Below are 68850 nucleotides of genomic sequence, written 5' to 3'. Positions count from 1 at the left end.
ATTTTTGTTAAAATTTAAATCACCCCTCAACTTTGTCTTCTGAATTTAATGGTAAAATTTTCTAAGCTCGGCAAGGCTTAGAATTGCCAGAATGAGTATTTAGAAAAACGAGCATTTGTTTTCCAATATGGCTGACAGGTAGGTATTGTGGCGCATCAATGACATAATTGACGCGTGTAAATAGGCACCGCGCCATATTCATTTTATTTTGTAGTGTAGGCCCCATGGGTTCCATGGTGTAGGTAAGGGTAAATCTTGGGTAAGGGTATATAGGGCCTTGAGTGTAGGTATATACATATAACATATTGATATAACATGCCGTGGTGTGTAAGTTAAGGTGAAGGTGATATGATGTGTGTGATCCATGGAATGGGCGTGGCTTCAGAATCAGGGTTATCAGCCACAATTCTTAGAATGAGTTTTTATGCTAGCTGATTATTATAGGTACTTTTGAAACCTATGACCTATCTGAGGGCTGTTCACGGGCCCTGTGTGCAGTCGGACCATACACAAGCTCTAAGCTCCGCCCACTGCGTCCCTAAGCCATTCTTCCGTCACCGCACACAGCAACCGCTGTGGTTGGTCGGGACTGGCCACAGGCCGTCCACCGCATGACATGCAGCTGTGACATCAGAACCGGTTACCCTTCCCCTACCCCTAAGCTTGCTGTACATACCACACACAGTGAACTCAGCAGTTTACGATGCCCGCGAACACCCCTCTGTATTCAGTTGCAGGAAGGCTCCTATGTGCAGACTATCCAATTTTGGAACTGTACTCAAGGCTATTGTCACAAGGTATGCGTGCCACATGCTACACCAGATGTTCGTCTACAATCTTTCTCCACCCAATGTATTCTCATCGTCATCTGGAATGGCCTCGCAGAAAATGTTGCGACCGCACCTGACCTAACTAGCTTTAAGAGGGCCTAGGGTGATGTGACATACCAACAAACTGTACCAGCCCGCAAAGTAGGTAGTTGATAAAGATGAGCAGCTTTTGTCAAATAATCTTGATTCACACATAATTTTTGTATGAGTTTTTCATATGGATGCTGTAACTCCAGGTGTTATGTAACCCCTGCCTTCCTCTGCTCACTGACTGCCTCTCACTGCCTCTCACTGCCTCCCACCGGCTCTCACCGCCTCTCACTTCCTCCTGCCCTGCCTCTGACTGCCTGCCTCTGCTCACTGACTGCCTCTACTGCCTCTCACCGCCTCTCACTGCCTCTCACCGCCTCTCACTGCCTCTCGCCGCCTCTCACCTCTTCTCACTGCCTCCTTCCCTGCCTCTGACTACCTGCCTCTGCTCACTGACTTCCTCTCACCGCCCCTCACCGCCTCTCATCGCCACTCACCACCTCTCACTGCCTCTCACTGCTTTTCACCGCCTCTCACTGCATGTCACTACCTCCCACCACCTCTCGCCGCCTCTCACCGCCTCTCACTGCCTCCTGCCCTGCCTCTGACTGCCTGCCTCTGCTCACTGACTGCCTCTCACCGCCTCTCACTACCTCTCACCGCCTCTCATTGCCTCTAACTTCCTCTCATTGCCTCTCACTGCATGTCACTGCCTCTCACCACCTCTCGCCGCCTCTCACTGCCTCTCACCACCTCTCACTGCCTCTCACTGCCTCCTGCCCTGCCTCTGACTGCCTACCTCTGCTCACTGACTGCCTCTCATCGCCTCTACTGCCTCTCACTGCCTCTCACCGCCTCTCGCCGCCTCTCACTGCCTTCCTCTGCTCACGGACTGCCTCTCACAACCTCTCACTGCCTCTCACCGCCTCTCACTGCCTCTCACTGCCTCCTGCCCTGCCTCTGACTGCCTGCCTCTGCTCACTGACTGCCTCTCACCGCCTCTACTGCCTCACACCGCCTCTCACTGCTTCTCACCGCCTCTCACTGCATGTCACTACCTCTCACCACCTCTCGCCGCCTCTCACTGCCTCTCACTGCCTCTCAATGCCTCCTGCCCTGCCTCTGACTGCCTGCCTCTGCTCACTGACTGCCTCTCACCGCCTTTACTGCCTCTCACTGCCTCTCATTGCCTTCTAACTTCCTCTCACTGCCTCCTTCCCTGCCTCTGACTACCTGCCTCTGCTCACTGACCCCTCTCACCGCCTCTCACCGCCCCTCACCGCCTCTCATCGCCACTCACCACCTCTCACTGCCTCTCACTGCTTCTCACCGCCTCTCACTGCCTCTCACTGCATGTCACTACCTCCCACCACCTCTCGCCGCCTCTCACCGCCTCTCACTGCCTCCTGCCCTGCCTCTGACTGCCTGCCTCTGCTCACTGACTGCCTCTCACCGCCTCTCACTACCTCTCACCGCCTCTCATTGCCTCTAACTTCCTCTCACTGCCTCTTACTGCATGTCACTGGCTCTCACCGCCTCTCACCGCCTCTCTCTCTGCCTCTCGCCGCGTCTCACTGCCTCTCACCTCTTCTCACTGCCTCTGACTGCCTGCCTCTGCACTGACTTCCTCTCACCGCCTTTCACTGCCTCTCGCCGCCTCTCACCGCCTCTCACTGCCTCTCACTGCCTCTCACCGCCTCTCACTGCCTCTCACTGCCTCACATTGCCTCTAATTTCCTCTCACTGCCTCTCACTGCATGTCACTGCCTCTCACCGCCTCTCGCCGCCTCTCGCCGCCTCTCAATGCCTCTCACCTCTTCTCACTGCCTCCTTCCCTGCCTCTGACTACCTGCCTCTGCTCACTGACCCCTCTCACCGCCTCTCACCGCCCCTCACCGCCTCTCATCGCCACTCACCACCTCTCACTGCCTCTCACTGCTTCTCACTGCCTCTCACTGCCTCTCACTGCATGTCACTACCTCCCACCACCTCTCGCCGCCTCTCACCGCCTCTCACTGCCTCCTGCCCTGCCTCTGACTGCCTGCCTCTGCTCACTGACTGCCTCTCACCGCCTCTCACTACCTCTCACCGCCTCTCATTGCCTCTAAATTCCTCTCACTGCCTCTCACTGCATGTCACTGGCTCTCACCGCCTCTCGCCGCCTCTCTCTGCCTCTCACTGCCTCTCACCTCTTCTCACTGCCTCCTTGCCTGCCTCTGACTGCCTGCCTCTGCTCAATGACTTCCTCTCACTGCCTCTCGCCGCCTCTCACTGCATGTCACAGCCTCTCAGCGCCTTCCACCGCCTCTCACCGCCTCTCACCGCCTCTCATTGTCTCTCACTGCCTCTCACCGCCTCTCACTGCATGTCACTGCCTCTCACCACCTCTCTCTGCCTCTCGCCGCCTCTCACTGCCTCTCACCTCTTCTCACTGCCTCCTTCCCTGCCTCTGACTGCCTGCCTCTGCTCACTGACTTCCTCTCACTGCCTCCTGCCCTGCTTCTGACTGCCTCTCACCGCCTCTACTGCCTCTCACTGCCTCTCACCGCCTCTCACTGCCTCTCACTGCATGTCACTGCCTCTCGCCGCCTCTCTCTGCCTCTCGCCGCCTCTCACTGCCTCTCACCTCTTCTCACTGCCTCCTTCCCTGCCTCTGACTGCCTGCCTCTGCTCACTGACTTCCTCTCAACGCCTCTCACTGCCTCTCGCCGCCTCTCACTGCATGTCACAGCCTCTCACCGCCTCCCACCGCTTCCAACCGCCTCTCACCGCCTCTCATTGTCTCACTGCCTCTCACCGCCTCTCACTGCCTCTCACTGCCTCTTACTTCCTCTCACCGCCTCTCACCGCCTCTCATTGTCTCTCACTGCCTCTCACCGCCTCTCACTGCATGTCACTGCCTCTCACCACCTCTCGCCGCCTCTCACTGCCTCTCACCACCTCTCACTGCCTCTCACTGTCTCCTGCCCTGCCTCTGACTGCCTACCTCTGCTCAGTGACTGCCTCTCATCGCCTCTACTGCCTCTCACCGCATGTCACTACCTCTCACCACCTCTCGCCGCCTCTCACCGCCTCTCACTGCATGTCACTGCCTCTCATCACCTCTCACTGTCTCTCACTGCATGTCAATACCTCTCACCACCTCTCGCCACCTCTCACTGCCTCTCACCGCCTCTCACTGCCTCCTGCCCTGCTTCTGATTGCCTGAATCTGCTCACTGACTGCCTCTCACCGCCTCTACTGCCTCTCACTGCCTCTCACCGCCTCTCACTGCCTCTCACTGCATGTCACTGCCTCTCATCACCTCTCGCCGCCTCTCACTGCCTCTCACCACCTCTCACTGCCTCCTGTCCTGCCTCTGACTGCCTGCCTCTGCTCACTGACTGCCTCTCACCGCCTCTACTGCCTCTCACCGCCTCTTACTGCATGTCACAACCTCTCATCGCCTCCCACTGCCTCTCACCGCCTCTCACTGCATGTCGTTGCCTCTCACCACCTCTCACTGCCTCTCACTGCCTCCTGCCCTGCCTCTGACTGCCTACCTCTGCTCACTGACTGACTCTCATCGCCTCTACTGCCTCTCACTGCCTCTTACTTCCTCTCACCGCCTCTCACCGCCTCTCATTGTCTCTCACTGCCTCTCACCGCCTCTCACTGCCTCTCACCGCCTCTCACTGCCTCCTGCCCTACCTCTGACTGCCTGGCTCTGCTCACTGACTGCGTCTCACCGCTTCTACTGCCTCTCACTGCCTCTCACTGCCTCTCACTGCCTCTAACTTCCTCTCACTGCCTCTAACTTCTTCTCACTGCCTCTCACTGCTTCTCACCGCCTCTCACTGCATGTCACTACCTCTCACCACCTCTCGCCGCCTCTCACTGCCTCTGACCGCCTCTCACTGCCTCCTGCCCTGCCTCTGACTGCCTGCCTCTGCTCACTGACTGCCTCTCGCCGCCTCTACTACCTCTCACCACCTCTCACTGCCTCTCACCGCCTCTCACTGCCTCCTGCCCTGCCTCTGACTGCCTGGCTCTGCTCACTGACTGCCTCTCACCGCTTCTACTGCCTCTCACTGCCTCTCACCGCCTCTCACTGCCTCTCACTTCTTCTCCCTGCCTCTCACTGCTTTTCACCGCCTCTCACTGCCTCTCACTGCATGTCACTACCTCTCACCACCTCTCGCCGCCTCTCACTGCCTCTCACCGCCTCTCACTGCCTCCTGCCCTGCCTCAGACTGCCTGCCTCTGCTCACTGACTGCCTCTCACCGCCTCTACTGCCTCTCACCGCCTCTTACTGCATGTCACAACCTCTCATCGCCTCCCACCGCCTCTCACCGCCTCTCACTGCATGTCACTGCCTCTCACCACCTCTCACTGCCTCTCACTGCCTCCTGCCCTGCCTCTGACTGCCTACCTCTGCTCACTGACTGCCTCTCATCGCCTCTACTGCCTCTCACCGCCTCTCGGCTCTCACTGCCTCTCACTGCCTTCCTCTGCTCACGGACTGCCTCTCACCTCCTCTCACTGCCTCTCACCGCCTCTCGTCGCCTCTCTCTGCCTCTCACTGCCTCTCACCTCTTCTCACTGCCTCCTTCCCTGCCTCTGACTGCCTACCTCTGCTCACTGACTGCCTCCCATCGCCTCTCACTGCCTCTCACCGCCTCTCACTGCCTCCTGTCCTGCCTCTGACTGCCTGCCTCTGCTCACTGACTGCCTCTCACCGCCTGTCACTGCCTCTGACTGCCTTCCTTTGCTCACTGCCTCTCACCGCCTCATGCCCTGCCTCTCACTGCCTCTCACCGCTTCTCACTGTCTCTCACTGCATGCCCTGCCCTGCCCTGCCCTGCCCTGCCCTGCCCTGCCCTGCCCTGCCCTGCCCTGCCCTGCCCTGCCCTGCCCTGCCCTGCCCTGCCCTGCCCTGCCCTGCCCTGCCCTGCCCTGCCCTGCCCTGCCCTGCCCTGCCCTGCCCTGCCCTGCCCTGCCCTGCCCTGCCCTGCCCTGCCCTGCCCTGCCCTGCCCTGCCCTGCCCTGCCCTGCCCTGCCCTGCCCTGCCCTGCCCTGCCCTGCCCTGCCCTGCCCTGCCCTGCCCTGCCCTGCCCTGCCCTGCCCTGCCCTGCCCTGCCCTGCCCTGCCCTGCCCTGCCCTGCCCTGCCCTGCCCTGCCCTGCCCTGCCCTGCCCTGCCCTGCCCTGCCCTGCCCTGCCCTGCCCTGCCCTGCCCTGCCCTGCCCTGCCCTGCCCTGCCCTGCCCTGCCCTGCCCTGCCCTGCCCTGCCCTGCCCTGCCCTGCCCTGCCCTGCCCTGCCCTGCCCTGCCCTGCCCTGCCCTGCCCTGCCCTGCCCTGCCCTGCCCTGCCCTGCCCTGCCCTGCCCTGCCCTGCCCTGCCCTGCCCTGCCCTGCCCTGCCCTGCCCTGCCCTGCCCTGCCCTGCCCTGCCCTGCCCTGCCCTGCCCTGCCCTGCCCTGCCCTGCCCTGCCCTGCCCTGCCCTGCCCTGCCCTGCCCTGCCCTGCCCTGCCCTGCCCTGCCCTGCCCTGCCCTGCCCTGCCCTGCCCTGCCCTGCCCTGCCCTGCCCTGCCCTGCCCTGCCCTGCCCTGCCCTGCCCTGCCCTGCCCTGCCCTGCCCTGCCCTGCCCTGCCCTGCCCTGCCCTGCCCTGCCCTGCCCTGCCCTGCCCTGCCCTGCCCTGCCCTGCCCTGCCCTGCCCTGCCCTGCCCTGCCCTGCCCTGCCCTGCCCTGCCCTGCCCTGCCCTGCCCTGCCCTGCCCTGCCCTGCCCTGCCCTGCCCTGCCCTGCCCTGCCCTGCCCTGCCCTGCCCTGCCCTGCCCTGCCCTGCCCTGCCCTGCCCTGCCCTGCCCTGCCCTGCCCTGCCCTGCCCTGCCCTGCCCTGCCCTGCCCTGCCCTGCCCTGCCCTGCCCTGCCCTGCCCTGCCCTGCCCTGCCCTGCCCTGCCCTGCCCTGCCCTGCCCTGCCCTGCCCTGCCCTGCCCTGCCCTGCCCTGCCCTGCCCTGCCCTGCCCTGCCCTGCCCTGCCCTGCCCTGCCCTGCCCTGCCCTGCCCTGCCCTGCCCTGCCCTGCCCTGCCCTGCCCTGCCCTGCCCTGCCCTGCCCTGCCCTGCCCTGCCCTGCCCTGCCCTGCCCTGCCCTGCCCTGCCCTGCCCTGCCCTGCCCTGCCCTGCCCTGCCCTGCCCTGCCCTGCCCTGCCCTGCCCTGCCCTGCCCTGCCCTGCCCTGCCCTGCCCTGCCCTGCCCTGCCCTGCCCTGCCCTGCCCTGCCCTGCCCTGCCCTGCCCTGCCCTGCCCTGCCCTGCCCTGCCCTGCCCTGCCCTGCCCTGCCCTCTGAGCTCCTTGTCAGTCAGCTCCTGTCAGGTGTCCGTGGTCGGTAGAGCGGCGGCGCCGGACGGCTGACGTGTGGTCGGTATGTGTCCGTGTGCCCGCAGTTTCTGTGCCGTGTCGAGAATGTGATGAAGCGCCAGGAGTCGCCGGAGAGTAGTGACGGTTCGTCAGCCGTGGTTTGCGTGGTGCCGCCGGTGCGCCGCTCTCCCGCCGAGCCGCCCCTTCTCGTCGCCCAGTCTGGCCGCCCAGCCGAGCCTGGCGCGGCTGACGGTGCCTTAGACGGCATCATGTAGAACCAGCATGGGTCGCTGGCGGCGGGCCTCGGCGCCTATCCGGTGCACGCTGCCTACGGCGAGAACCTCTAGGTGAAGAGTGAAGGCGGCGGTGGCTCGTTGTAGTACTCTGCCGGCGCCAGCGAAGAACCGGCCTCTACCGCCGCTGGGCCGGTGCCGCACTCCTCTGCGCCCCAGGTGAGTCCCGGCGGCCGACTCGGCTACTTCACAGTGTCAGCGCGCTGAAAAGAGTCCCGCCCAAGACTGAAGGATCGGACGTGGTCCCTAGTTGGTCTGGGCCCCAATCCCACACTCATGCTTATTTCGTAATGCTGTGGGATATGCGGCTTTGCTTGAGTGTTGAAGCAGACTCAGATATGTAACTGGTTGATCCGGTGAATGTCTGGATATTCATGCATTCTGTCTGCAGCTTTTTTGGCCAAATTGCGGAACCGATGGCTTATTCGGATAAAACCGAAACATGAATCCCGACGCTACCTGACGCTGTCTTCTCCTCTAACCGCTTCCGACCCGTATGTACCGTACCTCCTGTCAGGCAGACGACCGGGCCGATCGCCCACCAGCCGAATATGACGGCAGCCGCCATGGTGATGGGTGCCGACAGCGACGGGAAGCCGCCGCCGCCGACGCCGATGCCGGCGCTGTTCAGCCTAGCTACCACCGACTCAAGGTGGAAGACGTGCTCTCCTACCAGAACCAGGTCAAGTCCAAGTTCCAGAACAACCCACAGGTCCACAACGACTTCCTCGATATAATGAAGGAGTTCAAGGCGCAAAAGTAAGTTAAAGCTGGCTGTCTTATGTCATACTTATGCTGTTCTTGCTCTTACATATTCTCAACTTTACTTATTTGCTATTTGTATCGTCTGCAAAAACTAACGTCACCTTACGCAATTTTGAGCACGTTTAATTTGACCAAGCGGCGAGCGCTGCCGTTCCCTGTCCTGCAGCCGCCGCTGTCCCCTGTCGAGTGTCTGACTCCCGTTTCTCTCTGTACATATAGTCAATCTAATATAGTCATTTTTTAGCGCAATATAGTCATCTAAACTGAGTTTTGTTGAGATGTTCGATTTAATGGTAGTTTTGTGTACCTGTTTGTAGTGACTTTTGATGAAAATTATGTTTTAAAGCTGTTTTATTTTTGTATCTTGTAGGGAAATGCAAATTCTAGTTCTGCTGAGTTTCATATGGCCTGATTAACTGACCCCGTATTGTTCATTACTTAAGCTTCGTTTCGCCACTGCTCATACAACCATCATGACGCTGATTGGCATGCTCTCGCCGGCAGTACCTACACGTCTCGATGATGGCGCCGGGCTAGGTGACCACAGCGCGGTGCACACGCCCACTGGCGGCTTCCAGACCTACTCGGACACAGTGGTACCGACGCCGCCGCCGCAGCCCCAGCAGCAGCAGCCACCGCCACCGCCGCTGCCGACGGCGCCCGGCGCGCCGCCCAAACCGAGTCACCAGCCGCCCACCGAGGTGAGCTGGCGGCCTGACCCTTCAGATAGGGTGAATCCAACTACATGCGTGTGGACGTCAGGGAAAGGGCTGCTATGGTTGCTATTCATTCTTCTCCTGTGCTGTTTTTCTCTTTGTCTGTTGAAATAATATGCGAATATCCAGCGTTGTTGATCACATGCGCCCCTGCTGACGCTCTGATTCTGTTGCTTGCCACAGGAGTAGGTATGGCACCAACAGGCAACAACATCCTGTCGCACGCTGTGCGGCGGCGGCCGGCGTCGGGGGCCACCACGTCACCGCGCACCACTCGTACAACCAGCCGCCGTCGTCCGCGGGACGACCCATTCACCTCCAGTGGGTCCCCTCGCATTGCGGCCTTCCTGGAAATGAGAGGGCAGACACCCTGGCGGAGGAGACCTCCGCCCTGGACCAGAACTCAGACACACACCACTGGACACCAAAACGATCCAGAGAGCAGCGGCAAGGCTGGCGCGTGCGAGGACCAGAGCGGCCTGGCCCGACGGCTGGTATCGCCAACTGCCGGTGTGGGCTCTGTCGTGAGGAAGCAGACACCTCGGCCCACGCGCTGATGCGGTGTCCCGCCCTGGTGCAACTGCCGGTTCCGAGTGCTCGGAACTATACACCCGACCCACGAGGACCTGCGCAGCATCGACGCAGTAGCGGCCCTGGGTGCCGCCTTCGTCCCCCTCCAGAGCCGGCAGGATACGCCCTAGGGCTGGAGGGAAACAACAACAACAACAACAACAACAACAGAGGACATGAACCCACTTAATGTGTTCAAACGCTACCGCGACAGCCGCAAGGTGCTCGAGTACCGGACGGAGCTGTTCAGCTCGTGTTGCGAGGTGCCATCGGCGTGGTGCCGGCGCAATATGAGCACGGTACGCTGCCGTGCGCCAGCTGCCTCAGTCTGCTGGCCAGCCCGGTGAGACGGCACCTCGCCGTCGCCGCCGGACGCTCAGGTAGGATCTCTGAGTGATGTGCTGAGCTCAGCTTGAAGTGAGTCACCCAGCAGCGACTGGAGCGGTCCGAGCGAGCCCGTGTACCGCCGCCAGTGTTTGGTCGTGTTTGGGGCCGTACGGCGCGGGTGATCTGTACGGGCGCGGCCGTATCTTATGTTACGTATCGTAGCTAAGCACGACTTGACACTGTCCACCACGGGACCCGCCCATGTTGACGGCGTCGCAATGTACTCATTGATTGACTAGTGCTGCGCGACTGCTCGGAGTTGACCAGTTAACGTTTTGTAGGCTTTATTATCACTGGCGGAGGCGTGGGGACTGGGGAGTGTTTTCTATTCGTTAGTGTTTGCCGAGGCGAGGCTGCTTAATGCCGATTGTGACATGTTACTATGCATCCTCACGTGAAGTCGTCGGGTTATCTAACTTGGTTCATCAATAAATGGTGCGACCTACAAAGTGACAATGAGATGAAAACGACTGAGTCATCTTTATGGAATAATGTCTGTGACGTATGTGAAAGCAGGTCATATTGGTGTGCAGGTCATACGAGGTCAACTGAGGTCACTGACCCAGGACTAAAACTGGTTATCCTAAGATAACTCTTAACGCTCGCAATACACTCGTTTTTCCGCGAAGCTCTAACTCCCATCAGGGGCCCGAACGGCGGCGGGCGGGGTTCCAACGTACCTCCGGCACCTTCACCCGCACACCGCACACGGGCGAGAGTTCAGACAAATCAGAGGTCACTGGTCCTTTTAACATGTCAGGTAAGTGATTCCTTTCTGGGTACGTCAAAGGTCAATGACCCACATGACGGAGGTCAGAGGCCCGTGACGCGTCATTCATCTCAGTTCAGGTCAGATCTGAGTTAGGAGATGTGAGAGCTCAAGTTGAAGTGACACCTATGGTTAGCGATCTTCGGGGATAGGTCGAATGTGTGTGACCTGTAGGTACTAGAAAAGATTAGAGGTCATTCATCCACCAAGGGCTTATATCAGGGGTCACTGGCCCGTTATGAAGATAGGTATGAGGTCGAAGACTCGTAATCCATCAATAGACATTAAACGGCCACTATCTATGAAGGAAATAGTAAAATCGATCGATTTGTAAAGGAATTGCTTCATTTGGAAGCATGCAGTTTGTTTACATTTTACGCGTCAATTATGTCATTGATGCGCCACAATACCTACCTGTCAGCCATATTGGAATACAAATGCTCGTTTTCTAAATACTCATTCTGGCTTTTCTAAGGCTTGCCGAGCTTAGAAATTTTTACCATTAAATTCAGAAGACAAAGTTGAGGGGTGATTTACGTTTTAACAAAAATTGAAGGGGTCCGCTCTCAAATGACCTTGACCTTTGACCCCTCATATCTCAGCCTCCAGAGCTTGCCGAACTTAGATAATTTAGGATATTAATGAGGGTGTCTAGATGTATCAGTTCACAAAAATTCATCAAAATCTGAGGGGTCCGCTTTAAAATGGGTCACGTGACCTCCACGTGGCTGCAACCTTTGACCTGACCTAACTTCTAGGTCAGGGCTTGCCGGGCTTAGATTTTATGCCCATCGTGCTCAGCATGTCAATTTGCATCTGTGTGCAAATTTTGAGGTAATTCTGAGGGGTCCGCCCTTAATGACCTTGAACTTTGACCCCTAATATCTCAGCCCCCAGGGCTTGCCGAGCTTAGATAATTTTATTCTGTGATGACCAGGTCATGCTGAGTGGCTGGTGTAAATTTGGTGAGATTCTAAGGGGTCCGTTTTTATCATTTTTTCCATCGAATATGAATTTCGAATCTGAATTTGAATTTGAAGCTAAGTATATAAACGTTCTGTCGGCTGGGAGCCAGGCGGCTGCTCCCGGTACTCTGCCCTGCTCCCGTACTCTACCCAGCTCCCGCGCACGCCCTCTCTCTCTCTCTCTCTCTCTCTCTCTCTCTCTCTCTCTCTCTCTCTCTCTCTCTCTCTCTCTCTCTCTCTCTCTCTCTCTCTCTCTTTTCTCTTGTTTCGCGCCCCTGAGTTACAGCCTCATGGAAAAAGCTGAGCGTTTGGGCCGTTACACAAATCACATAATGGTACCCAACTCTGAGGCCTCAGGCCAAAGGCTCGGTAGGCTCCAAGGCAAGGGTTTGGTCTTTGGTAAATAGCTTCGCCAAAAATAATCGCAGCGTTATGATTGTAGCACCATTGTGTCCGATGATCTACTTTTGATCTATGAAAGATCAGCGTGGATGTTGATCTCAGGTCAAGGTCAGGTCAAAGCCGTTCGGGTCACGAAACTGGTCGAGGAGGTCATGCTGCATATCTTTCGATTCTTCAGGTCTTTCTGATTTCACCTACCGCTTTTCCGACCCGCTAGTCTAATTTGACTTACAGACGAAAAACACCTAAATCGTCCTATAACATCAAGCGACCTTGGTCTCATGTGACATTTATAAAGCAGTGCAAGGTCAAAATACACAATTTTAGCACCTAGTCCTGCTAAGAGTGTACGAATGTACGATTCCATGTGGTAGGAATAGCTTTAGGCTGTTTCCAGTGCGCTGGCCCCCTTCTTTAAGTTCCGTCACTTGATGTGAATTAGTGACCTAGCTCGATAAACCATAGGTTTGAAATTTTCATACTTGCGGTAAATTATACATCATAAGGTGTGCTTAGAACCCGAGGAAGAGTAGCTCCCCCATCCACCTATACCTACTATCCGTAAGTGTCAACCGCCACTGACAGCTTCGTAACATAGCGAAGGCTTCAAAACTACTTCGTGAATGTTCAAATGGGTGTAAATTCGAAATCAGCTCCAAAAACCCTGGCAACAAGCAGCACTCGATAAAGTGAATTAAGGTCATCAAAGGTCAGTTACCTTGACCTGACCTTCACGTGACCTTGGCACCCACCATAATGCATGGGGCCAGCATCATTTCATATGTTTGATCATTTACAACCACAAAAAGACTGGAAATGCGCGGATAATGTGAGCCGGCATACGTCGAATCGCGATGCCGGCCACATATGGTCTCGAGAAACAGGTAACAGGTCAAAGGTCATTTGGGACAGGGTCATGACATTTTTAGGGTAGATGTAAAATTGATTAAAGGGACCCTCCCACCTTCAAAAAAGTTAATGAATTGGCATGAAAGTGATGTCCCTTGGTTCAGAAAGAGCGAAAACGAATATCTACCAAATTTCACCGAAAAATATTCACTGGTTTTCAAGATATTAGGCTTTTACTTTTGTTTACTTTTTGGGATCTCCCCTGTTACTAGCGACTTTATTTGGAAGCAATAATTTGGCAGCCCTAAAGTGCGGCAGACGTTGCGCGCAAAGCAGCGTATACCACCACGTGTTAACGATGGTTTTAGTCTAAGATTTAAAAATCGTTAGATCTCCGCTGACGTCACAAATTCTAAGGGGGCATTCCAATGCATTAGCCCCTTAGAATCCGAAAACTGCAAGTTTGAAATTTCATATCTTCGAATTAAAGCATTTTTCGATGTTGTGAGTGTCCAAACCGGTATTTGCAGGTCATGGCCACCAATTTGGCTATCTCAACTCAAAACTAATGTTAAGGTGGGAGGGTCCCTTTAACGCGAGGGTAGGTAGTAGGTACTGAAAGTTTCGTCGCGATCGGCCGCTTTTTGACTGATTTGTTTGCCAAAGACCGCGGGAAGGGGTCCATTCGTCCACTTCTCTGTAAGCGCGAGGGTTAAAGGTATATACCACCGCGTAGTGTCAATAAATGGACCGGAAAGAATATCCCAGGCTTCTCAAACAGCTACTCTTTTTACCTGATGGAAACAGTCACCGCACTTTCTCAAACCTCTTCGTGACTTCGGACTCAACGTTAGGGGAGAGTGGGGTAAGATGCCCAGGGTGGGAAAGACGCCCCACCCCCTCTAACGGCAAAACAAAAAATATTACCTGGAAATTAATGTTTTTAGCGTAAAGCGGAAAACTTCCTTGTTAACTGCACAAAAATTTGCCAAGCTCAGTTGGTCAACGGTGGGCTAGGCTAGTGATTGCTTGTTTTATATGTGCTGCTTTCAAAAAATATTTTAGTGTCAAAACATTGTGAATATCAAAGAAATTGTAAACAAAATTAAGTCCCTTGCTATTGTCGTGATACATTTATATGAGTGTACTTTGTCCCAACTAGTTGTTTCAGGGTGTAGTTTTAGTATTAACAAGTTTCTGATTAAATGTCAATTCGGTACCTTGGGGAAAGATACCCCCTGACCTGATGGGGAAAGACGCCCCCCTAAATCCTTCAAGGAACTCATCGGATCATTTAGTACATACTTGTGAAGAGAGACAAAAGCCGATTTGGGACCATCATGAGAGTCCAATACGGTCAGGTGCTCGCCATATCGGTCTCTTGGCCCATACGCCGATTTTTTGGGCGGCATCTGACTCTGAGAGCCCTCACAGTCACGACGGTATCTGTGGGTCCCATTATTGGTTCCGATGCCCCTTACGACACTCTTTGAGAGCTCCCACGCTGACCCCACGGGCCGCGCTGGCATCTGAGGTCCCCACGATGGTCTTGAGGGCCCTCAGGCCTCAAGTCTCATTAAGACCTAATAAGGGCCCCACAACGGTCTCCGAACGTCACCACGGAGGCTTGTTTGGCCGCGCTGGACTATGATGGCCCTCACGATGACCTCTGAAGCCCCTCACGACGACTTTTTAGGGCCCTTATGATGGCGTTTAAGTGTCTACCGCAGGCTCGAGTGCAACTGATTCGTTCAGGCAATTCACGTGCCCATTTTTGTCACTTATAGTGCGGAGGGGCATCTTACCCAACCCCAGGGGGCGTCTTTCCCACCCTCTGGGGTAAGATGCCCCCTTTCACTACTTCAGGAAAATGATCAATAACAAAAAAGTTATAACATTTCAAGCACAAAAGTGTGGTATTTTGTGGATAAAAATGATGTCGGCTACCATTGAAACTCCAAGTTTTTGCTTTCCGATTGTCATTTTCGAATAATTTATGACATTACAAACCCCTGGGCATCTTTCCCCACTCTCCCCTACTGAAAACGATCTCTGAGCGAACGACGGTCTCCGCCATTTTCCGCTGTTCTCTTTTGACACCTCTCGTACCGGTATCTTATACCTACCGACCAAAAAAGCATTCGTAGGTATCCCTCGCTGATAGTTTACCTTACCCGTTTCAACACAAAGTTGAAGACAATTATTCACCCATAAACCCACCGCGGCGACCATATTTTCGCCTCATATCAACCACAAAATCACCCCCTACCTCAACATGTGTGTCGTTGCCCCCCATAGTTCTTATCCTCGCTCCGCCTCTACACCCCCTCTCTCCCTCCCTCCACCCACTTCGGGGCTTGATAAACCAAACACTACACCATTGCGCTGTGGTCACACCACATGCGCGAACGGTGTCCCCACAGCGTACCGCGTGCTGCACTGGCGCGACCATGACGCGTCAACGTGAACCCACCCTAACCCCTCTCGCGACCTTGACCTTGCTTCTGGTCTTCGCTATGACCTCGCAAGTGACCTCTGCGCAGTACTCTCCCACTTGGAAGTCCCTCGATGCGCGACCGCTTCCTTCGTGGTATGATGAAGCAAAAGTGGGGATTTTTCTCCACTGGGGTGTCTACTCAGTGCCAAGTTTTGGTGATGAGTGGTTTTGGACCCGCTGGAAGGACCCGTTCGACCCGCAGCACGCCAAGTTCGCCGAGTTTATGAAGAAGAATTATCGTCCGGGATTCACGTATCAGGATTTTGCTGCGCAGTTCACGACGGAGCTGTTTGACCCCGACCACTGGGCTGATCTGCTGCAGAAATCTGGTGCCAGGTGAGATACCGGGGTTTGGTGCTTGGTATCGACGACTCTCTCCAGTCTCCATGCTGCATTACATTTTTTTTCGAGGTAGTAAGAAAAATGCTATATATTATTATTGTGACATCATAACTAAACAATAGTTAAACCGATGAAATATTCTAGCTTTAACGCTTTGTGACGCTATCAGATAATGAATTTGTCATTAGAATGCAAACACTCGCCTACAACTGCCGTCATTTAAGCTTCTAGTTCTCAGTCTCGCAATTAACAATTGATCGGCGTTGCCATGCTAGCTGAGAAAATACCATTTAGTCCGTGTATCTTCATGGCAAGAAACAATCCACTCTCCGCTCTTGAATACTTTGTTTCAGTAGTCATTTCCGTAGTTTGATTGGCACGTCAAACATCTTCAAGCTGGCGTTCTATGCACTCCCCCGTTGGTTTTCAGACCTTCAACTCTCCCAGTAAGTCGCGCTGAAATCAAGACACATTATTTGGGCGTTCACATATCACGACACAAACGTTTTTTTATTTCTTCTTTGTCCCCTGCTTCCTTCGGTGCTCGGCTAATCGCAGCTCGTCGTGACAGTCGTTTCTCGTTTCTTCAGGTACGTCGTTCTGACATCCAAGCACCACGAGGGCTACACCCTGTGGCCCTCTGCTGTCTCCTGGAACTGGAACTCGATGGACGTTGGACCCAAGCGTGACCTCGTCGGCGACCTAGCCTCTGCCGTGCGCAATCGCACCGACCTCCGCTTCGGCGTCTACCACTCCCTCTACGAATGGTACAACCCGTTGTACAAGAACGACCGCTACTACAACCGAAGCGACTTCGTGACAATGAAGACGATGCCGGAGTTGAAGGAACTGGTGGAAAGGTACCATCCGGAGGTTATCTGGTCTGACGGAGACTGGACTGGCATGCCCGAATACTGGCGTTCCCAAGAGTTTCTTGCGTGGCTCTACAATGATTCTCCGGTGAAGGAAAGTGTTGTGACGAATGACCGCTGGGGGTCGGGAACAAATTGCAAACATGGCGGTTACTATACCTGCCACGACGGTTACAACCCTGGTACCCTACAGGATCACAAGTTTGAGAATTGCTTCACACTCGACGGCGCTTGGGGATATCGGCGAGACTCTCCTCTGGCCAGCTACAAGTCTATTGAAAATACCCTCTACCAAGTGATCTCCACCGTAAGCTGTGGAGGTAACGTGCTGATCAACGTCGGACCGACCAAAGACGGAATCATCATGCCCATCTTCGAAGAACGCCTCACGCAGCTAGGAGAATGGCTGGGTCTAAACGGAGAAGCCATCTATTCCTCCAAGCCGTGGACGGTGCAGCATGATCCAACCAATAGCGACGTATGGTACACGCAGCGAGGAGGATATGTCTACGGCATTTCTCTCAAGTGGCCCACGGATGGGTTTATCACGATGGGATCGGCACCCAATGTGACTGAGTGTCGTCTGTTAGGGTATGATGGGGTGCTGGAGGTGGAGAACGGGAGGGTAATGCTCCCTCCCCTGCAGAAGGTGAAGAGCCAGTGGGCCTGGGTGTTTAAGTTCGAACCCTGAGTAGAAAACAGGCTGTAGGTCAACGATGGGTAGCGAGCGAATGAAGATGTGATGCTCTAGAACTTACAACGTAATCTCCACGATCAAATGTTTATATGAAAGAGACGTGAGAGATCAACAGATAAGATATCGTGCAAGATGTAAACAAGAAGTGCTGCCAAAAAAAGAAGCTTATGTAAAATCGCCAAAGTTCCTGAAAATAAAAGGTGTTGAACGATGAAGAAGAGTAAAAAATAAGTGGTGTCATCATTTGAACTCAGTTGGCGAAACAGAATATAACAAATCGCTTGCTGAGATGGATTGCTAAGATTGTTAGGCTAGGTTAGTTTAGGAGGTTAGATTAGGAACAACGGAGGCCCATTACCACTGAGGAGCACTTACACTATCGAGCCCTTCAACACAAACAAAGTATCGCCTTATCGACCCAACAAGGCTCGTGATACATTATCAGTCAAGGACAGAGCACCCCAGCAATCGTCCGATAAGACACTGCTGTGTGCACTGCTTATTGACGTTAGGAGTTAAGAGTCCCACTTTCCACAGACACTTTGCTAACGGAGAGTAGGGTAGAGCCAGGGTAGAGCATTGTTATTATAACGGTCGCCGACGCCGAGGACGTCACCGGGAACAGCTACAGCGTGGCCCTGACGGCCCCCGACCGCGTCACCTTCATCAAGGGAACCTGCCGGGATGAGTCTCGCTGGTGGATGGATGCGCTGGATGTCTACACTACGGCCATGGTCAAGGTATAGTCACCAGTGGTGTCAATTACGGAAAATCGGAATACCGATACCAAACCAAATACCAACCAAAACCGTGGAGAAATACCGAAACCAAACCAACATGAGGAAAATACCAACTTTTTACCGATTTCTTAGCCTCTTAAACATTAGCGAGGGTTCATGATACCAACAAAATACCAAACACATTAGGATTGAAATACCAAATACCGAGTTGGTATCGGTTTGGTATCGGTATACCAAATAGTTGGTATCCGATTGACATCTCTAATTGTTATGCTGACTTACTAAACCATAACCACGGAGGGAGGTCATAAATTAATTTCAGACAGAATCAGTTCATTCAGCTCGTAAAAATTCTGCTTCAGTAGTCATGTCCTTAGTTTGATTGGTATGTTTTTGACATTCCGTCTTTTTTCGCACATCCCCGCTGGTTTTGAACCCTTCTATCCTCTCCAGGCACGTTATGCTTTCACCCAAACACGTCGAGAGGTTTCCGACGACCAAACACAGTGTTCACAGAGTTCAGACCACATTATAACAACTATGACCAAGCTATACGGAGAATGCACAGCCGAAATGTGGATGAGCCTAATCCTATAACAAAAAAAGAAAAGAAAAGAATAACAGGATAGAAACACGACATACTGGGCACTTCAATTGACCACCCGTTTGCATCAAACGTTTCTCTAAGCCCGAGTTTTAAAAACCCCTTCCGAGCAGCACTGAGGCAGTAGTTATCAGCGTCTACAAACCATTGATTCGGTTGTCGTGTATTTGGTCATGTCTGGCACAGTTGATTGGTACGTCCACCAGTAAGAACACATCTCATACGCATGGCCAATGAGCACCTTGTAATCTTGGAATAACTTTCACCTCGTAAGACTCTCACACGAATTTAACGATAATGGTAACAATGATTAGCATAAAGCGAAAAGCAGGCCGAAAGTGAGATGAAATCAACATCTCATCGAAAAACCATTACATTTTAAGCATTGCTTACAAACAAGCTATGCATGTCAATAAAATATTGCAGTACTTCAAATATTGCACCTCGAATGAAATGAAACTTAGTGATGAAGTTGAGTTGAGACATCTACCTTCGGGTAACTCAAATAAAAAAACAATTTGTCATACAAAGAATAAGAAAAATGTGCAATAACGTTTCACATCCATGTGAACAAAGGCCTTATGGATGTTGCCAACAGTAAGGACACTTGGAATGTAGCGATATCAATATTTTGTAAACACGAAAAGGCACGGTGCTTTCACTCTCAGTTCACACTCAGAAGCGTCTAGAACTTTTCCACAAGAGCCAACTTATCATTTTATATCACAGCAAAATAAACAGCATCCTATTCTAGCAAACACGCAGACGAAACACAATGTAATTCGGAAATAAAATCCCACCCAGACACAAATTGCGGCAAACCACACTATACATATATAGTATGCTCTGCCTATTTAACGATGGCATATACTTCGAAGAGCATATGCAAATCCAGGACAAGACAAATATTTTGCAAAATTTTGAAAATTGTCATGATATACCGGATAATATGTACTTTACAGAATTTCCACGTGCATTTTTTCCAACGCATTTGAAGCGATATACCATTATTAAATAAGCAGATTCAAGGGATGAACAACGGATGAAGCTTGGAAGAATTTCAAAGCACACATTTTGGGTGAATTATTTCAAAAGGAATGCATGCAATTCGCACTAGGAATGGCGAAACTGGCACGCACCACACAAACATGAAATTGGGCTGTCAGTACACTAGTCAGTACACGCGATTTATTGTTTCTATGCGAAACTTGGCTAGCCAGTTCAGAACAATGTATGTTGCCTAGGCTGCTTCTTGAACATCGCCAAGGCAATTACTTTTGTGTACAAGAATCAGCCATGGAACACCCGCCTGGTCCCTATGCTGGTAGACGACACGGAGGGGTAGCATTTATTTGTCGCGGTCGCCCTGGGCTGCGCTACCGCCAAGTACTGTGTGAAGATGTAAGGCTATGTGGTGTCACTGTATATGATAATTCGGGTCCTTGTTTGACGGTAATTGGGTGTTATATGCCATTCTGGGACTCGACCAGTGACAGCAAATTACGTTACGCTGAATTGCTAGGCAAACTAGATGCAATTATTACCGCATATCGCTCTGCATCCCCTGTGCTTCTTGTAGGGGATTTTAACTGCGCCTTACCAAGATTGGCCAGTGTTCACAGGCCTAACGGCTGGCAGAATTTGCGTGGTTTCTCACCACTCAGCGCTCTTATGCAGGAGCTACTTGATGATCACCATTTGGTTGTGTCCGAATTCCAGTTTCCTCAGAAACAGTCTGTCACTTATGATAGGGCAGGTGGCTCCTCACACATTGATCACATTGTTGTGCCACAGTGTTTGCTTCCATCTCTAACGAATTGTATGATTCTTAGCTCATCAATTGATAACCTCAGCCCTCACCTTCCAGTCATTGCCACATTAAGTCTACATTTGCGACTTGCTGCTGTATCTTGCCTTCCAGTTCGCAGATTTGATCCCTCTGTCCTCTCTTATGTCCCTATTTGGAATTCTGAAGAAGCTATTGACCATTATAAAACGTTACTTGCGACTTACTTGGTAGCTTCGCCACAATTAGGCAGCTCTATAGAACTGGATAGATTAGATACATTTATCAGCTCTTGCATTCATGCTGCAGCTCGTGAATCTGGGTGTGCAAAGCCGAGACGTCCTGCTAAAAAATGGTGGAACCCCCGCGTTTCCTCAGCGCGTGATAGAGCCCGGTTTTGGCTTTACCTCTGGCATGAATCTGGTAAGCGGCTATACACGCATGTGCACAACTGCTATCGCGAAGCAAGACGGGCCTACCGGCGCGAGCGGAAGCATGCGTCTCGATCGAAAATTGATCATGAGGCACGGCTGTTACACAAGCTTCGCCGTGGGGAAAGTTTAGGCTCCTTTTGGCGACATGTTAGTAGAGCTCGGAGAGGTGTGACGGTTGCTGAATGCTCCGTAGACGCAGACAGCTTCAGATCCCATTTTTCTCGTATTCATCAGGACAATGTAGCTGAATTGTCACCAAACCAGCACTGGATCCGCGATGCTGTATCTGCTCGTTTAGAGGCTGGGTGCAATGGTGACGAACCTCGTATTGTTACCGCATCGGATGTTTCCCGATTTATATTGCGCCTTAGGCGTAATTCTGCTCCAGGAGCAGACGGAATCACCACAGAGCACCTGCTGTATGGCTCCACGCCTGAACTGCTTGCCATGTTAGCTCACCTCCTTACAGCTTGCTTTGCTAGATTGGATGTCCCTTCATCATTTGCAACCAGCATCATCAAGCCTTTGCTTAAAAGAACTGGACTTGACCCAAGTGATATGGACAATTATAGACCAATTTCACTTATTTCAACTTTCTCTAAATTGTTAGAGATAATGGTTTTAGAGGAAATTGAAACATCGTTCGTTCCACACGATCTACAGTTTGGATTTGTTCCACAGCGTGGAACAGCCGAAGCCTCTCTTTTGTTTTCTGAGACTGTCCAGTGGCACCTAAGAAGGGGATCTCCTGTATTCGTCGCTAATTTAGACGCCAGAAAGTGTTTTGACCGCATTTGGCATGACGGTCTTTTCTATCGTCTTCTTAATCTGCTTGAGAATCGCTCGTGGTGTCTGCTTCTCTCGTGGTATCGCAAGCTTACTGCCAAAATTGACTTTATGGGCATTCGTTCCGACAGTTTCCCACTAGAACGTGGAACGAGGCAAGGGGCCATCCTTTCCCCAGTACTGGCTAACATATTTTTTCGTCCCTTAATACAGACTCTTGATCATAGTGGACTTGGGGCTGAACTAATGGGATATCATGTCCCCTCGATCTGTTACGCTGACGACATAATGCTTGTTTCTACGAACTCCATGAGTCTTGGCCATCTTTTAAGCATTGTGGGGGAGTTCGCGGGCACTTGGAGACTTGAATTCACTCACCCTGATCAGTCTAAAACTAAAAGTCATTGCCTTGTCTTTGGTGCTGAACATTTAGCTGAGCTGCCTACATGGCAGTTAGCCGGTCAGCAGTTATCTATCCGCTCTGAAACACAGCATCTAGGTGTGACCATCAGCACTGATTTACGTGGCTCCGCGCATGCGCGGTCTCGAGTAAGACGTGCCCGTGGAGCTTTTTACGGGCTTACACCTGCAGGAATGTTTAGCAAGGCTATGTCTGCTTTAGACAAAGCTTTTCTATGGCGCACGATTGTAGCCCCTTCTTTGACATCTGGGAGCATCGTTGCTCCACTGAGAGCTGCTGACATAAGTAACCTGGAATTATTTCAATCTTCTAGTATAAAGGCAGTCATTGGGCTCCCTGTGTATGCTCATCATTCTGCCCTAATGTCAGCGCTTGGCATTCCTAAGGTTCAAGAGCTTCTCCGATCGCTTACGCTTCGCGGCTTTGCTCATCTGTTTCGCTCGGATCATAGGCTTAAGCAGATAATGATTCGCAGCCTTGCTGTTCTAGCTACTACGCCTTCAGAGTTAGACGGATCATTCTTGAGCTTTACACATAGCCTCGGAAATAATAATTTTGAAGTTACAATGAACATAGCATGTGGCAATATTGATGGTGAGCTTATTCGTGGCTCTTGTATGAATGATGGAATTGTGGACACAATCAAATTCCTGCTCAACAGCACTTGCTCTCATTCGCGTAAAATTCTTAGGCTCATAACAGTCACAAATGAAAGCACCAGGCACACAACTTGAACTAAAGTATAGGTACTATCGATGGTTTTAGAATGTCCAATGATTGGCTCTTGTGAATGTCCTTGCGTGGCCTAGCATTGTTCTGCAGGCATTAATGTATGTACCTACCTGGCCCAATGTATATGTACTGCTACTTGTTATAACTGTCACCTCACCTTGTCACCTCACATTGTGTGTGTGATGCAAATAAATGTGATGTGATGATGATGACTAGGACGCCCCAGAAAATGTGACGTGCCTGGATTATGACAATCCGATTTTTTCAACATTATAACAGAGATACAACAATTATTTATCATAGTAAAGTAGCTTCCGGTAAATGATTCAGAGCTGGAGCGGAGTAGTATTGTTTTGGTAGGCAATGTTTTGTTCCGATGAGATCTTTTATGCAGCATGTTTACATTCATGAAAGTAAACTCATTTAAAATCGTTGCAAGAAGAATGAATGGATGGTTCCATCAAATCAATGACATTATTTCATATCCATTTTGAGAAAAAATGCTCTCCATTAGATCGAAGGGAAGAAATAAGTGTGCAGGTGATTTGAGTCATCAAATGATTATACTCAAATGACTGAAATTCGCAACAAATGTCACATTCAACTTCGAGCTTTTTGGTCCCCTGGACTGCCGTGCATCGCAAGAGGTTTATCATGTAATATGAAGCCAACGAATGATCGCTTGCGGCCTTTCCAAAACCAGCTCCAACAAATGCAACAATAAGGTAGGCACTAGGCACCATTCGGCATTCGTCACACAACTAAAAGTCACAAACCAAAACCAACTTCACGTTCTTTCAAACTTTCCCAAACTATTCCCACTTCATCCCCACAACTGGACATCATCCCTTGGGAGCCCAAGGTCTCTTTTTAACATCTTCACACCCAAGTCGCCCTTTATGTAGAGGCCGTAAGGCGAGGTAACCTTAAAGGAAATAGTTCACTTTCCTGAAATTAGTATTTTGCTATGGATTTATGTTTTTTTATGCTCAAAATGATCAGAAAATAAAACAAAACGTTTTTGTAAAAAGGATTATTTTCTATATTTTAGTATAAGAAGAACTATATTCTATATAAAATAATGTTTGACGCGGAAGCTTATTACGCGTTGACCAATCATATTGCGTAGGACAAACCCATCGGCTGTAAGCAGCATTCTGATTGGCTGACGATGACGTGACTGCATTTCTCCGCAAGGCACGCATTCCTCTGCAAGGCACTCTTTTCGGAACGAAAAATGGAATATCTTCGTCTAGGGTGATCGTTGGGCCGTGAAAACTTCTGATTTGTGCTAGTCTCAGCGCAAGCAACAAAACTGCTATTCCAGTTCCAAACCCCATGTTAAAAGTGAACTATTTCCTTTAAGTCCATCCCAGGACGTCATGTTCCGGCAGATGACGCAGCAGCTGTGGTCACCGCTAGCCGAGGCCGACATCCAGACACATCATGATGAGGAAACCGACGATGGCAGCCCAGGAGGCCAGGCGACCGTTCCCGCTGTGGAGGAAGAGCATAGTGAACTTCAGAGCGTGACGAGGAGTTGAACATGTCGAGTGGTTGAACACAGCGACTCATGCACGGGATGGGTGCACGTTCTAACATAATGAACTTCGAAAGGTTTAGCATTGTGAATCGAATGTCGGAGCCTTATGATCTTTTGATCGTAGTAAGCTGGTAAACGAAGTAGAAAGTCAGCACATCCTAAACAAAAAATAATGAACGTTAGATGCCTAAATAATGTGGTGATCCAGCATTCAGTCTAACATCAGCTCTAACCGTAAATGAACGACCAGAGCTTTTCATGTAATAGGAAAAACTTTTGCTTGCTAACATCACTTGCGTCTTATTATTTTCGTTGCATTCAACATCGTATTCTCCGCACAAATGTCACGCCTCGTCTGTATGTGCACCCTATGGCGTCATTTTACCTAATGACGTCAGTTCTACTCACCACGTCTGCGCCTCGGGCACAATATCGTCAAACACCACGTATATCATGGCTCCAGCGGCGAAACTGAGAGCATACGGTAGGAGCGGCTCTGCGAGTGAGACGGCGACGGCCCCTAGCATTCCGGCGGCGGGCTCCACCATACCGCTCAGCTGCCCGTACCTGAGGGGGGGGGGGGGGGGGGGGTGAGAAGAATGAGAGAAAAACATGGCAGGTAATCAGAAGAGGAGAAGAAAAAGGTGAGGGGTCAGTGAGCTATCACAAACCGTTTCAACAAACTAAGCTCACGTACTGGACAAACACCACCTTCTTTCTATATCACCATGATCGCATAGTGGTTCTGTTTCGATGCGCCCTAAGCCCCAGCAAACTAACAATTCTCTCACCAGATTGAAAAGACAATCCCAGTCCACAAATATCCCTTCCCCTGCTTTCTTACTTCCTCCAAAACCAGCTGATCTAAGTCTCGTCTCTATTCTGAAGCAGCCCGCAGTCACACTCACCAGAAGGCCTGCCGGCTGGACATGCCCGCCCCTCGCAGGGGTAGACTGACCGCCAGTCCCTCAGGGAAATTCTGAATGCCGATACCGACTGCTAGATTCCTGAAGGGGAAAGAGAAGGGAAAGTCAGTAAATGGAAATATCTAGGGGAATGGTGGGGCAAGAGGGAGAGTCGGTCGGGAGAGGAAAATTATGTTCGACGAGTGTCATTGAAAAGTGGGTGCAGCTGGCATCATGCGAACGAGCCGGAAAATGGTTTGGTGGTAAGTTTTTCTGTCTTGTCGGATTAATTTCATTCATAAAAAATACTGTTGTGTTTTAAAAAGTCTATGACCTGATCTAAGCCATCGAATTCATGAGAAATTAGGTGATCGCATAACAATAATTAGACCGCGTAGCATGTGGTTGTCGCCCTTGTCATCACATTTCGCTAAGGTACCGGTGCTTCGGGTACATTTCTAACAGCTCGCCAAGCCATCAACTGTCAATTAAAAAATTCAAGGTATTCAACATCCATTGCTCATGAGTTTTCGTTTTTAACGGACCTCATTACCACCCCCCCCCCCCTCCCATCACCCTGCCTCCGCCCTTTGTCACCGCCCCTCCCTCCCGCCGCCTGGCGCCGCCACTGTCCGGGGCGCGCGGTAACGGCCTTGGTCGGCCGCTGCCGCCGTCCACCGCCGTCGTCGGTATAAATGCGATCGCATTTATTCAGGTTCAATGACACCAGCACCAGGCGATCGCATAGCAGATCGGTGGGCGGGTCGGTGGAGCAGCGGAGGTGGCGACATCTATATCACAGCCTACAGAGTCTGCCGCGAGGTGGCAGTAGCTCAAGGAGAGCCTCATTGAAGGCTCGTTGGTCATTGGTCATAGGAAAACAGCTGTCACGCAATGAAATCAAGAATGTTTGGGGCTTTGATGAAGCAGAAAAGGTGATCACACTCTGACTTAAGAAGACAATCACTCGTGAATCTAGACTCTTAAATAAAAACTTAGAAATCTGCCAGCGACTTGCAATGAACTGGGTGGTTAGAATCACTTAAAATGCAGGACATACATGAATGAAAATACTGCCATTCATGCGGATGGTCCATCTCTGCAGTTTCTTCTTTAAAAGTTGTAGCTAAAAACCATGCACAATGTAACGAACCTTCCACACTTCAGAAAAGCAAAGAAGAAAGAACTTTTGCTTTACAACAACAAGGGCATTCGAATAATTTCCCTGAAATGTGTCTAGGACAACTCACCTGGCCTTCTCGAAGGTGGCGCCCGCCGTTTTCCCGGCAGCGGCGAACCCGACACCCACCGCCAGTCCCTCTGCAACCGCGAGGGGATTAGAACATCAGACCAGAACGCTACGGCACTGACAGTGGACGGCACTGGAAGAGATCGGGATTTTATGTATTTCAGCGAATAACAACACGAACACAATATTTTAATAACTCACAGAGGTCAGGATGGGACCCAGGATTCAGTTCCAGGTCCACCTGAATGACGGAGGGAAATAGAACATCAGACTGATACAGCACTGGGGGAGGGGGGGGGGGGGGGTAATAAGAGGGTGATTGTGTCAAGAGACGCCCAAAATTTTGATATAGGTAATAGGAATCCAGCGAGGATCTAAAAAAGGTCCAAAACAAAACCAAGCCTAGAGCCGAGTGCGGTATCCCCGCAGTAGAAAACGAATGAAGCCCAATCTATGTCATCATTTATCATTGTGTCCCTCAGATTTTTGTCTGCATCACGTTTTTTTTTTGTAGTAAGCAGCACAGTTAGAAAGAAAATAGAACATAAAAACAATCTTCCAGTTCTTTCATGGTGTTTCAGCTACTCCTCACGCACATCTCTGAATTCACTGCGACCGTCACACACAACTGTGCACAGTTGAGTTCACTCACCGGGAATATTATGCACTGTGATGGCGATGATCAGTAGCAGGATGCGCCTCCAGCGGGCAGACAGGTCTTCCTCCTCCCGGCTATCCAGCCCGGCAGACGCGCCATCGCCGTTCCCTTTACCCAGAGTACGGCGCTGACGCAGGCCATCTGTCGGCGGGAGGGGAGATGGTAGTTAGAAGAACTGCCGCCAGGGGTAAGTTGCGATCGCTGATCACGCCGGAATAGATGGGAGACTAGGCATTGCAATGGGCATGGAACTGAACAGAACAGGAGCTGAGCAGATATGACAGGAAGTGCACAGGCAATCATGACGTCATCAAATGCTCAAGAAAGCATAAGATCAGGCACGATTTATCAGGGGGCTGCAGCTGAGTGCATCGCTGTCCGCACTTGGCGATGATGCACTTGTCCACTCAGTTTATCGGTAAACGCCTCATGGCTGGGCTTAGATTGCAAGGGCACAGCATGCACTGTTATTTTCCCCCACCATACCTGACAGCATGCCGCTGTTTTCGACCAGATCCTCGCCCCGTTCGCTGTCCATTCGTCGTCGGCTGCGATGCTCTCTTTCGCCGTCATCCAGAGACGCTGAAAGAGCAGAAAACACCGAGTTGTTGTTAGGTCCGTGATTAAATCGCGAGGGTTTGCTGCATGGCAGATTTCTCCTAAGACCAGTATAACGCCTTTTGGGGCGACTAACGGAGCGAGCGAGAGGGTGGGCCTTGCACGTGCGAAATTTCGAAGGGGTACCTCCAGCTGACTTGTGCACGGCACCCTACTAACCGGTCTCTAGCGATGTGCCAAATTTGAGCACAATCGGCCCAGCCGTTCTCCAGATCTGGAAGCGGCACCCTGCACGTGCGCACGTGCAAAATGGGTCCCAACTGACTTGTTCACGGCACCCTAGTAACTGGTCCCTAATCGTGTACCAAATTTGAGCGCCATCGGTCCAGCCGTTCTCGAGATCTGGAAACGACCCCCGCACGTGCGCACGTGCAGCAGCACCCCAACTCTGGCACATGGATATGCAGTGCCTAGTGGGTGCCTACCTACATGCCAACTTTCAGCGCAATCGGCCAAGTAGTTACCGAGATATTGCAACAATTACAAAACTGACACCTCTTCGTTTTGCACGTGGCACGTGCATAAGGGGTCACCCAAATGCATCGGGAATAGTCCAATACTTGGTAGAAGGAATGAAGCTACCCTACAAAAATTACCGCGTGTAAATCGGTCAAGTGGTTGCTGAGATATAAGCCTCGCAAAAGCGTCCGCACGGCCGGCCGGCCGGCCGGCCGCTCATACTCAGAAATTTCCGTTATTCTACGTAAGACTCCGCTCGCTTCGCTCGCTCCGTAATAAGCCAAACAAACATGACATAGGACTTGAACACTGCTAATAAGTTACGGCAAAAAAGTTAGGTATATGCAGCCCGTTCATGACAGACATCCGTATCTCATGTTTCCCATCTTGATCCCAGTTGTAGGTAAGACACAAATCTTGGGTAAGACGAGACCATGATACAATCATCTTCCCCTTACCCCAAGAGGGGACCAGTGACCTGCAGGGCCCTCCCTTACCTAGCATCAGCGAAGACGAATCCACTCCAAATCTCTTCATCATAACATCGGCTCCCGAAACAAACATGGCGCCCGCCAGGAAGCCCACCGCCACCGGCAGAAACGCGAACTCTCCGTTCGCGCCGTATCCGCCAGATGTCTCTGCCATCTGCAGGGCCGGCTCCAGGAGGGACCAGAACGAAGCTGCCGTCATCACGCCAGCTGCAAACCCCAGGCTGGCGTCCAAGACATCATGCTGCAAATGAAAGAAGGTATGTCAGAGACAAGCTGGTGCTGACAACTAAATTCAGGAGGGATATTTTGAGAATGCAGTGCCCATAATAAACACAAAAAAACAAAAATTGTTGGAAATGGGACAGGCCAACAGAAGTAACTATTTCAACAATCACTGCTTCTATTCAGCACAAATCCTTGAGGGCTATAACTAGCCTGGATGAGGTCATAATTGCTATAAGAAGCTTGTTTCAGAGGCATAAGCTGTTAAAAACATCCCTGTGAGCAGGGCAATAAGGTCATACAGCCAGGTACTTACATGTGATCCAGACAGTACAAAGACTAGTCCAGCACCCAGAGCTGTGACACCCCACGTGAAGAGGGTGCCCAGAAATGTCTGGCCGAGGGGCGAGACTCCAGCAATCATGGCACCAGATTTCTCAAGTCTAGGTGACTTGATAATTTGCTGAATATTGCTCTGAGAGCCTGTTGAACAGAAAAATGAGCAGAGTGATAGATATTGGAATGAAAGGAAATGCATAGACTCCAAATACAATACCTACCTAGCTAGTCTCAGTCTCCATTGATCAGGGACTGGAGGTGGCTTGAAAGAAATTAAATTTGTTAGTTTTAACCAGCCTCTTACACTTACTTACACTTACGATGTACGAGATTTAGAAGGCCACTTGGCCTTTAGGACTCTTACTTTATCGAGCTCCTTGACTGTGTCACTTCCTCATTGTCATATCACACTACGCCACATCATTGATGTGAATGGTGTATTGGAGGTGGGACCAGTGGGCGTCGAGCTTGGCTTTGAAGGCATTCAAGGAGCGAGATGAAACAACCGATGCTGGTAGGGCGTTCCAGTCGTTTACGACCCTGACTCCAAGAGCGAGTCTTCTCGTTCTTGTTTCAGCCCTCGGTTTCCTCAGTTTCCAGGCGTGGCCTCTGGTGGGACCAGCGGCAGCTGGCGTGACAAACAGCTCCGGATCCAGGTCGACTCCACCGTGCAGCAGCTGGTATATCGCGATCATATCTCCTCGTCGCCTCCTGTAGTAGAGTGACGGCAGACCTAGACGTCGGAGCCTCTCAGTGTACGGCAGGTTCTTGATCGCTGGTATCAACTTGGTAGCTCTCCGTTGAACCCTCTCCACTCGTTGTTGGTCCGCTCGACTGAATGGGCCCCAGACAGTGTTGCAGTACTCCAGGTGAGGTCTGACCAGTGTTTTGTAAAGAGCTGGGAGCGTTTCTGCGTCGATGGATTCGAAAGATCTGCGAATCACGGACAGGACACGTGTGGCCTTCGACACCGCAGCTGCAGCGTGCTCCCGAAACTTCAACTCACTGTCGACCAGGACACCAAGATCCTTCTCAACGGTGGTTTCATCCAACTGTGCATCACCCATGGAGTACCTCTGACCTTCGCTGGCCCTTCCAACGTGCAGAACTCTACACTTTTCTGCGTTGAAGTGGAGCTGCCACATGTCTGACCAGTCGATGGCTGCGTTCAAGTCCGCCTGCAACCTTTCAGCGTCTGACGAGCTACTCAGTGAACGGTAGATTTTGGTGTCGTCTGCAAACATCTGTATGTTGCACTGCACAGCATCAGGAAGGTCATTCACATAGATTACAAACAGCAGTGGCCCAAGCACGGATCCTTGTGGTACTCCACTCTTGACAGGTGCCCAGCTGGACTTCGCACCGTTCAGGATGACCCTCTGCCTTCTGCCCACCAGAAAGCTCTCCACCCAGCGCAGCAGCCTCTCCCCTATTCCGTAGGCCCTCAGCTTGCACAGTAGTCGCTGGTGAGGTACCGTGTCGAAGGCCTTTGAGAAGTCCAAGTAGATTGCGTCCACTGACTTTCCTCGTTCAATCGCCTTGGTCCAGTCATCGATTGTTACCAACAGTTGGGTTGCGCAAGAGCGTTTGGGGCGGAAACCGTGCTGTGCATTGTTAAGCTGCTGGGTCGCAACCATGTGTTCCATGATGTGGTCGCGGATAATCGACTCGAGGACCTTGCACGGAATTGCCGTCAAACTCACTGGTCTGTAGTTTGCAGGAGATTGTTTGTTGCCCTTCTTGAATATCGGGACGATCTCACCTGCCTTCCAGTCCAGGGGTAGGTCTGCTGTCTGCAGAGACTCGTTGAAGAGAAGAGATAGTGGTCGGGCGATGTTGTGGGCAGTCTCAACAAGAACTCTTGGGTGGATCCCATCAGGGCCAGGAGACTTAGAAGATTTCAGCATCCTCAGCTTGGCTTCTACTAGTCCTGGTGTCACTTCTGGAATGTCAAGGTCTGACCCAGAATAGCCATTTTGCATTCTTGGGACATCATCTCGTTCTTCAGTGAAGACGCTGCTGAAAAACGCATTTAGCACTCTTGCTTTGTCCTCATTGTTTGAAGCCAGTGAACCATCTGCTTGCTTGAGGTCCTCTACTCCGGTCCGGGTTTTCATTCTGGAGTGGACATAACGCCAGAAGGGCTTTGGATTCCCCTTGACTTCTCTAACAAGCCTCTTCTCAAAGTTGCTACGGAGATTTCTGGTCAGCCGACGGAGGTCGTTGCGGCATCGGACAAAGCGGGCATGGTCAATGGGGTCTTTCGATTGCACATATTTGAACCAGAGTGTTCTCTTCCTCTTTTTCAGCTTCAGGGCCTCACGGTTGATGTAGATGTTCTTCTTTGCTGCTTTGGGCAGGGCAGGTGGCACACACTTGTCAGTTGCTTCCTCTATGATCTTCTTCCAGTGATTGTACCTTGCTTGCACTGTCTTGGGCATGTGATCTTCCCAGTCTGCTGAACTCATAAGCAGATTCATTCGGTCAAAGTTGGCCTTGTGGAAATTCAGGGTATTACCTGATGGCTCTGACCGCTGGGTGTAACACTCCAAGTCAAATGATATTATTTGCCAGCTCTTGCTGGTAACTTCCGGAAAAATGTTACTTAGTCCAGACCTACTGACCAGATAAAATCTGCATGAAACCTACCTGCAGGCTGCACCACCTTCCTATCACAGAGAAACCGCCCACAACAAAAACACGTAAAAAAATAAACGCCGCAAAGCTGCCGGTTATCACAATATCGGAATATAATACAAATAATGACGTCATTGAAAAAGAGCGATTGATTTTCAAAGTTCGAACTGCTTTTATGTTTTAATCAGCAGTTCGGTGTCTATGTGAAGCGTTTATTTTTATTTTATTTTCCGCAGCATTGCAGGATAAATTATGGCTAAAAAGGGTCAAAAAGCTGCCATAATCGGTTCACCGCTCATTCAAAACTTATGACGTCATCAAATCAATAAAGAAAATATCACTGAACGAAAATAAAGTTTGCTCTTTGCGCCACTAATGTATGCAATGTGTGAAACCCACTGAGCTCTTTAATGAAACGGAAACACGTCCGAAACATTCAATGATGAATGGTAGAACGGCATAGATATTCCCTGAATTAAAGTTTTTTTTTTGTATACCTTATCATGGTAAGTCAAACTTATTCATAATTAAGTGTAAAGGTACCTACATGGAATGTCGTTTTTAATTTAACTTCCCTCTTTGCTAGCATTGACTAATTAAGTACCTATTACCTGCATCATTTCATGCCTAACTGTGGCTTCAGCTACTGTGTGTGTGATAATAATGACTGCCTTTATTTTCAGCATTGGTGACAGTTCTATGAATTTCCTTCTGTATATACTTTCAATATGAATGCAGCTGAAGAATGTCTAGTTTGCGGTGTTGCCGAGCCTCAACAATACGAGGAAAATAATGTAAGTCTGCAGTCATGGATGGAATGGTCTTACACTGCTATTGTGTATCACATTTTGATGAAACAATAACCTAGGTTGCAGTGTTCTCCTGGGTACTTCTTTCAATATTTTAAAGCATGATTTTTTCAGTGTTTTGTAATGGCCTTACGTACCTGTTGTAATAAATGAACAAGGAAATGAGTAGGTAAGCACCTATATTTTAAAACTAATTCATAACTGGCAATGACCATAGTCAAACATTAATTTTTGTTCAACAATATAGATCACTGTTTTTTTTTTTATTCGGTCCAATCGAGTTTGAATTCATGCCTGAAAATATGTCAAGAAATACTTTCAATCAATTGTTGTGCCTTCCAACTGTGAACTGACCACAGGGTAGGCACTATCAATAACCCTTCATTTTCCAGGCCTGCTTGCTGCCAGTCTTGGCTGGACTCCTGGGACAGGATCTGGAGCCTGCCAACATGTCCTCTTGCTTCCTGTGTCAGAGGTGCCATCACATCCTGTCAGAGGCTGGATCACTGCAGCAGAGACTGGGTCAGCTCAAGGAGGCTATTTTGAGTGTGTACAGGTAGGTTAACAGGTGATTTCTGTTCTTTGTCTTTCTCGCAGCTCTTCTTTTTGTGTCTATTTCTGAACCCATTATATTTTGGGAAGGGTTCTCTCCTTGAATGTTGAATCTTATATTCATATAACTCTTAAAGATTCAACAATAGGTTTGGTATATGTCTTTTAACTTAATGCTTAACCTGTTTTAACTTTTTGTTCCTGATTTCTTGGTTGTATTCAAGTGCATCTATTCTAACAGACATCTCATTTTTTTTCAGGCCAGTGAAATATGATGGAATCACCCAGGTGTCACTCGACAATCACAATGGCAGCTGCTCTTTGCCATTATCATCCCAACTACCTGTATCAGATCCAGCGACCTCAACAGCCAGTAACCAGACAACTCAACATTCCATGACAGTGCAAACTACATTGTCATCTACTCATTCCCTACACGAAGGGAATGAGGCACATGAAGGTGTCACTGAAGTAGCAAGAAATGGCTCATCGTCTTCAAACACATCAACCATGACCTCAACTCAACCATCAATGGCATCATCGGGAAGACAGGACATACCCGCCAATAAGTCCGGAAAGCCCGCGAGCACCGCGAGAAGGCTTCCGTGCCCGATCTGCGGAAAATCTGTAACGGCACGGTATTTACGGGACCATCAGCGACAGCATTCGGGTGAACGACCGTTCCCATGTACCTTGTGCTCTCGCTCTTTCGCCAAATCGAGCGACCTTTCCACCCACCTCCGCCGTCACGCGGGTGACCGTCGCCATCGCTGCTCGCTTTGTCCAGCAGCGTTCTTCTTCCCCCACGAACTGGCAAACCATCGTCACACCCATGGCGATACGAGGCCTCATCTGTGCGCAAAGTGTGGCACGGGATTCCTCAGTCGGGCGGGACTTCTGCGTCATCAGCGTGCCAACCATCCCGAGCCACGCGCGGGAGACACATCAGATGGCGCGAGCGTTCCGCGCGAACCGCGCTCCAAGTGTGCAGTCTGTGAGAAGACGTTTACCTGTGAGCAGAGCCTGAAGCGCCACGAAAGGGCGCACGGAGCCGGGAAGAGCTACATGTGTGAGCTGTGTGGAGTGACGTACAAAACGAGCACGGCGCTGCGGTTCCACACGAGGAGGCACCACAGCGGGGAGCGACCCTTTCAGTGTCAGGTGAGTCCACAGCGGGTTGTACGGATCAGCAGAGGGGCAGGGATCATTAAATGGTGGGGAGGTTTGGGCTCTTCGGTCATTGCAACCACAGGTTTCCCGTGATGTAGCTGGATGTACTGTTTTGTCATTCATTTAGTTAGTTTCTTTCGTTGAATTGTTGAAACTTGAAAGGGACTGTAAAAATGTTTGTAATATCATCACAGATGCTGGATGATGGATGTATTTTTTCTCGATCGATATGCCCCTTTGCAATATGCATTGATTCATTTCCTTCCTAGCATCGGTTCAAATTGTCCCTGTTCCGTCGTCTCCTTTAAATCGCTCCTCCACCAAAAGGAGGAGTCTTCGACGTCAGCATCCTGGAGCGTTATTATTTCACTCCGCTTGACCTGCTGTCTTGTTTCCTGGTATCCTTCATCAAGAGACTAACTAGTCGGCACTCAGTGGGTGAGTCCTGAATCGTTGGTGAGTCTCCAAGACTAAGGAGAATCATTCCAGTCACTCGCTCCCCGCTTCGAAGTTCGAAGTCGTCACCAATCCGCTTCCAATCTCTTCAATCTGCTCCGGATTGTCACCCTACTCCTGATCGTCACCAGTCCGCTCTTGATCACCATGAGGTGCTTTTCCTGGTTTTGCATCGAGTTCCTTCCATTCTTACTCCACTGACGATTTTCTGCGCATGCGCCTCAGGTGTGCGGCCGCCAATTCATCACGCGTTCTGTGTGGCTTCGGCACCTCCGCGTCCACACGGGCGAGATGCCGTTCCGCTGCCAGTTCTGCGGCACAGACTACAAGGACAAGCAGAAGCTGAAGCGACACTACTCCAACAAGCATGCTGCGGACGTGGAGAGAGTTGGTGCGGAGAATCTGAAGTACAGTGCTGCTGAGGTGGCGCCTGTGACTGCTGCACGGTGTGATGGGGTGGACCGGGCGACGGAAGGGCAAGGCGTGAGCTCCGGTGCGTCAGGAGATACACAGCAGTCGCTCGAGGCGATTGTGGAAAGAAACGCGGAAGGGTCTGCTTCAGGTCAAAGCGCTTCTGATTTCGATCAAGGTGGAGTTCAGATCGAGGTCGGTGGTTCCATTTGGACGTCGGAGCAGTGGAAGGAAGCGGAGAGCGTTGGACAGGAGTATAGCGATACTAGCGCCACAGTGGCAGACCCGGGAACTGTTAGTGAGCTGCAGGCTCAAGAGATGTCGGCTGTCGAAATGATGCCAGATTCTTCAGTTTTGACGCAAGGAATGCTATATGAGGCGCATACGGCGCTTTTTAATTACTTTTGATTGTGACTGAAAGGGTTTAACTAGCCTGAACGAGATTAAATACGTTAAATCAATTAAGTGATCTCATGCGATCGTTCATTCTCCGAAATCCGTAGGGTAGACCGGGGCAAGTCGCCCCGCCGAGGTAAAACGCCTCACCGATGTTTCGCGGAACTGGCAGAGTTCTGGGGAAACATCATCTCTTCTATAAAACGTGCACTATATGATCATTATATGAGCAGACTGGAAAGAAATTGTGATAACTCTTTCGGGAGATATAGCCAAAAATGTGTTTTTTGAGTGATTTTTATGTTTTGTTGTCAGATTATGTATCATGGCGTTCTTTTATGGTCCACATCAGGTTAACGACTTTTATGTGTGTTGAACAATTATTGTCTAACGCTTATCATGCCGGGTTGATTCGTGTTAAATTATGTCTTGCTGGAGTGCAAGGCGTTGTTCTCTGACCGAACTACGTGATGGGGTAAAACGCCCCAGTAGGTCGCGGGGCAAAAAGCCCCTGGGGCGTTTTACCTCATGTGTTGTTCGGGCTACTCACTTTCTAATGTTCGGGCTCTGGCGAACAGTAAGTTTCTATGCCTTTATGTGTATTTTTCTCAGCAACTGGATGGCAAAGGAAGTATTTTGTTAACGTTTGCATTGCAATAATTTATTATTTGGTCTTATGAGGTAGGTGAAAAACCTGCTCATACAATAGTGTCACAGCTGAACACCTGACAGGATGGAATGTGCTAACTTCAGTGCCGTGCCTCCAGAGGTCTAACGGACCTCTCACATAAGATTTAGCCAACTACCATGTTAAATCTTTAATCTAAAGTATGGGGCTACTTGCCCCAGGCCGTGGGGCGTTTTGCCCTGGGGCTGGGGCAAAATGCCCCATTTGCAGTTGCTTTACAAATCACTTCCTAGCTTGGAGTCCGATCATAAGTGAATGAATTTGAGGGGTGCAATTTAAAGTAAAATGTCCAAAGAACGCATTGAGCACAAATTTGGCCTTCCAGGTGATGTGGGACAAAATTTATATTTTGCTACATAAATTATCTGGGGCGTCTTGCCCCAGGCTACCCTACTATCGCGCCACTTTTAGAAAGAGTTAAAGAAATGCTTAACTTGCTTTGGAGATTTGTACTACATCAGTTAAGATCCAAGAAACATTCCTATACTATTAAGCTACTTATAGTGATTTGTTGCATCAAAAATGTATTTGCAGCAGAAGCGAGATGGAATTATAGGAAGATTTTTTTTTTTTACTCAGGAACATGGAAGCATTTATGTGCTAAGCAGTGCCTCTAGCTACTTAGCTATGTCCATTAAATTTGAGTGACGGGGTACTGGGGAATTCCATTGCAACTATTGTGGACAGATATTTGTCATCAATTGTTTGCGCACATATCAACCAAGGCAGTTGGTCAGTACGCCACCTTTTATAATTTCCCACTTTGTAGCGTCATTTTTGTGTGTGTTTAAATTACGGATGGTGTAGTATGATCCTTTTTTGTGAAGAAGTTGTGCTGTGATTTACCTCAGACACTATTTTTGATAGTATGACATGTAATGCGACTCTTGTGCCTTTGACGCACGGTTTGCAGCCTATCTCTTTACATATCGAAAGCGTATTGCTAATGTGTGTCTGTGTACAACTTTTTTGTGATTTGATTATGATTGTGTATGTGAATGTGCGGGTCCATTGCGCTGCACTCAGTTTCGTAAGCTATTTAACAATATTTGTTAAACATTGTTACGTGATTTGAGATGTGCCTTACTGGAGGCTTTGTGAGTCTGTTAGGCTTTACGCCCGTTGAAGGAGGGTTTCTCGGTAGGGGAGTGTCATGATTCATTTCTAGGAAGGCTTGTGATGGCAAAGTTGTTGAACCACTGCTCTGTCCTACCGGTAAAACTAATTTTAAAATCATCACTATCCCGTGCTCTCTGTAATATGTGATTTCGACTATGTATTTGGCTGTTAAAACAAAAAGCTATAAAGTTTGCATATTTTCCATGTTTTTCATCATAAACCAGATCACGCGTACTCTCGTTTTCGAATTGACATTCACCAATATAGGGACATTATTTGATTAGGGCTTCATCAATATTTTATTTTTTGCGTCAAATAAAGTGAAGCAATGCCCGTATTTCATTTACGATCGTTTGGAGTTTGAACTTTGCATTTGAAGCATAAAATACCCATGGTTGTTTCAAAATACAAGCTCAATTGCATGTAGTCTGTGTGTACGCACCGCTCATTTTGGCAATTAGGCTGATGTCTAGGTACTAGTTTCTCCGAAGCTCATAGCTGACCAAATATAGAACTGACGAGCTCACGCTGCTTTTGTATTGATTCGCCTTCTGATATCCTGCATTTAATCATCTCGTTCATCATTACTGGATGTTCTATTTCTCTGACCGCAATTTCGGTGCGATTGCTCGACCTTCAAGTTTGGACGGCGGAATGGATTTAGCATTGATAAATAATCGATTCACCAAGTTCGCCGACGTACTTTATCAAACTTTAGCTGGCTATGCTCAAAGATCGCATTGAAACCAGCAGGAATGAGTGTCTTTATAAAAGCAGCTCCTCGTTTAGCACAGTGCTAGTAAATGTGACATTATTTCCATACACTGTGCTTTCCGCCACCAGCCATAGACTACACCGAACAATAACCGGTCTCGTACCTACCTTAGAGAGTTCGTCATACAATAACTATTGTCCAATCAACGTCTAGGGCCATGCTGACCAACAATGTCCTGGTTGATGTGCTTGGGACGGGCTGCCATGCATCAGATGGTCGATCGATGCGTCCAATGGACTCTGTCCATCACAACTGCTAGTTGATTATGGTTGGTTCGTGAATTACGTCGCTGACATGCAACCATAGCAACCGGTACACAAATATTGTGCCACGGGGCTTAGTCAATGTAGTGAGGGAACGGAGATTATAAACCCTTGCCCCATTAATATCATTCCAGATGGTGTTTCATTCAAACTTGTTCCGGCCGAGCCAAAGAAGCCGACTGGGTAAATATATTATTATTATTATTAGCTCTTTTAGTTATTGCCGATACTTTAAAAAACATATGCTTCCCTTCTTGGTTTTTCACGTCAAGCTTAGCGATATTGTCGAGCGTCGATGCCTATCTGACGCTGTCGTTTGACTTTCTAAAGAAGTTGTATAATGTAGGTATTAGGTATGCAAAAGCGCAAGTCCACTTTATATTACGATCTTCTGCTAAATGTTTCACTGGTGTGGTAACAAGGTAACATTACAGGGAGCTTGTTCTTCTTTTTTTTTCGTCGAACGTACGCCTTGTCTAATGGATTTGCAATATCACTAACCTAGAAACCTCCAACACCGATAAGACTTCAGAGCTTTCTTTTTATCACGTGCCACTAGCCATTTCAGTCCGTGCAATACGTCATCCCGGTACCTCCGTTGCTCGGAGCGAAGCCGTGGCGCAATTGATTTTGCCAGGCGAACGATGCTAGCGACGTATCGGCACCGACGATGCTACGTCGCCACCGATACAGGTGTAGTGCCTACTGCCTGTTGGTCAGTTCGGTTGTGGTGTCTGGGGTAAACGGTCTTGGACGTTGGTGGACTGTGAGTAGATTGCGGTGACTTGCAGCTGAGGAAATATGGAAAGCCATGTGAGGTTGGGAAATAACTGAAGCGTGTCGATCGTGTCTATTGATTATGAAGACTCGTTATACTCTAAAGAAGAAGAGCGCACAGAGTTTACAGGCTGCACAGTGTACAATACGGTGGTTTCCAGCGTTCGAGTAACCTCCGTCAAGTGAAGATCGAAGTCTACGCTAAACGTAGAACTGGCACGGACTACGCCTGTCATTGTCCTATCTGAACAATCATCCAGGCAGGCCTTGGTGGGTACCTGATTCATCGACCTGAACGCATCTTCACCCGCCTACTCAGAGTCCACCATGCCTTGGTCAATAGTAAGTCCTGAGCCGACAACTTCTCAGCCGCCTCCCTTGGGATCAGCCTACCTTTCTTCGGACCAGAGCGCCTTCCAAGAATCTTCAGTCTTTGGACCCTCACCGCTGCCACCACCGACCACAATCGCCGGGTGTCCGCGAGGTCTTGAACCGGTCATCGTCGCCGAAGAGTTGACCATCGAGCGCCTCTCTGAAGACGAGTACACAGTTCGAACCGCATCGGGGCAGATCCTCTTCAGCGCGTCGATTGACGTGGCTTGTTGCAATTGCTGCGGGATACGCCTCTGTGGAGATGGCCCGGCGTATCGACTTGTCGTCGAAGACCTCGAGAAAAGAGAAGTCCTCACGTTGTCTCCGCCAGAAACAAGCCGTTATGGCGCCTTGACGAGCTGTTTACAATGTCTAGAAGAGTATGATGTAACTGCTGGAGGAGGGTTACATATAGGTGCTGTTACTGAAGAACCCGGCTGCTTTAGTTTCCAGACAAAGATCGGCGTGCGTAGCGCAGACGGTGATGCAAAGCTCTTCATCACGGGACCGGACTGCAGTTCCGGGTGGTGCTGCTGCTCGGATGTTATCTTGCCCGTGGTTGGAGGCGATGGCCAGCGGTTAGGTTCGGTGACAAATGTTTGGAGAGGATGTATGAAGGAGACTTGCAGTAGGGGTAAGGTGTACAGGGTGAAGTTTCCGTCGGGTCTCGATCCGATCACCAAAGCGACCTTGTTTGGGGCAGTTTTCGTGGCGGGCCACACGTTCTTTGAGAGCAACGAAGAGAATGTGTAAGATGAAACTGGATAACAGTTTGTGGTGGTGATGTGTCCCTTGTGATCAGTGTTGGGTAGTTGTGTTAAGATAAATGTGGTATACATACATACCGTGAAGACCTAAGACATTAAATGTTCACGGAATGGTTTCGCGGGTGGAGATAGTGTGAAAAGTCGACACCAAAAACAAATGTGATGCTTAGGCATGTCGTTAGACCGAGAGCTTTAACGGAACACTGCTGCTCAGCTTAGGACTCTTCAGTCTTCACTCTTCATGCACGCGAATGTGTGTTCAGTCCACGTGGCTTTACTGAAGTCTCCTCGCATGATTTTCGTTCAGAGAGCCCCGAGCATTTTATGAGTTCTACCGTTAGGTACTTATGATCGTCCCTTCTTTTTCAAACTATAAAATTAGATGCGTAAATAAAAGCAGAGGGATGTGTGACCTAGAGATGTGTCATCGCAGTATGACAATATTATCTTTGTTCTAGCCGGCAGTACGTTGCTTGAATTGTTCAACGAATGTTGGGTCTGCTGTTGCATGCACATCTAGTGGATGTTGATGCTTGTTAAGTTGATGTGCTATAATCGATAATTATCAAAACCCTATTTACCTTTGAACATGAAATTGATGAATGAGAAAAGCACCAGTTCTTCGAGGGTGTAGGAACCCATCAGATGACTTTATGAGGGTCATGTCCATATTATATTATTAGGTGTAGCCGCATCTCCAGACCCAGCGTGTCGAAATCCAGTATGTCTTAACGGACCGTTTATTGGACCGAGTGAGCTGAGTGGATAGCCCACACGACCTCGAGAGTAACAGTCGTTGCTGGGAACGAAACACAATACACAAATCAAAGGACGTATAAATAAGCGTTACCAAACGTACAAAATAAACGAAAGGGGTGGGCAAACAAGAGGGCTTAAACGTACCAATAAATGATACACCAAAACAGGCCGTGAGGGGCCCTACCACAGATAACACAGCATCCCTGCGTACTGACATCAAATTAATCGTGACATTTCGTGACCTTTCCTAACATTCGTGACATTTCGTGACCTTTCCTAACATTCGTGACGTTTCGTGACCTACCGACAAATGTGCCTTCTGGGTCGCTTCGCGGCTAACGTCCATACATCCAGAGGCATCCTTCCAAGCCAGCCTCACATCTCCGACGCCATATCTACGAATCCAGACACCAGTCAGGTCCATTGTCGTTTACCTTAGTGCAAAGTATAATAGTCTCGGTTTTCATCATATTGGCGCTGAAACGTCTCATATGAAATTGACAACAGAATATCTATACGAGCTAACAGATTACACATTTAAACGCATCATAGTGAAATACAACTGCTCAGCCACTTACCATCGCTCGCGCAAACACAGACACGACACGACCGCCTCTGCCGCCATCAGCGCGAATGATCCAGAATTATGGCCGGGCATAGAGCCGGGTGGCACGTCACACAACAAACGAGTACTGAGAAGTATTGCAGAAATTGCCTTCTAACAATACGCCAACGAACAATGAGCCATCGAATATTCAAACTATCAAATAATCACGCGATACATTTCAAATTGGTCGTTTACGACAATCAATATAGTACAAATGATACAACGGAAAAACGCAAAGTACAGCAAAATCAAGTACAAACAGAGTAAAGGCCATACGAAAATGTCCACCTCTAGGACCATGGGCGATGCTACTCGCAAACCGAGGGGAGGTAGTCCCGGCTCTCCAGGCAGGCAGAGCGGGGAGGCAACCGGGGTAGAGAGAAGAGCGAGCCGGCTTCAGCGGAGCGGCGCACGACTGGGAGCCCGCACCCCCGTTCCACCGCGCGCCGCAGCGGCGCCGCCTACACCCGCCCCCATGTGCGCACCATGTGCGTCACATTACTTATTCTACATGAGAAACACTAACTTCGAGATCGGCCTCTTCAAGACGCTGCTTGCCGTTTTCACCATAGCGGAACGCACAAGACCCTCGCTGTCCGGAAACACCCCCAATACGCGTCCGAGAGGCCATCGACATCGCGGGCTGTTAACGTCAACGACCAAAACAACGTCACCAACAGAGAGGTTCTTCCGTGTTCTGACCCACTTCTGGCGCTGCTGAAGAAGTGGCAGGTATTCCTTTACCCAACGCTTCCAAAACAGGTCGGCGAGATATTGCACCTGCTTCCACCTTCGACCAAAGCAGCTGTCCCTCTCGCTGAAGATGCCGTCTGGCACCGGACCACCACGCAGTAGTAGCAGGTCGTTGGGGGTGAGAGGCTGCAGATCAGCTGGGTCACTTGATACCGTCGTTAGAGGTCTACTGTTGAGCACAGCCTCCACTTCGCATAGAAGCGTGCGGAGCGACTCGTCAGTCATCGTCTGCTCCCTGAGGAGCGCATTCAGGACTTTCCTGATGCTCCGAACTTGTCTCTCCCATATACCTCCTTGCGATGAGGCACCTGGAGGGGTGAACTTCCACGTGATCCCCTCCTTCAGTAAGCAGTCATGAACGCTTTTCTCTTGCAGCTTGCGGACTTCTTCTCTCAGCTCTCTCTCAGCGCCTGTGAAATTCGTCCCATTGTCAGACCTGATAAACTTCACTTGACCTCTCCGAGCCTGGAATCTGCGAAGAGCATTAATGAAAGAGCTTGTATCTAGGGTTTCGCACACCTCGATGTGAATAGCCCGAGTTGCGAGACACGTGAAAAGCACACAATATCTCTTCATCTGCTTTCGTCCCACCTTGACATAGAACGGACCAAAATAATCGGTCCCAACTCGACTGAAAACTCCACCATCTGGCGCCGTTCTGTCTTCCGGTAGGTTCGACATCTGCTGTGTCACCACCGAACCCTGAATCTTTCGACATCTAACGCATCTTGACAGAACTCTGCGTACTGCGGAGCTTCCAGACACAATCCAGAACCTTCTGCGCAACTCAGCCAGGACATGTTCCCTTCCAGAATGTCCCTTTCTCTCGTGCATGTCCCGTATAATGAGGTCAGTGACGTGACCATTCTTGGGAAGAATCAGCTGATGTTTTGCAGCGTCTGGAATCTGAGCGTTTACGAGCCGTCCTCCGACTCGTAGAGTTCCGTCAACCACACAAGGATTCAGACGGAACAAACGGCTCGACTTCCTTACTGAACCGGACATTTCTTCAGGAAACGCCTGTTCTTGAACATGTCTCAGAATCGCAGCTTCTGCCATCTCAAGTTCTTGTACGGACAGCCTAGGTGAAAGAAGATCTTCATCACGTGTACCGGACTCCTTCCTGCCGGCTACTCTCTTCTGCAGCAGCTGCTTCCACCGAAGCACCCATGCGACACGTTTCTTCAGCTTGAACCAGTCACTTGTGCTGTTCAGCAGCTGTGCAGTGTAGTCATTACCTTCTGTAGCTGTGGTGGCGCTGACTACGCTTTTCTTGATCTCAAGCTCCTCTGTACTGCCCTGAAGCTGTTGGACTTGTGCCTGATCCGGCCATTCACAGGCGGCGCTCTCGAGGAACGCTGGGCCAAGAACCCAGCGAGATGCAAGAAACGCTGGTCCTGACTGACCACGGGATAAGCTGTCTGCCGGATTCAGCTCTGAAGGGACGTATCGCCACTGGTTAGGACTTGAGCCATCATGTATGACGGCTAACTTGTTGGCCACGAACGTCTGGAAGCGAGATGTGACGTTCTGTATGTAGCGGAGCGTTGAGACGCTATCGGTCCAAAAACACACCTCATCGAAATGCAGATCTGTCTCGGAGAGTATTTGAGTGCTCAATTGTACTGCCAGAGCGGCAGCCGTCAACTCCAGGCGAGGGATGGAGCAGGTCTTCAATGGGGCTACACGGCACTTGCTCATCAGTAGGGATGTCGTAATCCTTCCCGCAGCGTCCTCTACTCGAACGTACCCAACTGCTCCATACCCGACTTCACTCGCATCTGCGAACATGTGCAGCTGGCGACTCCGAACCTCACCATGCAGTGGGGCGACGCTTCTCGGAACGGAAAAATCTCGAAGGTCTGCAAGCTCTTCACACCACTGATTCCACCGCTGGAGATGAGAGCAGGGAATTGGATCATCCCAACCCAGCTGTAATCTGCACAGGTCCTGAAGCAACACTTTTGCTGGCAACAAAAATGGAGCTCCAAATCCCAAGGGGTCATACATGGCACTCACAGTGGACAAGATTCCTCTCCTCGAGGCTGGACCACGCTGTACCTCCACTCTGAAGCTGAGTGTGTCATGATCGACATCCCACTGTACTCCTAGAGCTCTCTGCGGAGACAGCACACCTTTAGTGAGGTCCATTTTGTGACCCGGAGCACGATCTGTTTCAGGGAGACATGACATCACCCTTGAGCTGTTGCTGACAAAACCCGTTAACCTGAAACCTCCTCTGGCACAGCACTCACGAACTTCCAGCGCGAGCCCTGCTGCTTCGTCCTCAGTTGACGCAGACTTGAGAAAGTCGTCAACGTAGAAGTTCCTCTGTATGCACCTTGCTACCTCCGGTCGATAAAGCCCTCCGTAGTCCTGAGCCGTCCTTCGCAGCGCGAAGTTCGCGCAGGATGGCGACGACGTCGCACCAAACAGGTGAACGTTCATTTGGTAGTCTTCCAACTGTCGAGATAAGTCGCCGTCGGGCCACCAGAGGAATCGTAGCAGACTTCTGTCTCTGTCAGCAACTCGAACTTGGTAGAACATCTTTTCAACATCTCCCATGATGGCGAAGGGTTCCTGACGGAACCGCAGCAGCACTCCGATAAGTGAGCTGGTCAAGTTGGGCCCCTGAAGCAGTCGATCGTTGAGAGACACACCTCGGTAGCTCGCTGAGCAGTCATAAACTACTCTGATTTTGTCCGGTTTCGCTGGGTGGTAGACACCGTGGTGTGGAATATACCACGTTCTACCCCAGCAGGCGTCCAAACTCTCTCTGGACACCTTTTCCGCGTAGTCCTTCCCAATCAGCTCACTGACGAACCCGCTGTAGTCCCTCAGATACTTCTCATCACGCAGCATCCGCTTCTTTAGACCTTGGGCGCGCTGCTCTGCTTGCTGTCTGTTGTTAGGAAACACCTGCTCGTCTCTGAGGGGGACTGGTAACTCGTAGTGCCCATTGATGAAGCGCACTCCAGTCTCCACCTTCTTGAGCCACTGCTGGTCCTCTCTAGACAGACCGACGTCCACAGCACTACCATGGTCTTCGAAATCCTGGTTGTACAAAGCCATGAAACTGCGATGGAGATCGGAGCTCTCATTGACAACCCTGATACGATTCACTCTTACTCTGTCGTTCTCGTTCTGACAAACGCGTCTTGGGCCCTGCACCACCCATCCTAACTCAGTCCGAAGCGCGAACGGCCCACCATCTTCACTTCGTCTTACCTCTAGCGGCTGGAGCGCCTGAGGACAGTTGCTACCTATCAGGAGACCAATTTCAGCATCGATCCGCGCCAAATCGATGCCCTGCAAGTGAACCCACTGGTTTAGATCCTCGCTTGACGCCATGTCTTCTAGTTTCACAGGAATTGTGCTGAGAGTGTACATCGGAGGCATCGCAATGCACGTACTTCCACCCAGATCCGATATCTTGACTCCCTTTATCACACGACTGTCCACTTGCTGATTGTCAACTGACGCGGTAGTCATTGAGAGCTTAACGTTTTCGCCAACAGCTCCGATCTGCTTCAGCAAAGACTCCGAGCAGAACGTCGCTGAACTGCCTCCGTCAAGAAACGCGTACGTCTCTACTTTCTGGCCACCATCAGTCCACATCTTCACGGGTACGATAGACATCATAGTAGATGACGAGTCAGCACACGTCTTGGAAGAGCTCCTCAGCTTCACTCTGCCATTTGTTACGACTTGACTCGGGTTCTGCGGCACTTCACTACCTGCATGGCCGTCAGAGACGATTCGAACACCGTGCTCTGGCGGTGGTCTGTCGTTGTGCAGTGCTGTTGGATGACGGAGTCTGCAGATTGAGCAGGTCCTTCTCTTCGCACATTCCCTCACCAGGTGACCCTTGCAGAGGCACCCAAAACAAAGTCCCTGCTCTCTGATGAAGGCACTCTTCTCATGAGGTGCCCTTCCTCTGAACTCTTCACATTGGTCGAGGTAATGTGCCTTTGAACAGAACAAACACTTGAGCGATCCCCGCCGCTGCTGAGCTCCTGGCTCGATGACTGTTGCCGATACAGTTTGAACCTTTCTCCGCTGACCTTCCTGTTCTCTTGTCCTGCTGACATTGTGCTGACGACCAAACATCGGGTTCGTCTGGATCCTTACTTCTCTCTCGACAAAGTCGACGATATCCTCAAAGCGCGCTCGTCTGTGCTCCTGTTCATGGATATGGTCCGCTAGGCGGCGCCACTGGTCCTGCAGGTTGTAGGGCAGCTTCTCGATGATTTTCCGCATGGTCTTTGGGTGGTCTGTCTCCCTTGCTCCGGGTGATATTCCACTCATTACGTTGTTGCAAGACCTCAGCGTCAGTGACAAACGATCCATTCCTTCCAGATCTCCTGGTTTTACTTGTGGCCACTCCACAAGCATATCCACAAACGCACTTGTGATTGAGTCCTCGTCTCCGTACCTCCGATCAAGGAGTCTCCTGGCTTCCAGGTAGCCCGATCCAGTCGTCATGTGCAGGCAGCCCCTGATTATGTCCTGTGGCTTACCACTTGTATATTGCTCGAGAAAGTACAGCTTTTCTTCGTCGTCATCAGTTTTGGAGGAGATCCGACTGTCGAATGCACGTATAAAAGATCTGTACTTCGTAACGTCTCCAGTGAATATCGGTATCTCAGCCTTGGGCAGCTGACTTCTTTCCAGATGGGCTAGGAGAGCCTGTGTGGAGTCCCCGTGCTGCTGAGCTCCAGGCTCATCCCTGCTTGCTCTCCTTCGTTCACTTTCTTGATTTTGTGCTTTTCTTCCTTGTTCGTATGCTCTTTCTTCTTGTACTCGTGTCCTTCTTGGTTCTTGTGCTCTTTCTTCTTGTACACGTGTTCTTGGATCTTGTGCTCTTTCTTCTTGTACACGTGTTCTTGGATCTTGTGCTCTTTCTTCTTGTACACGTGTTCTTGGATCTTGTGCTCTTTCTTCTTGTACACGTGTTCTTCTTGGTTCTTGTGCTCTTTCTTCTTGTACACGTGTTCTTCTTGGTTCTTGTGCTCTTTCTTGAACACGCGTTCTTCTTTGATCATGTGCTCTTTCTTCTTCTTCTTCTTGTGTCCTTCTTCCTTCTTGTTCTTGTGTTCTTCTTTCTCCTTGTTCTTGTGTTCTTCTTTCTTCTTGTTCTTGTGTTCTTCTTTCTTCTTGTTTTTGTGTTCTGTTTTCTTGTTCTTGTGGCGTTAATGTCTCAATTCTCTTGAAGGTTTCTTCCTTATCAAACTGAGCCAATACACCTTCCCTTGCCAGGCTTTCATCCAGTTCAGCTTGAATTTCCAGTTCCTCTTTCCTTCTTCTCAACTGCTCTTGCATGTCTTCGAGCTCATGCTTTTTCCTCAACGCCGCTGCCTTAGCATGCAGTCCCGCTCTTCTTGCTGCCTCGAAGGCCCGTTCTGAAGCAACTGTGGCCTTGCTTGATGCCCTTGTTGACGAAGAACGGGATGACTTCACCGATTCAGCAGGGCTTCCAGTGCCAGGCCTGGTACCAGACGCATCAAAGTGGTCAACAGAGAGCGACCCACCAGCCTCCTGGCCTGGAGCGACTTCCCGACTACGGACACCCGCTCTGTCTAGCTCTTCCGGAACATCTAGCGGCGGAGCTCCTTCACCAGTCTGACCATCACATCCTACACCGCCTACACGATCAGTGTGTTCGGATCTACCAAACTCTGTGACAAATGTTGCCAAATCAACGCCTTCCTCTTTCAGGATGTCTTCCAGACGATTCACCAGCACCGCCTTAGGTCCTCTACTATCTTCACCTCTTCTCGACAGCTCAGCCTTCAGCTGATGAACCCTTAGTTTGCCGAGCGTATCCATCTCGTGACCGAGCCTGGGCACAACCAACTACCACAAATCAAATTAGAAAGCTCTTCTGGAAACTGGAACTAACCAGCAACAATGCTAACCTGGAGTCTCTATCAATCGACAGGTTGTCCTTAACCCCTTAGTAGATCAGCGAACACAAACACAATGGAAACCATACTCAGCATAACTCACAGCACAATAAATGATCACACACTGATGCACTAAGTGTCTGTCGCTTCTCAAGATACTGTTCTCTTCGACTCATTTACCATGAAGGCACACACTTTGCAAGATAGTTCACATTTGATCACCAGTTTGCCTCCAGAGTCACTGTTTTTGTGAACCGTTTATCAGAATGTCACTGCGCCACTGCAAGTACCATACAGCCCGCTTACCCCAAATATCAGCAGAAGTAGAGCACTCACTGATGAGCAGGGGCGACTCAGTCCTCACCAGCACCAGCCAGCAGCAGCAAACCAGCCGCCTCACGAGGCCAGCAGAGCCACCAGCCGGTGTGAGCGTGCTGCGAGGTCCTCCCGGTGGGTGGTCGAGCTGCCTTCACGCGTAGCTGCAGAAGTCGCTACTCTGCCGTGGGCAGCTCGTCGCCGTTGTCGACACTTGTCGCAACTGTAGCCGCATCTCCAGACCCAGCGTGTCGAAATCCAGTATGTCTTAACGGACCGTTTATTGGACCGAGTGAGCTGAGTGGATAGCCCACACGATCTCGAGAGTAACAGTCGTTGCTGGGAACGAAACACAATACACAAATCAAAGGACGTATAAATAAGCGTTACCAAACGTACAAAATAAACGAAAGGGGTGGGCAAACAAGAGGGCTTAAACGTACCAATAAATGATACACCAAAACAGGCCGTGAGGGGCCCTACCACAGATAACACAGCATCCCTGCGTACTGACATCAAATTAATCGTGACATTTCGTGACCTTTCCTAACATTCGTGACATTTCGTGACCTTTCCTAACATTCGTGACATTTCGTGACCTACCGACAAATGTGCCTTCTGGGTCGCTTCGCGGCTAACGTCCATACATCCAGAGGCATCCTTCCAAGCCAGCCTCACATCTCCGACGCCATATCTACGAATCCAGACACCAGTCAGGTCCATTGTCGTTTACCTTAGTGCAAAGTATAATAGTCTCGGTTTTCATCATATTGGCGCTGAAACGTCTCATATGAAATTGACAACAGAATATCTATACGAGCTAACAGATTACACATTTAAACGCATCATAGTGAAATACAACTGCTCAGCCACTTACCATCGCTCGCGCAAACACAGACACGACACGACCGCCTCTGCCGCCATCAGCGCGAATGATCCAGAATTATGGCCGGGCATAGAGCCGGGTGGCATGTCACACAACAAACGAGTACTGAGAAGTATTGCAGAAATTGCCTTCTAACAATACGCCAACGAACAATGAGCCATCGAATATTCAAACTATCAAATAATCACGCGATACATTTCAAATTGGTCGTTTACGACAATCAATATAGTACAAATGATACAACGGAAAAACGCAAAGTACAGCAAAATCAAGTACAGCAACTAAAACTACTCTGTCCCTGTATATTGTCTGGAAAAAGGAGATGAAGGAAGTAACGTTTATTGACAACCAGCAAGCATCAACAATATTTTTCCAGGCAAGAGCTAACTGTCTTCCTCTAAATGAGCGCAAGAGATACAAGAAAGAGGACACAAGATGTATGATGTGCAATGCAGAAAATGAAGACCTCGCCCACTTTATATTGAATTGCCCAGCCTACGAAGAAGAAAGAAAAGAATCAATGCATCTTCAGAAACCCTATGCAAAGGATATTTTAGGGATATTTCTGTTTGAGGAGGAAGATATCGAAGAAAAGAAAGAAGTATTGCTTAAGCTGTGGAAGAAAAGAAGACTGCTGGAAATAAAACAAAGTTCTCCATCCTAGTTGACCTTCATCCTCCCAACACCCAATCCTGTCCCCTAGTGAGAATCCTAGCCACACAAACCAACCATAACAATGCAACCCATCGATCAAAGTAAAAGTTAAAGATTAAGAAATCAAGGAGGTGCCGATACAAAGGCTAAACCTCCGAAAACCATCGCATCGCATCGCATCGCATCGCAGTACAAACAGAGTAAAGGCCATACGAAAATGTCCACCTCTAGGACCATGGGCGATGCTACTCGCAAACCGAGGGGAGGTAGTCCCGGCTCTCCAGGCAGGCAGAGCGGGGAGGCAACCGGGGTAGAGAGAAGAGCGAGCCGGCTTCAGCGGAGCGGCGCACGACTGGGAGCCCGCACCCCCGTTCCGCCGCGCGCCGCAGCGGCGCCGCCTACATTAGGTACGCTCACAATTGCACTAAGTTGGATCTATCAAGCGCTGAACAAGACGCCTGCCACAATACATATCGAGCAGTACCAAATTTTAGCATAGGCATGGTCGGTAACTGAGGTCAAGCAATAAAAAAGGGTTTATATTCAATCCGATTGATCTCAGACAACCAAACACCGGATTATAAAATTGCGCCACATTTATTAGTTCCCGCAAATGGACCGATGAATGAGACGAGCATCTCCGACTATGCCAGAATACCTTGGTGGCTTCACTTTTGTTCGCCATGTGCTGACTCACCATCACCCCTCCCGCACTCCTTTCCGTCATTCAGCACTTTCACCATGACAAGCAACTCAAGACAAACAGCTAGTGACTCGGCAAGAAGGCCAGCCGCAATCGACTCAACAGTACCTAGAGATAATACACGGATTACACAAGGACACTCTGGCAATGATAATACACAGTAGAGTAGAATTAGCTCAATAAATCGTCTTGGTGACACGGCGCTTTGGATTTGTTAAACGGTGGCTTTCTTAACCGGAGAATTATTTTCACTAAAAAAAGTGTATCACAATTCACAGCAGGACCAGTACGTTCCGTTCCCCTTGCAATGGGGAAGACGTGACTGCAAACTGCCGGAAACTTCCACCTTGTGGCTTTATCAAGCAGAGTAGCTGGATTTTTAAACCTTAATGAACGAACTTTTTGTAGAAAATTCGTGAACAGCTCAAGTGGCCACAATAAGTGGCTGGACTTATTTTCGGAGGATTTATCGAGCGGATTCTACGGTATAATACTGAACGAGGCCGGTGTAGGTACTCAAATCATTTTTTTTTTAGACCGAGGTCCTTACTGAATTTTCGAACAAAGCCGAAGACCGAGTTCGAAAATCAGTAAGGACTGAGGTCTGGAAAATTCATCTCCCGTCTCCGGCCGGGTTTCCGTTACATCAGTTTTCTATGTACGATGTCTGTCCGTGTGTGGAGTGCTCCCGTTCGAACGTAAAAAAGAAGCAAGCATGCTATGGTCGTCAGTGGGATATAGTTTTTACATGTTGATATTAGATTTTAGAAGAAAAGGCATCACCCTACGATATATACCTATTATAGAAGCTTATTTCAGTTTATAACATAAACGCGTCAGTCTCCACAACAGACTTAGCAGTGATATTGCATTTCATTTTATTCGCCTGACACCCCTTGCTAATAAAATTACGCGACAGCATACCGATGAAGTGTTCGATTTCATTACGAGGCTGACTGCGGACCATTCTCTTACTACCGGCTACTACTTACTGTCTATAGACTTCAATGCATGTTATGCTATCACGTGCCAGCTGCCATCTCAGTCTGTTGCCGATGCGACGTCCCGCTATCTCCATTGCTCGGAGCGAAACCGTGATGCAATCGACTGCATGACCTTGGTCTGACCCAACGGCGCCAGCGCTGCATCGGCGCCGACGATGCTCCGTCCCCAGCGACCCAATTGTGTTGCATGCTGGTCAGTTTGGGTGTGGTGTCTGGGGTAAACGGCCTTGGGCGTTGGCGGACTGTGAGCAGATTGCGGTGATTCAAGATTACTTTACTACTCTACTTTACTACTCTGTTACTTTCCTACGGTAGTGATTGGCAGCCAAGAGAATATGGAAAGCTATACTAGGTTGGGAAATAACTGAAACAATGTGATCGTGCCTATAAACTGTGGACTCCATAGGCTTCTAAGAAGAGCCCACGCAGTGTGCACACACAATGCCCTATAGAAAACTACGGTGGTTTCCAGAGTTCAAGTAACCTACTGCGTCAGCAGCGTCTACCCTGACCACCCCCGTGATTCTCCTGAGTGGCCAGACAGTCATCCAGGCAGACCTTGGTGGATACCAGATTCCAAGATTACCCTGATTCATCGTCCTGAACGTGTCTTCACCCGCCTACATCAACGTCCACCATGTCTTGGTCAATGGTAAGGCATCAGCCGACAACTACTCAGCCGCCTCCCCTGGGATCAGCCTACCTCTCTTCTAACCAGACCGCCTTCAAAGAATCTCGAGGCTTTGGGCTCTCACCGCTGCTACCACCGACCACAATCGCCGGGTGTCCGCGGGGTCTTGAACCGGTCATCGTCGCCGAAGAGTTGACTATCGACCGCCTCGCTGAATACGAGTACCTAATTCGAACCGCCTCGGGGCAAATCCTCTTCAGCGCGTCTATTGACGTGGCCTTTTGCAATTTCTGCGGGTTGTTCAACCTCTGTGGAGATGGCCCGGCGTATCGACTTGCCGTCGAAGACCTCGAGAAGAGAGAAGTCCTCGCGTTGTCTACTCCAGAAACAAGCCGTTACGGCACCCTGACGAGATGTTTATGTCTAAGAGAATATGATGTCACTGCCGGAGGATTACCGATAGGGGCGGTAACCCAAGAACCAGGCTGCTTCAGATTCGATACAAAGGTTGTTGTGCGAAGCGCAGACGGTGATGCAAAGCTCTTCATCACGGGACCGGACTGCGATTGGGGTTGGTGCTGTCACTGTGGCGCGGATGTTGTCTTGCCCGTAATAGGCGGCGACGGTCAGAGGGTAGGTTCGGTTACGAAAGTTTATAGAGGCTTTAGGAACGAGGCTCGCAGTAGGACTAAGGTGTACCGCGTCCAGTTCCCGCCGGGTCTCGATCCGAGCACCAAGGTCACCTTGTTTGGGGCGGCTTTTGTGGCAGGTCATACGTTCTTTGAAAGCAGCGAGGAGAGCACATCAATTTCAAACGAAACTGGATAGAACTTCGTGGCGGTGCCGCGATGATGTGCTTTTTGTGCTAGGTGTTAGGCAGCTGTGTGATGATTAATGTGGCATACGGTGACTGACCTAAAGCATTGAAAATTCACGTAATGATTTCGCCGGCGGGCATAATCTGACAAAACTAATATCCGAAGCAAATGTGATGCTTATGCAATATGCATGGCCTTAGGAGGTCCTTTAACCCGCGCCCCGTAGGGCTACCGGCGGACCCTACCACCCGTAGGGGGGGGGGGGGGCGTTTCGGCCCCCCCCCCCCTAAGATCTCGGAAAGTTACCGGCCGATTTTCAAAATTCAAACGGCGTTTGATAGCCCTACCCGGGAACTACCTTGTGACCAAATTTCATTGACCTAGGTCAAACCGATGACGTCACAGGTCAGGTCAAAGGTCAGATTTTCACCGTTCACAGGCAATTCAAGAAATGTGCTGTGAAATCGAGTAAATTGGTAATTTATTGAAAACCGTCGATGGTATATTGTTCATCAAACACATACTTTGCTATCTGAGGTCACTGATACCAGGTCAGGTCACAGCGAGGTCAGGTCACCGGGGGTCACAATATGAATGTGTCGTGTGATACATGTTTTATGGTCCATTTTACATGACAAATGCGATTATGTGGGTTAGGCAGCCTTTGGGGCCAGCCTAGGTCACGTTTTGGTGAAGGTCAGGTCAAGGTCAGGTCAAATTAGGTCAAATTTCAAAGTTGATATTTTTGCATAAAATGGGTATCCATTCGATGCAGCTCGTCACGGGGAGTCTAATGGTGGTCTTTGTTTTGCTCTACGAGTTCTAGAATTGCCAAAAACTGAGTTTGAAAATTTGACGTCATCATTTTTGAACAGTTTTTTTCGCTATAACTTGGCCAAAAAACGAGGTATCGGTCTGAAATTTGGTATGTACCTAGATAGAAGACGGTAGGTACTATCACATATATTCCGGTTTTTTCGAAACTCAAAAAACTTTTTGGATTTTTTGGCTAATATATCAAAAAAAAAAATTGCTTTTTTGATTTTTGGGGATCAAAACTCAAAAATTTCAAAAATCCGAAATAGCAGTTTTGTAGCCCTGTCAATTCTACACCTTTTATGTCTTGATCATTTTTCTGTATCTTCAAAGCTGTAGGCCTGACAGGTCTTCTCGCGAAGGTCTTTTTTCGGTCGAAAATGACAGAACATGACGTCACTCTGACGTCATTTGTGGCCAACCTATCACAGCCTCTGGAAAACTTTTTGGACACAATTTGTAAAATTGATGCCCGGAGGGGTTCTGAAAGTTTGGTGGCGATATCTCCAGCCGTTTAGGAGATATCGACCGAAAAGTACAGGGGGGGGGCCGTTTCGGCCCCCCCTACGGGGCGCGGGTTAACCCGCGCCCCGCTGGGGGGGGGGGGCAGAATCTACCCATCCTCCAGTTTTTCGCCAATAACTTCTAAACGCGTTACGCCAGCGACGTCAAACTTTCAGTACCTTATCATACATCAATTTAAGACGTTTCCTGAAAATTTGAGCGAAATCCGTCGGATTTCTTTAAAATAGAAAATGACGTTTTAGTGACGTCATGTTCGCCATTTTCGCCTCAAAAACGGCAAAATTTCAAACGCCGCTAACATCTTCATTTTTAAAGGAATCAAGACGTAACAAAAAAGGTTATACGTGAGTCACTTTGTCTATCAAATGGCTATCTCGGTTTTGTAAAAATTTAGGATTTTGGCCCAAATAAAGACTTTTTTGGGAAAATATTTATGAAATCCAAAATTTTGAGTGTATCGAAAAAACGGAATATGGGTCAGAGAAGTGGTTTATGTGTACCTACATACCAATTTCAGAAGAATCGGTTCAAAAGTGTGGGAGTTATACAAAATTTTATGACGTCACGACACAAATTTTTTGAAAAATGATTTTTTGAAAGTTTTAGACCTCGTACGGAAACAAAAATAGCACCATTCGATTCGCCGTGAAAAACTGCATCAGATACACCTTTTTAGGCCTTAACAACCAACTTCAAAATTTGACCTCACTTGACCTGACCTTGACCTGACCTCGACCTGAAATCCATCCAGAGGTGGTCCATATCAGTTATTGAGTGTGCCTATTGAATTTATGAATAGAATGACCCATAAAACATGTGTCGCACATGCCCTTTTCTATATTTTTTGGTAGTTTTTGGTGACCTGACCTGACCTTGACCTTTGAATGATATTGTATGCAACGAATATTGTCTTGTTAGCCTAAGAACACGTTTTTGGGCAATCAGTCTCAGTCCCAGGCGCGGATACAAGGGGGGGCCATGGGGGCCATGGCCCCCCCTTGGCCGATTTTTTTTTCAAAAATAAGATAAAAAGTTAAAAAGCTGAAAAGGGGGCCTCCTGAAAATAAAGTGGCTATTCATGTTGAGATGTTGCCTGAACAGCTAGATAAGCTCAATAAACGCAGTTTTTTTTTTGGGGGGGGGGGGCCAACAAGTGGGAAGATGGGGCCTCCAACAGGTGGGATTATGGGGGCCTCCTGGTTTCTAATGGCCCCTCCCTTGGAGATTTTCTGGATCCGCACCTGCTCAGTCCATTCTTCGGCAACTACGGTGCAAGGCCGATACTGTAGAAACTTGCATTTTGCACCCTTGACCTGACCTTGACCTGACCTCTGACCTACTTAAGCAAATAAAACTGGGCTCTTAAGATCTACGCTGTCGAGAGCTTTCGATTGCCGTTTTCCCCGTCTTTCTACGACCATCGGTTCGGAAGTTAGAGGGGGGGCACTATCTGTCCCCCCCCCCCCCCCCCAGCAGGGCACGTATGGCCGAATAGCCCAGCGGGGCGCGGGTTAACGGAATACTGCTGCTCAGCTTTATAGATTCTTCATGCACGGGTACATGGGTATTCAGTTTTCAACGCTTTGTTGAGGAGTCCACTCGTAAAATGTCTTGTTCAGAGAGCCTCTAGCATTTTATGATTCCTGCAGTGTCATATTGTCCTGTTTTTGCAGCTTTAATTTAAGATGCGTAAATAGGAGCAGAGAAATATGGAGGCATTCAATCCCATCACATGTCCTCGCAGTATGACAACGATATGATCTTTTGGTGGCCGGGAGGACGCTGCTTCGAAGTTCAACAGCTGTTTGCTGTCGCATTCCTACTTATTGCACACTTGGTGGATGTTGATGCCTGTAGTGTTTATGCATATAATCGATGTCAACCAAGAATATAACAGGGTTCGAACACGAGAATGATGAATAAGACAGAACCAGAGGAAAAAGAGTCTCTGCTCTCGTCAGATCCAAATTTTCTACGATTGTTCATGTTATCATCCGATGGCTTGACGAAGGACATGTTCCCCAGCATTTTACCTACAATTGCGCATACTAAAACTGGATCAGCTCAATACGAATCCACAACAAAATCCGTTTGACTGTGGACATAAGCAAATTTCGCCACCAGCTGGGTTGGTTTCTCAATTAGTTAAAACAATAACAAAGTTTGCATTTGATCGAACTGACCTCAGACAACCAAACACCGGGTTATAAAATTGTGCCACGTTTATTAGTCACACGAATGAACTGATGAGACCAGTACACACCATAGCTTCATGGCTTCACCATTGTTCGTCATGCGCTGACTCACTAGCTGCCATTACCCTTCTGTACCCCTTTTGCCAGTCAGCATCATCATCATGACAAGCAAGACTCAGGCAGACGGCTATTGACTCAGTACGAGGGTCAGTCACAGTCGACTCAAGAGAATACACAGAATACACAAGGACACCGTGACAATGCCAGTACAGGAAAGGAGTATGTAACAGTCAAACGCCAACGACATCAAATACCGGCAAACACTTTCTGGTCTAAGCATAGGGCGTTTCAAAGATGTGCTCAGCATCTAGCTTCATGATCATACTATTTTTTTAAGACAATCTCTTTGTAAGCTGATTGACGCACCAAAAGTACAACACGTGCAGGACTGGGTAAGTAAACGAGGCCCTCATTACGTCCAATTCACACCTCACAAGCCAAATTTTGTTCAGCCATTAGCATTCTTTTAAGCGCTAAGCTGAGCGAGACTCTCCTTGATTGCCCCGCCAAGCATGTTTGATCCCTCGACATTAGCGCTGTAGTAGGGCAGTTCGCTCTGCAGACGGGTCAGCCAGGCGTTGATGCGCGGCCACCGGTCGTTGCCCAGAAGCCCAGCCGTTGCCAGCGTAGAGATGTGAACCAGTACCGCCAGGTCGGCCAGGGTGACTTTCTCGCCGGCGACGTTCTTCGACAGGCCCAGGAAGGTTTCCAGCAGGTCCAGGCTCTCGTCCAGCTTGGGCTTGTTCTTCTTGTACTCGTCTAGGCTCTTGGTGAACAGCAGCGGGAACTGTGAACGGGAGATGATATGACCATCCTCGCAAATTCTTTTCTTAGTAAAATAGGCAGTGGAAAGTTGTTCTTAATTTTTGGACACTGCAAACAGCTGTTCACAAACGCGGCTATGTAGAGGATGATTGTGTTGCCATAGAGAATTGCTGAAACAGAGCTATAATTTTTATGATATGTTTTCTTATTGTATTACAGAAACAAGATTTTGAAAGGGTTTCTCTTAAAACTGGCTAGCAGAACTCTGAGTGCACAACAGGGCTGCGGAGTCGGAGTCGGCCGGAGTCGACAGCAATGGCCGTAGTCGGAGTCACAGTCGGAGAAGGTTTTTAGAAGCCCAATTGGAGTCGAAGTCGGGGTCACTGAAAATCCATCGACTCCGCAGCCCTGGTGCGCAGTGCAATGTGCATGACTGTTGTCCCAACTTACCGCAATGCCACGGAAGTTGACGTTGAGACCGGAGTCGAAGTGGAGCCTCTGGTCGACCTTGGCTCGCTCCGCCGGGTCCTTGGGGTACAGCTCACTATCCGGCGCGTACTTGTTCACCAAATACGTGATGATGGCCTTGCTGGAAATGAGAAGAAAGTAGTGATCAGTCACGTCTGATGTAATTTGAGAATTAAGATCATACAAGCATACCTTTCCGTTTACTATGCCTACACTCGCCGAAGCAAGTCATTTGCCGGGTGTGATTTACGATTATTCTACGTAGCGTTGTGTAGTCAAAATAACTCGGAGGCCGTGTAATATATCGTCTTGACAAGTAAGCGCCAAATCACCTCATGCTTTCGGCTTCCGTTTACGTTCCAAAACAGGATAGTGATTTGCTAAAACAGCACACTAGCCATGAATCAATTTCACGCTCTAGCAAACGTAATGTTCCTCTAAGCGAGTTGCATCACATTCGGGTCCCTCACACATACCTTTCTCCCAAATAGAGATCACCATCTTTCATGGTGGGTACCGTATGCGCCGGGTTCATCTTGAGAAACTCGGGTGTGCGAGTACCTCCAGCCTTCATGTCCACCCAGTGGTACGTGTAGTCTAGTCCGATCGCCTTGGCAACCAGAAACACGGCCCGGCACGGCGGGCTGCCCTGCACGCCAAAAATCTCCACACCCATGGCCTGCGGATAGAACAGGAAATTTTATATGAGGGGTATGAGCAACGCTGTGTCATCTCAGATGTTAGGTGGTTTTACATAGTTCCGGTTGACATTCAGCAAGAATGTGGGGAAACGTTTGTATTACTGACAGACAAAGGCAAACAATTTGTAGTGTAGTGCCCCTCCCCGTGCACGCCGCAGGTTGCGCGGCGGCGGCCGGAGTCGGCTGGGCTCCTGACCTTTCAATGTCAAGCCTGGCCGGCGGGCTCGGGTGACCGGTCGGCGGAGCGCCGCGTCCGGGGCGGTGTTTCACGATCACGCTGCCAGGCACTGCCAGCGCATATCGCGAGCTGACGTCATACTTGTGGTAGTGTTGAAGCTATGGGCTTGTTGATGTTTCCATGAAAACCCAAATTGCCACGTGTGCTGGCAGCGTTGGTGAAACACCGCCCAGACCGGTAGTCGGGTGCCCGCCGGCCAGCAGCCGTCGGCTGGCCGCTGGTCAGCGCCATTATAAGTTAAAAAGTAAATTGTCAACTTAGTCTTGAATTTCTGCGGGCGTGGTGTTTGAGGGTAAAAGTACAATACATACACTACACAATTATTTATGACACTTCGGTCATTTAGAAACGTGTCGGTCTTCACATCAGACGCAACGTGTAATATTGTTTGTTTGTTTATTGGGACTTTAGGGAGCGCCGATGGCGCGGACTGCAAGGTTATTTGGCGCCCATGACGTAATATTGCATTTCATGTTATTAGTCCCTTGCGAACACAGATACACACCATAATTAAGAGACTTTCCGTTTCATCACGCTATCCCTTAACATTATTGACCACAAGTCAATAATGTTATCAATGTCACTCTGCATTGATACATACGAGTGCACACACTTAACACTACAGCCTGTCGCAATATATTCCTAACCGTATCGCCCCTGAGTAAACGTCGGACGATTGCGGCGGCGTCGGTCAGACCAGTTGATCCGCCATGGTCAGCAAGGTAAAAATGCCAAGTCACCATGACTTCGCGATGGCTATTACAGGATGCGCCTCGCGAGCCTAGTGTCCTTGAGATGGCGTGCATGCCGCCCTCAACAGCGGGCTCCTTGGGATTAGAGGATGTAGATGGTGCCTCTAGGAAGCGCATTTCACGTCAAAAAATGAAAGAATGTAATCACGAGATAACAACGAATTGCGTTAGTAGATTGGGTTTTACGTTTTTGTTGGCCGTGTGGCGTGTGGTCATTGGCGCACATAAAAATGCATAAGCATCTTAAAACTATAAAAATTCATAAGCATCTTAAAACTTCATAAAACTTATTCGAACTCTTCTGAAAGCTGCAGGTTTAGCCAATTTCTTTCCTTTTGCACAGATAAGACCGTAAAAAAGATAGGAAGCATTACATTCATTGAACGACTCACGGCCTACAAGAACATTTTATTCCAGTTCACGCGTGAACACCCAAACCTCTACATACCTGTTTGTTGCGCGCACCGCTCAGCTCCCTCCGAAGTTCCACCACGCAGCTCGGTGAGGCGCCGGCGCTGCGCGCTGCCCCCCGTCCGTCGACCAACTCCACGCTGTCTGCTGCCGGCGGTGCTAGTCATTCTGCGTCCACCGCCGCCGTCGGCCGAGTCACCGCCAAGGTCACACCTGCGATCGTTCCTCACTCCGCCCCCAGTGGGGGTGAAGCGGGCGGAGGGAAAGGATCAGAAGTACGTCAGTTCTAGAACATGCCACAACGAAAAGTGATGAATGTGCATGAGTTGCTACAATCCAACAGACAGGTAGGTACTGAATGGCAGCGTGGCACAGAGGGCAGTAGTGTCTACATTCAAATACATTACTGTATTGAAAGTGAGGTCATTTAGATGTGTTGAATACATGTGTTGAATACAGGGAAAAAATCAGAATAAAAAACACCGCACTTCGGGTAAAGGTCGAGGGAACGACAAAGCGAACCCTTTCCCCCCATACAAAAAGTACCTACCATGTTATACCATCCACTCGTTATCGGCACCTTAGAAAATACTGGAGGTAGTGGTAAAGGCGTGTGTGAAAAGGTGTGTTCAGATCAAGCTATGGTGGAGACCCGGTTTGCAGGTACCGCGTAATCGATATTCATATTTTCGATCGCTTCGAGCTGCATGATCCGACAGGTACATAAATGACCATCAGAACGATTCCAGTCACTGATTGTTGAGTTCTGTGAAACTGGTTAAAGGAGTTATGTTTACACATGACCCCTCCTGCATAAGGTACTTGCATATAATTGACGGTTTAAGCGGACTTCAATGGAATCCTCTTACTGCATTAGAAGTTTCAGATGCAGTGGCGGTTCGCCCATTAAGGCAACTCAGGCAGTGCCTAACCAGAATTTTCTGGGTTAGATTTCTGCTTTTTTGTTTTGTTTTTTAAATTAAAAATATTTTTCCCAATGATTTTAGTGGTTTGATAACATATAGTTACCCTGCTAACCCAACATTCAACTCATGCACGTATTATTCGCTATAATTTTAATGCAGCCTAGTGTGCAATAATTTAGCTGCCTCATTTGCCCGCAAGGGCACCTCCGGGTGTAGGGGAGTTGCGCCCCTTCGGCCCCAGCACCCCGAGGGGCGTCGGTTCTTTCCAACTGGCGTAACGGGTGTAGCAACCCCGTTCGTCCCAGCCCCCTTCGACATCCTTGTCTTCCCTCTGCCTATCATCCCATTATCTCGCCTTCTCACTACCTTTCCTTTCATGGTCGGAGGCCCTTCCCCTGTTTTACTGGCTTCGCCGTGCCCTCGGCCCAAAGACCGGGAAGAGGATGTCTGGGTGTTGAGGGAGCTGCCCTGCGGGTCAGTCGGGGCAGCCTTCCAACACACGTTTTTGACGCCAATCCCCGGATCTGCGGGATGCCCCGTGTCGGCCCCGCACGCGGGAAATCGGCCGGTCAGGCGTCGTCCTGTGCGGCACTGGCTCATTGAAGTCAAGGGGGCCGGGCGACGGGTATGCGGGGGGCTGCCGCTGGGTGCAGGGGCCGCCTGGTCCTTCAGCGTGGGGCTTAGCGCCGCCGAGGGGACTTGCCCGCGTGGGTCCTGGTCCGGTCTCGCGCGGCCTGGCTCTGCGGTGGTTGCGGCTCACGCGGCCTCGTACCCGGCGGCTTCGGCTCGCTGCTTTTGGCGTTCCGGTCCCCGTATAGTCCTGCGGTACTCTTGGCGGACCACCACCCTCCGGGGGAGTGTGGCCGTCCTCCAGTTGGGCTCCGAGGTGGGTGGGAGGCCGCGGGACTGAACCTATCAGCTACTTCATGGATACCTCAAACCCCCCTTTACGGACCACGGCTTCGGCCGATGCTCGCCCTCAGGCACGATCCGAGGGGCAAGGCTCACCGGATAGAGTAGACCAGACCCATGACCCGAGACCCTCGGCCGTGACTGAAACCAACCCCACTGCCTTACACGATGTTGACTTCAACCAGTCTGACGGACTCACACTGTCTGGAGGGACGAGTGTGCCCCCAGACGTGCTACCAGAGTTCCTGGTAGTTCGCTCCGCCGAGACCGACCAATCGGGCAGGCAGCGTCCCTTAACCCGCGCCCCACTGGGGTCTGCGTATAACACGCCCTACTGGGGGGGGGGGGGGCTATTCATAGCCCCCCCCCCCCTCCTAACTCCGAAACTACTGGGCCGATCGTCAAAATTCAAACGGCGTCTGATAGCCCCGGAAAAACTGTCGAGCGAAACCTAATTTCATTGACCTCGAGGTCACCGATGACGTCACAGGTCAGGTCAAAGCAAAAATTATTAGCATTTTGGCTTCTTCACGTTTTGGGCTCTGGCCGCCGTCTTACAAGTCAGATCAGGCTCATTTTTGGTTCACACACTCGTGAACAGATGCTCTAGATACTCTGAGGGTACCAAACTTGTACTTTGATTTTCAGGTCAAGGTCAGGTCATCACAGGTCACGAAAATATTATATCATCCGTCGGTCACGTGACACATGTTTTATGGTCCATTTAGGCCAAACATTTCGAATTTGATGTCATCTGTGTCATTCGAGGTCATTTTGAGTCAAATTTAGCTTAGGTCAGGTCACTTTCAGGTCAAAAAAGGTCAAATTTTGAAGTTAAAATTTTTCAACAAAAAGGTGTCTATTGGATGCAGTTTGAGCTCAGGAACACGATGGTGCTATTTATATTAGCGTACGATGTCAAATTCGTGCTGAAAAATTGATTTGAAAAATTAATAATTTTTAATTTTTTGCAATAATGCGTATAACTTCGCCATTTTTGAAGATATTTAGCTAAAACTTGCTAGAGTTAGTCATAATAATGTGTTCTATCACATATATTCCGGTTTTTTCGAAAAGTCAAACTTTTTTTGAAAAAAAAATGTAAAAATATAAAATTTGAATTTTATAATATAAAATTTTCGAAATTTTCAAAATTTAGAAAATCCGAGATAGCAGTTTGATAGCGCAGTCTATTCTGAGTCCTCTCATGCAAAGAAATTGGATCTAGCTTAAAAACTGAGCTCTTGGGAGCGAATGCCGTGGTTCAATGTTTTGCGTCGAAATCGGCCGAACATGACGTCACTCTGACGTCATTTCCGGCCGACCTATGGTAGGTACGAAGTTCAAATTTTGACACAAGGTGTCAAATTGATGCAGCCGAAGGTACTGAAAGTTTGGCGTCGATACGTCAAGCGGTTTGGAAGTTATTGCAGAAAAACGGGAGGGGGGGCTATAAATAGCCCCCCCCCCAGTGGGGCGCGGGTTAAAGTTGAATCCCTTTCAACGCGTGCAGGCCCTCTCAAAGTATGGGAACCCAAAGCAGGTTATCTTGCGAGCGGACGGATCACTCGAACTACAGATAAGCGAGCTGGAAGCTCTGTGGTCGTTCCGTGACACGTGGAAGGAGCCGCAGGAGCTGCTGAAATACATGATCCGGATGGGACTCGCCACATCATTTCCTGAAACATACAGGCTCCTGTACCTCATCTTAACAATCAAGCCAACCACAGTGACGGAAGAACGTTCCTTCTCGGCGCTCCGGCGTCTCAAGACGTTCCTGCGCTCTACGATCGGCCAAGACCGTCTGAGTCACTTGTCCACTATCAACATCCAGTCAGAGCTGGTCGTCTCCCTGGAACGCTCTGGCGAGCTGGCCGAGCGTGTGATTGAGAAGTTCGCGCAGCTCAAGGAGAGGCGGATTGATCTGCTGTATCGCTGAGAGTAAGGTGTCCCCAGTCTGATCCTAGACCGTCTTTAATTTGATTATCTTTGAAGACAGTAGATCTCTTCGGTGTGCAACTCACGCAGCTATGATCGTATATATATATATATATATATATATATATATATATATATATATATATATATATATATATATATATATATATATATATATATATATATATATATATATATATATATATATATATATATATATATGTGTGTGTGTGTTACAGGCAATGTGTGGAATCAGGCATTCTATAGAATGCCTAGGCATTCTATAGAATGCCTGACCGACCAGGCATTCTATAGAATCCCTAGGTATTCTATAGAATCCCTGACTGCTTAGGCATTCTATAGAATGCCTGGCTTAAGCTCCCAGGCATTCTATAGAATGCCTAAGTATTTTGATTGTCCGAAACACACTTCGAAAATTAGGGGTCAATGGCAGTAATGCTATTTGTTTACCTAATTTTCATTGTTGGCCTAGGCCGGTCGTCACCTCACCATTTCAGGGCAATGAGCTGAGAGGAAGCGAGGGAGGTATTGGGCTATGCCGACCACCAAATGGTGCGCCGCAAGCAGCAGCTGATCCAATTCCGTTGGCACGGGAGAGCCACGGCGCAAGGCACGCGGGAGAGTCACAGGCCAACTAGTCGCTTAAACGGTTACCCTCGGAGGATTATGCTGCTACAGATACGAAGCTGCATTAGAAGAGTGTTGGCTGGGAGGGTGGACCGTAGGCTTGAATCGAAAGTGATTGCGAATGACGATGGCTTTGTTCTGATGTTAGAAATGAAGGTGAAAAATACACCAAAGGTCACATTTTATGTCGTCATAAGCACTTCGTGTAACGACTCTCAATATACATACATGGACAGCTCAACCTACACCGTAATGTCAGGGAATAACCTGAATAAATGGTTCATTATTCCACGTCTGGGCGGTGGCCCGGCCGTAACAAGAGCCGGATTAGGTGTTGTTCGATCTCCCCTTCCAGCTTGACTTCTGGGCCATGCGGTATTCGAAAGGTCGTCAAAGACTCAAAATTATGAAATTTTACTTCAGTTCTTCTTTGGCAATGTTCGAAAGGGTGCCATTTCTAAAACAAGTAGCTAAGCCATTTTTTAGGTCAGCCCAATTTTTGTCCATTTTTGGCTCGTAGCCGTTTTCTCCAGTTTGACCTTAAATTAATTCCTTAGAAGGCAAACACCTCCAAAAATGGACGATTTGTCAATTTTTTCTGTGTAATTTTTTTACCAAAGGCGTTTCCGATATTGACATTACCACCATCGTCTTTCTAGTGTTAAGATAAATACTCTGTACTCTCAGAATGAAATCCTGATACAATTTGACCTAATAAGGTCAGATTGAATACCTGACCGGAAAATTTGACTGAATGAACATAAATAGCTGAACGCAAGGTAGCCTGGCAGAAAATAATACTATGTTACATGTCGGTCTGTGCTCATAATCTTATACAACATACACTTATATGTTGGAAAGATTCGTGTATTTCCTAGGCATTCTATAAAATGCCTGAAAATCAGGCATTCTTTAGAATGCCTAGGGATTCTATAGAAGGTCAGGTAGGTGGGTCAGGCATTCTATAGAATACCTAGGGATTCTATAGAATGCCTGGTCAGTCAGGCATTCTATAGAATGCCTAGGCATTCTATAGAATGCCTGATTCCACACATTGCCTGTAACATATATATATATATATATATATATATATATATATATATATATATATATATATATATATATATATATATATATATATATATATATATATATATATATATATATATATATATATATATATATATATATATATATATATATATATATATATATATATATATATATATATATATATATATATATATATATATATATATATATATATATATATATATATATATATATATATATATATATATATATATATATATATATATATATATATATATATATATATATATATATATATATATATATATATACTAGGTCGTTCAATAAGTAAGGTAAAATCGCATTTATTTCAGTCCACCTTTGGTGTAACGACATGAAACTTGCAACATATGTTAACTGACATCTTGTCTACAAAATGGCTATAAGCATTTGGTAGCAGGTCTCATCGGTCAACCACCCCAGCCTTCAGAACTCGCAACTACTTCCAATCACCGTTCAGGCGCACGTGCTTATCTCAGCACTCCACCAGGCACTGAGAACCGGCTCGGAAAACTCCTTATTGATGTTTTTCTTTACCATGTGTTTTTATTCTGTTGATTGCCTCATCCGTAAAAAAGTTATTCCCAGAAACAGAATGTCTTCCGGCGATCCGAACAGATTGAAGCTGGACGGCGCCAGATCAGGGCTATACTCCAGCATTCCTGTACTGACAGAGCAAAGCCACCCCCGCACTGATGCCTAGTCGCGAATACTTCTGTTTTTGAATGAACTCTTTTGGTATCCATCTCAGGCAGACCTTGAAAATATTTAACGTATCTGATGATGCCTGCAGCCGATTCGACATAACACACTCCGTAAATGAATTCAGTCACGCAGATGCTTTGGGTCTCCATCATCACCTCTCTGACCTAACGGATTGTGCCAGATCCAGAGATCCAGAGGGTCCTGCAAGCATAGGTATGCCTGCCGTAGTCTCTTACACTGCCGTATCACTACCCACTGCCCACCACTAAGCATTGTTAATGGCCATATGACGTCATCAGGGTACAATTTGCTGCCGACGCCGGTTTCGAGATGCATTCGAGGCCCACCTGACAAAACGGCACTTCCCAAACGGAACGGTGCTGCATCAATGTGTTCATTCCGACCGTGTTCGGACAATTTTTCAAACTCCTAAAAACGGTTGGATACGTTGTGTAGCAAATTTTTCGTAGATTCAGATGACATATTTTATTTTGTTTAACTTGTTATGGTTAATGAGCTATAGCACATTTTACCTTACTTATTGAACGACCTAGTATATATATATATATATATATATATATATATATATATATATATATATATATATATATATATATATATATATATATATATATATATATATATATTTGTTATTTATCTAAAGTGTGCTGTCTTGAAACATTTTTTTATTCTTCGTGTTCTAGTTGAAATGAAGATGATCCTGAGTCGTTTTGAGTCAATGTACCTGAACAACAGAGAGCATGGTAGTTCCTTTTGATTGTGTGACATTTACCGGTGTTGTTGAATTGTTGTGCTCCGGAGGCCTGAGCTATGGCTGTGTTGAAATGTGCATAGGAAGCAAAGAAGAATGCCAATCGCCAATACATCTGACCGTTTCCAGTTCGTGTTAGTTGCGATCCTTTACAACTTACTTACTACTGAGTGACGATAACAAATTTAAGACATTTTTGCTTCATCTCTAAATATGTACATATTTAATGCGCAATGCAAAGGCAATGCGCAATGCGCCGCCACTGTTCAGATGGCGGAGGCAGCTCCCGATCACAGCGCGGAGATAGATGGGCTACGAAACGAGGTGGCCCAACTACAGGCGGAGCTGGCCGCGGCTAAAGCGGACTGAGCCAGTTCAAGTAACTCAGCAGCGCCGGGGCCAAGCGAGCAGCCAACAGCCGACGAGGGCGACATCCTCGAGCACCTCCTACGTCTCGAGTCGCCGCTACAAGAATGGGCAACGGGCGACGACATAGACCGCCTGCTGCAAGAGGCGACGCACGGCGCCGATGGTGCTGTCTGGAGTGGAGCAGAGGAGGCGATGCGGATGACAATCGTCCCGGGTTCCCGCTCATGGGGAGAGGGGGGGGGGACTCGGACGACAGACGGCGCCAGGGGCGCTGGCAGGGTCAATCGATAAGAGCGACGGCTTTGGAGCTGCCATGGTCGCCCCGGGATACCCGACCCGTGGGCGGGCGCAGATGGCGGCCGCACAAACACAGACGGACGGCCGCACAAACACAGACGGCAGGGCGGTCGATGGTAGCGACGACCCTAGCGCAGCGCCGGGTCGGGCACTGCTCGCAATTCTGGGAGACTCAATCGCCCGAGACGCACCATGGCACGGCGGAGCTCTATGCCTGGCTCGGGGCGGCAACGCTTCGCGTGGCCAGGCAGATCGGCTGGAGAGAAACATTCGAGCTGGTTTAGATCTCTACAAAAAAATGACAGGCAAGCGCGAAAGTAGAACAATGATCACAAACATCAACTATCGATGACAATTCATTGCGATAGTCATTATCCAAAAATCCAAAAGGCAGCATCGCAAGAGTTGGTCTTAACCACGTGGTAGGTAAAAGAAAACCATGTCAGAAAACGCCAAGAAGAAGACCACCACTGTTCTCCTAAAGGGGCGTGAGGAAATCAGAACAAAAGTCATACATCAATCACGCAAGGCGAACAATCTTGGCAAAATAAGCGATGCATCGCTCTGATGACACCGCAACCAACATGACGAGTGTTCGTGTGGTATCGAATATGACACTGGTAGTGAATGATGTTACTGCTACGCATGATTCAGACTATGACTGAATGGAGTTGCCTCAGGCAGGATCGAATGGGTCGATGATGTGATGAGCGACCAATCAGG

The 68850-nt window shown here is 49.3% G+C and overlaps 7 protein-coding genes and 1 long non-coding RNA gene across 15 annotated transcripts; 3 read left to right on the top strand and 5 right to left on the bottom strand.

The window, feature by feature from the left end:
• The first annotated feature begins 177 nt into the window (after positions 1-177).
• LOC122392062 (transcriptional regulatory protein SIN3-like) lies at positions 178-10557 on the top strand. Of its 8 annotated transcripts, XM_043386561.1 has the most exons (6): positions 647-797; positions 7285-7520; positions 7625-7650; positions 8009-8250; positions 8761-8957; positions 9156-10557. In XM_043386561.1, the coding sequence occupies exons 2-5, from the start codon at positions 7481-7483 to the stop codon at positions 8777-8779; spliced, it is 327 nt and encodes a 108-aa protein (XP_043242496.1). In that variant the 5' UTR covers positions 647-797; positions 7285-7480; the 3' UTR covers positions 8780-8957; positions 9156-10557. The 8 variants fall into 8 exon arrangements, 1 of the variants encoding a protein (XP_043242496.1); XR_006258443.1 differs by lacking the exon at positions 647-797 and adding an exon at positions 178-242 and having other exon boundaries at positions 7285-7650; XR_006258449.1 differs by lacking the exon at positions 647-797 and adding an exon at positions 192-238 and having other exon boundaries at positions 7285-7650; positions 8013-8250.
• A 4476-nt stretch (positions 10558-15033) lies between these two features.
• LOC122392061 (alpha-L-fucosidase-like) lies at positions 15034-17610 on the top strand. Its single transcript, XM_043386560.1, has 2 exons — positions 15034-15747; positions 16344-17610. Exons 1-2 carry the CDS (start codon positions 15365-15367, stop codon positions 17314-17316), a joined length of 1356 nt encoding a protein of 451 aa, XP_043242495.1. The 5' UTR covers positions 15034-15364; the 3' UTR covers positions 17317-17610.
• Positions 17611-18813: 1203 nt separating this feature from the next.
• On the bottom strand, positions 18814-32018 carry LOC122392060 (zinc transporter ZIP11-like). Its single transcript, XM_043386559.1, has 10 exons — positions 31959-32018; positions 29287-29453; positions 28755-28989; positions 27667-27762; positions 27175-27321; positions 26524-26593; positions 25277-25375; positions 24777-24935; positions 24191-24322; positions 18814-23755 (listed from the first exon to the last, which is right to left on the bottom strand). The coding sequence occupies exons 2-9, from the start codon at positions 29392-29394 to the stop codon at positions 24244-24246; spliced, it is 993 nt and encodes a 330-aa protein (XP_043242494.1). The 5' UTR covers positions 29395-29453; positions 31959-32018; the 3' UTR covers positions 18814-23755; positions 24191-24243.
• Positions 32019-32336: 318 nt separating this feature from the next.
• Positions 32337-35946, top strand: LOC122392059 (zinc finger protein 345-like). Its single transcript, XM_043386558.1, has 5 exons — positions 32337-32452; positions 32630-32740; positions 33148-33311; positions 33568-34468; positions 35159-35946. The coding sequence occupies exons 2-5, from the start codon at positions 32675-32677 to the stop codon at positions 35750-35752; spliced, it is 1725 nt and encodes a 574-aa protein (XP_043242493.1). The 5' UTR covers positions 32337-32452; positions 32630-32674; the 3' UTR covers positions 35753-35946.
• Positions 35947-41192: 5246 nt separating this feature from the next.
• On the bottom strand, positions 41193-44421 carry LOC122392065. Its single transcript, XM_043386565.1, has 3 exons — positions 41839-44421; positions 41565-41655; positions 41193-41300 (listed from the first exon to the last, which is right to left on the bottom strand). The coding sequence occupies exon 1, from the start codon at positions 44409-44411 to the stop codon at positions 42375-42377; it is 2037 nt and encodes a 678-aa protein (XP_043242500.1). The 5' UTR covers positions 44412-44421; the 3' UTR covers positions 41193-41300; positions 41565-41655; positions 41839-42374.
• A 2878-nt stretch (positions 44422-47299) lies between these two features.
• On the bottom strand, positions 47300-48449 carry LOC122392046 (glutamic acid-rich protein-like). The gene is made up of 2 exons (XM_043386533.1): positions 48360-48449; positions 47300-47803 (listed from the first exon to the last, which is right to left on the bottom strand). The coding sequence occupies exons 1-2, from the start codon at positions 48447-48449 to the stop codon at positions 47300-47302; spliced, it is 594 nt and encodes a 197-aa protein (XP_043242468.1).
• A 658-nt stretch (positions 48450-49107) lies between these two features.
• Positions 49108-49782, bottom strand: LOC122392066. Its single transcript, XR_006258450.1, has 2 exons — positions 49719-49782; positions 49108-49535 (listed from the first exon to the last, which is right to left on the bottom strand). It is a non-coding gene; the product is annotated as an uncharacterized LOC122392066 (long non-coding RNA).
• A 7300-nt stretch (positions 49783-57082) lies between these two features.
• LOC122392069 (glutathione S-transferase 1-1-like) lies at positions 57083-62011 on the bottom strand. The gene is made up of 4 exons (XM_043386569.1): positions 60506-62011; positions 58843-59045; positions 58349-58487; positions 57083-57920 (listed from the first exon to the last, which is right to left on the bottom strand). The coding sequence occupies exons 2-4, from the start codon at positions 59040-59042 to the stop codon at positions 57600-57602; spliced, it is 660 nt and encodes a 219-aa protein (XP_043242504.1). The 5' UTR covers positions 59043-59045; positions 60506-62011; the 3' UTR covers positions 57083-57599.
• Positions 62012-68850: the final 6839 nt, after the last annotated feature.

This window comes from Amphibalanus amphitrite, unplaced genomic scaffold (genome assembly GCF_019059575.1).
Source record: "Amphibalanus amphitrite isolate SeventyFive unplaced genomic scaffold, NRLGWU_Aamphi_draft 000467F_arrow, whole genome shotgun sequence".
In the NCBI taxonomy this organism is placed as follows: Eukaryota; Metazoa; Arthropoda; class Thecostraca; order Balanomorpha; family Balanidae; genus Amphibalanus; species Amphibalanus amphitrite.
This window is presented reverse-complemented; position numbering and strand designations above follow the sequence as displayed.

Excerpts from the sequence above, each read along its gene's own strand:
- LOC122392046 (XM_043386533.1), bottom strand. The coding sequence starts at position 48,449 with ATGGATACGCTCGGCAAACTAAGGGTTCATCAGCTGAAGGCTGAGCTG. Across the intron at positions 47,804-48,359 it reads GAGGACCTAAGGCGGTGCTG|AACAAGAAAACAGAACACAA; the intron begins GTGAATCGTCTG and ends TAACGCCACAAG.
- LOC122392065 (XM_043386565.1), bottom strand. The coding sequence starts at position 44,411 with ATGTTCGCAGATGCGAGTGAAGTCGGGTATGGAGCAGTTGGGTACGTT.
- LOC122392062 (XM_043386561.1), top strand. The coding sequence starts at position 7,481 with ATGGGTCGCTGGCGGCGGGCCTCGGCGCCTATCCGGTGCA. Across the intron at positions 7,521-7,624 it reads CTCGGCGCCTATCCGGTGCA|CGGTGCCGCACTCCTCTGCG; the intron begins CGCTGCCTACGG and ends CCGCCGCTGGGC. Across the intron at positions 7,651-8,008 it reads CGCACTCCTCTGCGCCCCAG|GCAGACGACCGGGCCGATCG; the intron begins GTGAGTCCCGGC and ends ACCTCCTGTCAG.
- LOC122392059 (XM_043386558.1), top strand. The coding sequence starts at position 32,675 with ATGAATGCAGCTGAAGAATGTCTAGTTTGCGGTGTTGCCGAGCCTCAA. Across the intron at positions 33,312-33,567 it reads GCTATTTTGAGTGTGTACAG|GCCAGTGAAATATGATGGAA; the intron begins GTAGGTTAACAG and ends ATTTTTTTTCAG. Across the intron at positions 34,469-35,158 it reads AGCGACCCTTTCAGTGTCAG|GTGTGCGGCCGCCAATTCAT; the intron begins GTGAGTCCACAG and ends CATGCGCCTCAG.
- LOC122392069 (XM_043386569.1), bottom strand. The coding sequence starts at position 59,042 with ATGGGTGTGGAGATTTTTGGCGTGCAGGGCAGCCCGCCGTGCCGGGCC. Across the intron at positions 58,488-58,842 it reads GATCTCTATTTGGGAGAAAG|CAAGGCCATCATCACGTATT; the intron begins GTATGTGTGAGG and ends TCTCATTTCCAG. Across the intron at positions 57,921-58,348 it reads TCAACTTCCGTGGCATTGCG|TTCCCGCTGCTGTTCACCAA; the intron begins GTAAGTTGGGAC and ends TCCCGTTCACAG.
- LOC122392060 (XM_043386559.1), bottom strand. The coding sequence starts at position 29,394 with ATGATTGCTGGAGTCTCGCCCCTCGGCCAGACATTTCTGGGCACCCTC. Across the intron at positions 27,763-28,754 it reads TTCGTCTTCGCTGATGCTAG|CGTCTCTGGATGACGGCGAA; the intron begins GTAAGGGAGGGC and ends CTGCTCTTTCAG. Across the intron at positions 25,376-26,523 it reads GCCACCTTCGAGAAGGCCAG|GAATCTAGCAGTCGGTATCG; the intron begins GTGAGTTGTCCT and ends TTTCCCCTTCAG.
- LOC122392061 (XM_043386560.1), top strand. The coding sequence starts at position 15,365 with ATGACGCGTCAACGTGAACCCACCCTAACCCCTCTCGCGACCTTGACC. Across the intron at positions 15,748-16,343 it reads CTGCAGAAATCTGGTGCCAG|GTACGTCGTTCTGACATCCA; the intron begins GTGAGATACCGG and ends TCGTTTCTTCAG.